Consider the following 72,089-nt stretch of genomic DNA (forward strand, 5'->3'; position numbering starts at 1 on the left):
ATCATTTGTCATCAGATAAAAAAATTATTACTAAAAAAAAGAAAAAAGAAAGAGAATACAAAAATACGGGGACTAGACCAAAACTCATATGTTAACAAAAACGATGCATAGGTAGACTATACTTATTCATAAAGAATTCTAAGAACAAACAAGATGTAAGCCTATTATACCAATGAAAAGATTCTCTGTGAATAAATCCTAAATTAGCCAACTTATCAGCACACGCATTCCCTTCACGAAAAATATGAGTAACTCTAAACCTAATTTTCTCACAGTAATTAAGACAAGTATTTAATCGATTACGAAACATCCAAGGAACATTTGTCCTAGCAGTAAACGCAACACAAACTAAAGCAGAATCGCATTTTAGTCAGACATTAGTAAGCCCCATCTTTTGAGTTTCCTTCATAGCATGTATAACCCCATAAAACTCAACAACCAGAGCAGGTTGAACTTCAAGAAATGCAGAAAAAGCTCCAATAAATTTCCCCATACTTCCACGAAAAATACCTCTACAAGTAGCAAGACAGAATATCCCCTAGTAGCCCCATCAATGTTAATTTTATTACAGCCTGGTGAAGGAAAGTCTCACCTACCAGAAATAATTCAAACAAAAAAACCATAATAAATCATAAAGTCATATAGCATCTATTATCTCATTGTAAACTCCTATATGATTAGAAAATACCTTTTAATCTTTTTTAAGACTGACTAATATTTTTAATTTATCAAGAAACCTATAACTAATAAAAAAATAATTCATTTATAACTTATAATTAATAGACAATTTTATTCCATGGTCTCTAGTATGTGTTAAGAGTTAAATTCAGTGCTAATTTATATAAATGTCTTTAATAATAAAATAAATATAATTTATTCTAAATTTTAAAATGAATAATACTTCAAATATTATTATGAATGACTCTAATTGTAATCTTACACTAAAATATTTATTCTGAAATGCATTTTAATAAAAGTTGAAAAAAAAAGAAAATTTGTAATATCTCTACTTTTATACATATTTAATAAAATTTAATAAAATATTATGCATGTAATATCTAGTTAATATATAAACTTATATAAACATATCATATTGTATCTCAAAAATATATTTTTTTTATAGAAATTATATATATATATATATATATATTAAAAAAAATAAAACATTCGTATCCTCTAATTGTTTATTGATGAAGCTCTATCACCTGCAATCTCGTATAATTTCGTGTAATTAACATGATTATCACATATTAAAGAAAACAAATACAAAACAAAGCACATGGTAAGCTAACTATTTTTATTCTTTGGATTCTAATATAAATTTAATTCTTCAAATTCTCATAATTTGCACAAAATCATCATGTGTCTATCACAATCATCAACCACATTACTCCTATCAGATTTCCACTGACTCACGTACTCAAACACTTGACACTACTTTCGAAAGACTCATGTATTGAAATTAACATCCATATACATGCACATATCATACTACTCATTGTGAATCCATAATCAGTCAAATGATCTCATATGATAGGGTAAATTCATATGATTTGCTTTGATCAATTCTTTCAAACCTCAAAATCAGTCAAATGAACCTCATTCAACTCTCACCAACTGAATAACTTCATCTATATGATTCTATTATATCAGTAGAGTCAGGATCATTTCATTAGCAAGATACTCACAAATTAATATACCCTAATAACAATCTCAACACGGTATTTTCTTTCCTGAAAATACTATGTCTTTATCACACTTTCATCCTATTGCATACTTCATTAAACACATCAATACACCATTCAATCACATTATATTTTAAACTTTCTATACAATCCAAATATGTCTCAAAATTCACTTAAACACATAACTAAGTTCTTTCAATCATATTTTTAAATAAAATTTTGAATTTTCACTTAAAAACAACAGGCAATAATAAACTAGTCTTCCAAAAGAAAAAATAAAAATTTTAAGTTTTTTTTACTAACTTGAGCGAAAATTTGCTCGCTTGGGCGAGAATGGATCTCGCTCAAGCAAAAATCATCTTGCTTGAGCGAGAGTAAACTCGATAGCATAGCACCCCTAAAATTTTCCCCATTTTCGACTGAGCGAGATTCTTTCTCGCTTGGGAGAAAATGGACCGAAGAGTACTCCATCTTTTCATTCTATTATTGCTTGAGCGAGAATTATCTCGCCTGAGTGAGAATTATCTCGCCTAAGCGAGATATGCAGAAAAAATCTGCAAAATTCTGCTTAAATTCATCATTCATAGTCAAACAAAAACAAGAGTAACTTACACTGTATCAACTAAACAAATCAACAAAATTTTTAGATCCAAACAAAAACATCTACCATAAATCATTCGTATCAAAATCAACCTATTCACATTTTATTTCAAATAATACTATGCATTACTCATAAACAATGCAAACAAAATTTGGAATTGGTGACCATGTCACCCCCACATCTAGATCTTCTAACATTGGGTTCTATTAGAAATTAAAACTAGTTTCTCTTATCTTAACTTGAGCAAATGTTCACTAAGAACTATAAATCCTAAAATTGTTCTAAGGGTAGCTTAACCCTCATAACAAAATCCTTATAAAAAATCTAACTAAACATAGACAAACCTAACAAGTTCAAAATTTGACTCAAAGAGAATAGCAAAAATGAACTTATTTATCAAAAATATTGATCGGACAGTCTTGTAGTCTCTAATGTCAGGAGTTTAATGACGAACTTCGATCGTCAAACTGATGAGTGTGAAAGTCAAAATCTTATAAGAAAGGAAGAGAAAAGGAAAATAAAAGTTCAGAAAGATGATAGTTCTTTTAAAATGAAACCTAAATCACTGAAAATTCTATCTATAAATTTTTTTATTTTAATAATAAAATATTCAAATATTATTTAAAATATATTACTTTTACTCAAGTTTATTTTTTAAATCCTTACAAGGATATATAATATAAGACTTTTGTCATGATGTAATAATAAGTACGATCTAAAAGCATTTATTTATAAAATAAACAGGATTAACTTCAAAATAAAAATAACAAAATTAATTATCTATAACATATAAATGATTATTGTACACTTTTTAAAAATACATTTTTATACTTAAAATTTACTTCATCATTCAAATCAAACCAACTCTTCTAAGTTTGTTTTAAAATATCATTCTTGAATATAAATTAAAAATCCAACATCATTTTCAAAATCAATTCTACTAAAATATAAACACAAACATAACCTTGATAATTTGACGTAAGAAAAGTAATACATTTCAGTTGACATTTGAAGTTTTAAACCCACAATTTAGTTGTGAACAATATAAACTATTTAAAATGGTTTCAACTTAAAAATTACAAATTCCCATCACATTCAAAATTATATATACACTTTCTATAGCTCGTCTTAACTATGTTTGCTCTTGCACTTGGAAATTTCAAAGCTTTACCAATATTATTACACTCTTAGTAGGTAACAATTTTTTCACGATATTACCATATATATGTCGTTCAGGATAATATACTTTATATTATTAAATATATAATAACCATGCGAAAAAATATATATGTATGTATGGTCAAATATTTCGCTGAGCTAGTAATGTAAAAATTAAATAATAATTATTGTACTATATATATTTATTGTGAAGAAGAAAAGACTTAAATATATTTTTAGTTTTTCAAATTTATATATTTTTAATTTTATCATTTTAAACTTAAAGTTAATAAAAAAATGTTTTAATCTCTATCTTCAAATATCATTAAAAACATTTGAAAAAAGAAATTACATATCTAATATATTGTTTGATAATAAGAATATAAACTTAAAATAAATTATTAAATAAACAGTTCATAGTTTATTTACAATGTAAACTAAGTTCCGTATTACAAAATCTAGTTATGGGAGACTTTGGAAAGGTAAGACCAGCGGATAACATAACTCTTGATGTTACGGGTATGGGTGACATAGTGTCAGAGGTACTAATGGTACTGGGAGCACGGCTCATGCTTCAGCCGAGGTTCCTATACGACATTGGATTTGGAGAACCAGTATTCTAGTTGTTGAAACATTTCCAAAAAATTTCTTGTTGAGTATGGAGTATGTTTGTTCTTAGGCTATTCTAGAATTCGACAGTTTGTGTAAGTGGGAGCCGGTAGGAACAAAGGACGGGTCAGTGACAGTTTCACTCATGACGAACGTGTTGAAACTCAGGGGAGTTTCAACGAAATTTTCAAGATGATTAAGAAGGTTGGTGACAATTAGTGGTGGAACATTGAGTTCCATTGACAGATTATAGAAGTACATGTACACAGTTGAAGCGTAGGTGAACATTGTTTCGTGGCTTCAGGTGGGAGATTGTTAAGTGTGAAGCCAGGACCAATTGGGTGGGCTGACTAGACACCATGTTTTAGTTAGTGGGCTTAATTATTGTGTCCCCTCTATAATCTCTATTTAAGAGATCTTTGTGCTTGTAATGAAATTGTAACAAACAAAATGAAAACCTAATTAGTTGCTCGTGGATGTAGGTTGCAGATTGGCGACTGAACCACGTTAAATCTTGTGTTATTTATTTTCTATAGTTGATTCGTGATTGTGTGTTGCTTCCGCGTGCGTTTTTTCCATCAAAGGGAAGCTAACTTTAATTTCTAGTAGTACCCTAGGATAGAAGATCTGGATGTGGAGCGGATGTGATCCCAATATTCAATTTATCTTGCAAGGATATTGTTTGTTTATATGTTGTTTAAATTTTTAAAAATATTACATTTTGATGGTTTAGTATTTAAGTGTTATTCTTTTATATGTTAAATAAGATTTTAAATATAGTGGATTGTGTTTTGAATGATATTGTATGGAATTGAATTTATACATTTGGAATAATGTATGGACAAATGTTTATTTGTGTATGAAGTATCGATGTCTATGTGGTAAGAGAGATATTTGAGCTTCACTAATGATCTAAGTCACATAAACTAAGAATCAGGTGGTGAGAAGCTTATGAGGGAGTTCATGCACACTGAGACATATGAGATGCATGGTTTGAGTTGTATTGAACTTACCCTGGTCCTTTTTGTTGGATTCGCTGATAATCTTTAGATCAAATGTTAGTCTTTGGTAGAATTTACTTAATACGGGTCTTCCGAAAAACGTCAGTTCTTATTCTGTTTGTTGAATATTTTGGATGTGTAGATCCATGTGATGTGATTTTTATGTTGGGATTTGAAGAAGATTGAATAATTGAGAAATTGATCAATGTAATTTAATTTTCTTTTTTTATTTAATTGTGTATATTATAAAATTTTATTTTTACTAGCTTACCCTTGCTTTTCTTATTATGTTTGAACTGTAATGACAATGACAATACTATGTACACGGGCAGATGATTATACAGGTACAAGAGAATTTGAAAGGCTTTAGAGTTTGTTTTGAACTATGAATAGTAAATATTTTTATTTCTATGAGTATTAATCATGGGTTAAGAATGTTTTGGAAAACTTTAAACTGATATAAAAATCAATAGAAATTGTATTATAATAGTTAGCGGTATTTTCGGGTGTTAATTCATTTTTTCGTTGAAACTTGTTCTCGTATATGATTACTATAATATAATTTAGTTTTTTATATAAATATTAAATTATATTTTTCAAACTCATATATTATTACTAGAATATAACTTGGTTTATCTATAATGATTAAATTATAATTTAATGATAATACACATGGACCACATTGTATTTTAATAATAATTAGTATAAATCTATCTGAAATATAAAGATAAAAAACATTTTCAAGTATTTTGTTGTTATGTATATAAATCAAGGTTAAGAAAGAATCCCATTAAAGAAAGTTAATCATATTCTTTAATAATCAAAGATACTTTTTACTGATAAAATATGTGAATAGTTCGTTAAGAACAAATAAAATAATATCATTCCCAAGTTTATGTCAGAAGAAAGACAATATTAATACACCAAAAATAAACTATTAAAGCTGAAGAAGTAAAATTGGAAGCAAAATTGAATACCCTCTCTACAGTTATAATAACATTGGAGACTACATTAAATAAAATAAAAAAATAATTATAGTAGTTCAAATGTTTTAAGTTAAATTTTCTTTATTACACAATGAAGAGAAAGATACGTTCAACTAAAGTAATTTTTTAATTTTTTTAAAATTTGAAAATCTGCATATGAATTAAAAAACACGTTTAAAATGAATTTAAATATTATTTTCGTTCATTATTTTTTAAAAAGAAAAAAAAAAGCTTGTATGCAAAGGAAGCAGTGATTTTGTTTTATCCCTGGCGGGTAGCAGAGCGAGTAGGGTGTAGACGCAATAAACGCGCGTGGAAAAATGAAAAAAAGTCCCAGAATCGTTTGTCACAGTCAGAAAGAAATACACGTTCTTCAACTGTTTTAATACATTTCCATTCCAAGATTATTAAATAAAATAATAATAAAAATAATATTTATTATCAATTTTGCATTTCCGTCTTCTATATATTGTCACTCGCTGAGTTGCGCTAAAATCACCACCACGAATTGGAGGATCGTTACGAAACAGCACAATGGCGCGAGTGGATCTAGACGGGAACCCCATCAAGCCTCTCACGATCTGCATGATCGGTGCCGGTGGGTTCATCGGCTCGCACCTCTGCGAGAAACTCATGTCCGAAACCCCTCACACGGTTTTCGCCTTGGACGTTTACAATGACAAGATTAAGCATCTTCTCGAACCAGATTCTCTACCTTGGGCTGGTCGCATCACCTTCCACCGCCTCAACATCAAACACGATTCTCGCCTCGAAGGACTCATCAAGATGGCAGATCTCGTAATTCCCCAACCACTTCTGTTTCGTTTCGTTTCTTCTTTTTCCATTTTTAATTTTGTTCAATTTCTTTATTCTTGGTTTCTGTTGCAGACCATTAATCTCGCTGCGATTTGCACCCCCGCGGATTACAACACGCGCCCGCTCGACACCATTTACAGCAATTTCATCGACGCGCTCCCCGTGGTATTCCTCCTCTTCTGGTTCTGTTTCAATTCGTAATGCGAATCTTTAAGATTTGGTTGGTTTCGATTCGACGTCGTTTCGTTCTTTGTAGGTGAAATACTGTTCCGAGAATAACAAGCGTCTTATCCATTTCTCCACTTGTGAAGTGTACGGGAAAACGATTGGAGCCTTTCTCCCCAAAGATAGTCCTCTTCGTAAGGTAATCTTTCATTAAGACCGTTCCAGATCTGTGCAATGTGAATTGTGCTTTTTTCCTTAATTTGGAATTTGTCGGTGGTTTGGATTTCGTGAGTGACGTGGCTAAGTTTTTTTTTACGTTATATTTAGGTTGTGATTAGTGACTGATGATTGTCTTTTATCATGTGATTTTGACTTTGTACTTTTTGATGCTGAGTAATGTGGATTTTCTTGATGGATTTGCCTTTGGATTTTGCATGTACGTTTTTAACATGCATTCCGGTTGTTAATTTAGATATAGGAGGCTGACTTATTGTGAATTTTTGATGAATAATCCTTGTGTTTTTTTATTCATTCTTTAGGATCGTATTAGTGTCGGTTTTTTTTTAGTTTTGCAAAATTTGTCGCTATCTGTTTTTCTGGTTTTCTATTGGTAGCAACATTTGGCATTATGTTGTTTCTTGTGATGAGATTAGATGATATGTGTTGTTTGTTTGCGTTGTGTTAGGATCCGGCTTACTATATTCTTAAAGAAGACGAGTCTCCTTGCATTTTTGGTTCTATTGAAAAGCAGAGGTGGTCTTATGCCTGTGCTAAACAGTTGATTGAGAGGCTGATCTATGGTGAGTTAGATTTTGTTTCGATGTAGTTTTTTTTTTAATAATCCGATGATGAATGTTGATTGTTCTCACTTGGGTGATTGTTGGCAGCTGAGGGTGCTGAAAATGGCTTGGAGTTCACAATTGTTAGGCCTTTTAATTGGATTGGACCAAGAATGGATTTCATTCCTGGCATCGATGGTCCAAGTGAGGGTGTTCCTCGGGTTCTTGCTTGCTTTAGCAATGTCAGTTACTTTTGCTATAGGTTTTGCTGAATTTTATCCTGAGTTTTCAAAAATTAGTTCAAAATTTCTCAAATTTTCTTTCACTGCAGAATCTTCTCAGAGGAGAGCCCCTCAAGCTTGTAGACGGTGGACAGTCTCAAAGAACCTTTGTTTACATTAAAGATGCGATTGAAGCTGTCTTGTTGATGATTGTAGGTTCTTAATTATTTTTTGGACTATTTGTTTTCAAGTACAGGCCATGTGATTTTTTTCATCTTGAATTATTGTTATTGTCGGCTGGTTCACCGAGTGTCATGTCTATTTAACAGGAAAATCCTGCCAGGGCTAATGGTCATATTTTTAATGTGGGTAACCCAAACAACGAGGTTACTGTTAGGCAGCTTGCTGAAATAATGATTCAGGTGAAGTAGTGATCTAGTTTTTAATTATTTGACCCACTGTTTGAATTTGGGCCTAATGTTTTTGAAATTCAATAATCAATTTTCTATTTCATTCTACAGGTTTACTCAAAGGTAAGTGGAGAAAAATCTCCTGAAACACCAACAATTGATGTGAGCTCAAAAGAATTTTATGGCGAGGGATATGATGACAGTGACAAGAGAATTCCTGACATGACCATAATAAACAGGCAGCTCGGTAAGTGTCCTCACTCTTTCACTCTATTTGACCTTTTAAGAATGTATCTTTACTCAACCTGTTAATCTTCCAGGTTGGAATCCTGAGACTTCACTTTGGGACCTGCTCGAATCCACTCTGACCTATCAGCACAGGACATATGCTGAAGCAATCAAGAAAGTAATTGCAAAACCCATTGCTAGTTAAGCTTTTACAGTGATGGTGATTTGCTTTCTTGGAGAAGGGTGTGCTTACCTAAGTTTTCTGCCATATTTCAGTGGTTGATTTTATATAAATGGTAAATTTTCTTCCTTTTGGTTTCGTTAGCCAGTAGGCAATAGCTCACACAAGTCATTGCCTTAATGTATGTTCTGGAGAAGTAGGAATTTATATGTAGGGCAATCTGTGCTGCTGCTATGTAATTTTAATGTAGACTTTGCGTTGCGTTACTAAACATGTTGAGGCATTTTATAATATTAGAGAAGATGTTTTTTTATGTGTTTTTAGGGATCTCTCCAACATTGTTTTGTTGTCTTTCCGGGTCAGCTGTAAGTTGTATCATTCTCTGTATTGACCCTCTTCAGAGCCATGTCTTAATATTAATTTATTTTTATGGTTATTTTATTTGTCACACTTTCTTTCTATTATCTATTATCAAATAAATATTTTGACTTCTGGATATCCTTAATAGCTTTTTAATGTTTTACTAATTATATTATAATTATTTAATAAATTATGGTTAACTCAATAACTTAGCAAAACTCAATAAGTTGTTCACCGAGGATTAGTGGGCCACAACAGTAAATTATCAGACTTGAAATGTCTAATATAGTAGCAACCAAAATGATGGTGTGCACATTGGACTTGCCACAAGTGTTGTTGTTTGAAAATTCATAATTGGGACCCACATTAAGTAGACTAGATATCTCCATGCACTCCTGTAACCGTCCCATGTGACATAATAGGCGAAACCACCTAGTGCCTGGGATGGCTGAGCGGGTGCGTTGAAAAATATTCAACCACAATTGTGTGGGTTTAACTAACGTCAACTTGGGTACACTTGGAATTTTTTTACTATTTTGGTGTAATTTCTAGATTATTAAAATTTACCAAGTTTTGTTTCAGGTTCATGATTTTATATTAAAGAAAACGTGTTTATTAAATACGATTTTAACTCAAATTTTTAAAATCATACATGACAAAAATGAATTTTTTTTTCTTACCCAAAAATCCTTAGAAACAACTTTAATTTGATCAATTTTCTTCTAATTTGTTAAGTTATGACACGAAGACAATTTCTTAATTTTTTTAATTGAAGTTGTGCACAACAATATAAATTTAGTTATTTGATTTTTTAAACTTTAGTAGTTTCTTTTTAAAATGAAACGTTTTCAATATGCAAGGCGAATAAAAAATAAACTAAAATAATCTTTGTCATGTATAATTATAGAGTACTATTGATTGAAAAAAGATTGGTGGATACACTTTATAGTTCACATACAAAGATAAAGGTAGGTGTTATATATGATGTGAAAAGAAAAGGGATAAAAAATAATAAATGTTTTTTCAAATGAAAATGATACAAATCATTATATAATATTAGTTGATGTTTTAATATTTTTTTCAAAATTAAAATTATTTAAAAATATGAATGATATTATAAGACAAGTTAAATACACGGTCATTTTATTTATTAAGAGTTTAATACTATAATCACTTAATTAATAAAATTTGATAAATTATTTTACAATTGGAAACCATTAACAAACTAATATAAAACTTGATAATTTTTATTACACTAAAGTTTCTTAAATTCTAAAATTTCTAGATAAGAAGGTGAGGATGACTAATCTATTTCTTGATAGATGTCCTCCAATATTTTTAATAAATATTGTAAATGGTATTATCAAGAATATATCACTATAAAAAATTATTATATAAAAATTAATTTTAAAGATAAAAAAAATTAATTATTATATTAAATAAATTAAATACTAAAAATATTAGTATTTAAAATAATTTTTATTATTAATAAAAAAATTAAATTAATTTATAATGTATCTAAATTAGTTATTAAAATTTTTAACTATCAATTAATTTAGATTATAAAGTTGATAGCTAAAATTTTGGTATTTAATTAGATAAATTAGTTTATAAATTTGTATTAATAGTATAAACAATTTTAGATACTAATAATTTTTTATTTATAAAATAGTATCTAATTGTAAATAATTTTTTATAATATATGTTATATATATATATATATATTTTGTAACAGCGTAACAAAAAAAAAGATAAAGAAGAAAAAGCCAAACCCCTGCCCCCACACACACGAAACCTCTTTCTCTTTCTCTCTCCATCTCTCCCTTCTACCTTCTCTCTAAATTTCTCACTCTATACCTCATCTATTTTAGAATCTAATCATACCACGCTGTAGCAGAGGAATTAAGGAACATTTCTACCCGATCAGATTTTCAAACAGAGCCCGTAAATCTTCAAGCTTATTCGAACGGTGGGGAATAAAATTCTAAAAGTTGTTTGGAAAGCAAGCAATTGAGGTAAGGGAAGCTAAATTTAATTTTTAATAGCACCCTATGATAGAAGATCTGAATGCGGAAGGGACGTGGTCCCAATATTCAATTTCTCTTGTAGGGATGTTGTTTGTTTATATATTATTTAAATTTGTAAAAATATTAGATTTTGATGGTTTAATATTTAAGGTGTTGTTTTCTTATGTTAATTACGCTTTTGAATGTTGTGGATCTTGTTTGGAATGATATTGTATGATGAATAATCTGGAATTGAATTCATACATTTTGGATAATGTATGGACTGATGTTAGCTGTGTATTAAGTATTGATGTTAGGATAATGTATGGACTGATGTTTGCTGTGTATTAAGTATTGATGCCTATGTGGTAACAGAGATCTCCGAGCTTCACTGATGATCTAAGTCACATAGACTAATATATCAGGTGGTGAGAAGCTGATGGGGGAGTTCATGCACACCGTGACATATGAGATGCACGGCTTGGGTTGTATTGAACTTACCCTGATCCTTTCTGTTGGATTCGCTGGTAATCTTTGGATCAGGTTAGTCTCTGGTAGGACTTACTTAATACGGGTCTTCCGGAAGACGTTGTTTGTTGAATATTCTGGATGTGTAGATCCATGTGAGATCTATGTGATTGTTTATTGTTGAGATTTGAAGAAAATTGAATAATTTGATAAATTGATCATGTAATTTGGTTATCTCTTTGGATTTAAGTGTGTATATTATAAAATTCTATTTTTAGTTGCTTACCCTTGCTTTTCTTGCTGTGTTTGAACTGTGATGACTGTACTATGTACACGAGCAGATGACCATACAGGTGCAGGAGAACCTTAGAGGTTACAGAGTTTTATTTTGAGCTGTGGATATGTAAATATTTGTATTTCTATAAATCCTAATCATGTATTAGGAATATTTTGAAAAACTGTAAGCTTGTATAGAATTATGTAGAACCGGTATTGTAATAGTTATATGTAAATTATGGGGTGTTATATATATATATATATATATATATATATATATTAAAAAACTAATATAAATATATAGGCATAAAAAGTGTTCAACTTTTTAAAAAATAGATATTTATATTATACTTACACATTATAACATAAATATTATTGGATAATCACTAGAAACTATCTATTATAATCATAGCTAAACGTCTCCCACATGTTTAATCATATGATGACAGTTATAATATGTTTATTCTACATTTTTCCTAAAATAAGCATAATTATATATGCTTTCGCCAACCATCCCATGTCCTAAACAGCTAGATTTTGCATTTTGTGTTTGTCGGGAATATTTAGTTGAGACTTAGCTCAATCATGCATGTTGCGCCATGCATGTGCCTTCTTATTTTCCCTATTCCAGGATTAAAATACTCCTTTCTAAGTTCAAGAATGTCTCACTTAACATTGATCAAAATTTAGGAAATATTTTGAACATTAAAAAATATAACAAAAGTAGGAATAACAATAAACAAAAGATTTATTACCTATCATTCTAAAGTCTTCAATAAACGATGCCGCTTTGGTCGAGTAGTTAAGCGGTTAAGGACATGGTGTTTCTCTGCGCAAATTTGGATATCTCAGGGTGGCATTTTCAAATAAAATCCAAATCTAAATATTTATTGAATTTCCAAATCCAAAATTATTTGGATTAGATTTTAAATTTAAAATCGTATTTTTTATAAAATCAATTTAAATTTTTATAAATCTAAATTTAATTCAAATAATTTTATAAAACGAATTAATTGGAATTTAAATATAAATTTATACTTTTTTAAGAAAAATAACATAATATTAATATAATAATATATAACAAAATGTTTAATATTATATAAATATCAAGAAAACATAATAAAATTATAATTTAATAATATAAAAAATTTAATAATATAAAAAATTATAACTATTATTTTTGAAAAGTTTGAAACTATTTAATTTTACTTAAATGCAGAAGTAACAGAATCATAGAATATAAAATGTTTAATTGGTAACATCATGAATTTAACTCTCCTTTGCATATAGAAAATGTAATATACTACTTATGGAATGATTTTTCTTTATTGTTAATATTTTTAAGACACATTTGATACTTTAATCGTTCTCGAAAATTTGTCTAAAATTTATTTTTTATTTGAAATCATTTTTAACACGTCTAAAATATTTTAAACTTTCCGTAGACAAAGACATTTTTCTGTGGATATTACAAGTATATATATATATATATATATATATAATTAAAAACATACATGAAAGAAAAGAGAAAAAGAAAGATAAAAAAAATATGAGAACAAATATTTTTCTATTTTTTTATTGAAATCAGAGTGGATGATCTATAAGTACACCTATTATAAGTTTAGCTAAAGAAAAAAATATAAAATAAAGAATCAATAAATACTAAAATTAGAAAAAATAAAACAAAAATAAAAATAAAATTATATTAAATTCTTTTAATAATATTTGTACCATATTTTTTTAATAATAAAAGTATCCATATTTTAATAAAATAAAAATACTTTTAATAATAAAAGTATCCATATTTTTTTGATAACTTTGCACAAAGTTTGTTAAAAATATAAAATTTCACAGTTGAGAAAAGTAACCTTCTACCATATTTTTTTAACTAACTAAATATATATTATTATTTATTATTATTTTTAATCAAGCAAAGAGGGTTTTAAAAAATTCAGAGAGTATGTGAACTAGCCTGCACACATGCTTCAAGAGCTACTCGATTAGCTACAGCACCTGGTGCATTTCCTCAAGGGTGTCCTAAAGTTCCTCCGCCAAATTGAAGTACGGAGTCATCTCCAAAGATTTCGGTCAGAGCAGGCATATGCCAAACGTGAATACCTCCCGAAGCAACCGGCAGAACACCTAGTAGAGAAACCCAATCCTGAGTGAAATAAATACCACGACTTCGATCTTTTTCAATAAAATCATCACGTAATAAGTCAACAAAACCTAAAGTGATTTCTCTTTCCCCTTCAAGTTTACCTACTACGGTACCGGAGTGAACATGATCTCCATCAGACAAACGTAATGCTTTAGCTAGGACACGAAAGTGTTTTTAGATGCAATTAAAATATGTTGAACCAATGGTATGAGTGTGAGATGTTAAGAAGTGAAACAAATTGAGTTGAAAATGGAAATGAAACATCAGAGAAAAAATGGGAAATGAAGCAGAAGGGTGGTAGAGAGAGAATAAAATTGGATTGAAAATTTGAATTTCTCAATTTTTTAAAATCTGGTTAAACTGGATATCTGATTTAAAAAATTGATAAAATATGGATTAAAATAAAAATTAAATTTAAATAAATGAATGTTTAATGAATTTATCAATAAAAAATTAAAACAGTTTGGAACAAATGAATTTTTTTGTCCACCCCTACTTACATTGATCACATCATCACATGTTAGTAGTTTTATACTCAATCGAATAAAGTGTAAAATAGTTGTAGTTTTGAATTTTATATGATAAAATTCAAAAATGTTACTCAGTATAGGAGAAAATGTAAAAAACAAAGTAAAAATGAAATGATAAACACATGGAATCAATTGCAACCAATAATGAGAAAATAGGAATTAACTAGTAATTACTTTTTGGAAATATTTTAGTAATAAAGGAAAAATTTTAACAATATTTTTTCAAAAGTTAAGAAAATTTATAATCTCTCTTGAGATATAAGAAGAGAACTATATATTCTCTTTTTATAATATAAGAATACAGTTTTACTTCTAACTGTTTGAGGAGGTGCAATTTTTTAATATATAGTAAATGACTAGGTATTTATAGGCTAAGTAAGTTGATAAATGAAGGGATACATTTTTCTACTTTTCAACCATCCATCTTTCTACTAGTTATCCTATATAAATAGAAAAAGTTTCAATCATCCATTTTTGGCCTTCTATTTTTTTTTTCTTTTCAAATTTGGATAATTATTATTGTTATTTTACAAGAGTTTCAACATAATAATTGTTGGGTTCAATAGTGTCAAAGTTCAAGAGGGGTGAATTGACCTTTTAAAAGTTTCGCGCTTTATCACAGTACACAAAATAAATCGATTTATGTTTGAAAACGTTTATATGAGCCAAGTTATTCTTGAGGTTATGCAAGCCACACACTAATATTAAAGAGAAAACAATGAACAGCTAAACCAGTGATCTTCAATTTTTATGCAAGTAATAAAGGTTCAATTATTAGTTTGTCAATTGGTAACCTATCACAATCAAACTGTTTCAGTTGTAATTACCAGTTCATATATCTTCTTAAGAGAACCAAACTGATTTTCCAGAAAATAAGAACAGTATGAACAAACCAGAAGAACATATTTATTTTTTATTGAACAAATTCAATTTTAGACCATTGACAGATAAGCAAGAATCCGATATGAACACACAACAGTTATACTGGTTCACTCAAATGAGCTACATCCAGTCTCACCTAATCCAAGGTGAAATCCACTAAACAAAACGTACTAAAGACACTTACACAACCACTGTTCTTGAACCTACAAGAAACTTGACACACTTGCTAAAAAATACTATTTCAGCACACACCCTCTTCAAGAAACCCTATCAAGAAGAGTTTACAATCACACTTTTACAAGAAATGAAATATGAAACGAATACACCTGATAGAGGATGCAGAAATCTGCTATAGACCAGTAGAACAGATTGCTCACACAACAGCAGCTCTAACCAAGCCTTAGAGTCCATCAAGGACAAACACACTTTTGATTTGTAAAATCTTTCAAGAACACATGCTAATTATCTGTAAATCCTTAATTTTGTGTTGTAAAACTTGTTTTCTCAATTGTATGAGTAGGAACAAAGTTCAGATTGAAAATAAAATGAACAAATTTATTTTTAAGAGTTAGAGAATCTGTTATGTGAAGGAGACTCAGTCAACCACTCTGGTGCAAGGACAAAACGAAAAAACCCTTTTAAGATAAACATGACACCAGACTAAAAAGAATCTATTCATTTACGGATGAACAAATTTATTTTTCAAAACGATAACAAAAAAGACTTAACTATTGAAACACAATCGTTTTGAAAGAGTGAAGACTTAGTCAAAATACTTATGCACAAAACCTGATTTTCGAAAGACTTAGTCAATGCATCAGTTTAAAAAAGAATCCATTCATTTAGAAAAGAACAGATTTATTTTTATGTAGGGTGTTTTTGCAAAAAATGTGAAAAACAGTTTCAGAAAATTTGTGCTTGCTCTTATCACATGGTCATGGGTTAAGAGGTGAGTTACCCAGCAAAAAGTCTACTCTAAACAACCTCTAAACTATACCTAAGACATTCTTAAAGCAAATGTAATACAAATGAAATTCACACAAATGGCTTCATCAAACACATGTCTTGAAGGGGCAACAACCATCTTCAACAATAATCATATATTAATAAAATATAAACTATTGATATAAATCTTTAAATTTAATTAAAAAATAACACAAGTTATATCTTATATTGGTTTTTATGGTGGTAGACTAGCAACAATATGATAGTATATTATTGATTTTGTTGATTATTGTCGTATTTTATTTATTTAAGCTATTTATTTGTGACAATATTTCTTTATATTTAATTTTGAGTATTGATATCACATCAAAAAAATCTTTGATCTTTTCCGAGTGAAGGGTTGATTGTAAAAGTAATATTTCAATATGTGTGATGATCTATTTTTTTTTTATGTTATGAATCATGAGAAATGGAAGGATGCTATCTACAATAAAATAAATTTAAGAAAAAGAATTAAACTTGGAAGCTCATAAATTTCTCAACTTAACAAAAATAATTAGAGTAAAATAATTCTTTTTAGGAATCAATTATTTTGAAAGTTTTCCATTTTTATAAAAATGAATAGAGACATTAACAAACAATAAAGATGATTGTGACACCTGCAACATTATGAAACATCTTTCACTTTGATATCAAATTTACATATTTTCATAGAGAATTAAGTGATTATTTGTATGTTGAACAACCCAAACCAAACGGGTATATTAGATTACAAGATATACAAACTATGTAAAAACTTTGTAGAGTCCAAAGTTAACACACAAAAATATGGTTCAATCATATACTACTTTAATTCATAAAGAATTTTTTAAAAATAATGTCTAAATGAACAAACCTTGTTTATAAAAAATAGATAAAAAGTGGAGAAAATTCTTCAAACAATCTTTATCTTGTGTATATTTAACATTGTTGGGATCTTGATTTTAAAATTTTTATTTTGGTTGTAACTCATATAATCATTATTGTAAAGTATGCTAACATGCTTAAAATTATTTGTAGAAATAGTTGAAAAAATTATATTTTCGTGTAAGATGTTTATTGTCATTAAGATTTGAATAAAATAATGTTATGTTTTTAGAAGATGAATTGTAGTAATTAGTGGTAATGATAAAGTTGGAAGTTCATTAAAATGCATAACAATACTAGGATTGTAAGTTGCATAATGAAAAAAAGGGTCCACTAATAATTTAAATTCTACTTTGTGAGTAGTTGGCACATAAGATCACATGCACATTTTTTTTTATAAAAAGTATTCAACTATTTATTTTATTAAATAAATAAATAATTTTATTTATTTATTAAAGTGCAAAATTGTTCCATTGAAAAATATAAAAAAATTTTATTCAACTATTTATTTTATAAAATTAATAAATAATTATTTTTATTTATTGAAAAGTAAAACTATTCAATTAAAAAGATGACAATGAAAGAAGTTACCAATATTCTCATATATAATATAATATAGAAATATGATATGAATAATTTAATTAAGATACGCTTTTATCCAATTTTTAATTCAAATATTTAAAGTTTTTAAATTATAATATTAATACAAAATTATTTAAAAAGAACAAGTAACACCATGTAGACTTATAACACACATAATTACACATAAATTATAACATAATGGGGAATTCCAACCTCCACATATTTTAAGTTTAATAGAAGGCAATAACTTCCCCTAACAGTGAAAGAAAGAGAGTATAAAATCATAAATTATAAGATAAACATAAATATAATGTAAAAAAATATAATAAAATCTCAACGCTGTTATTTAAATAACTTATAATAAACTAATATTTGATTACATTATTTTAAGTAGACAATTGAGTATTGGCAACAAAATTAAAAGCTTATTTGATACAGATCAAATAAGTCCAAAATTAAGAGAAAATAAAAAGATTTAACAAAAGAAAGATAAAAAAAATAGTAAGCAAGTTATTTTATTTTAAGTAATAATTAAAATTATTTCATTATGATTCGTATTGATTGAAAAAATAGTCCTCTATTTATGCACATCTAATATATTTCATATCCAATAATTATTGGAAATTATTTATATTCCTAAAAGAGATCTTACTCTTATCATTTTTTCTTCTATGCAATAGTTAGTGAATCAAACTCTAATAATAGAATTATAACAAATTAATGTGTTAGTTAGTATAATAATATGTTCTGTTATACTGAATTTCAACTTGAAATTCGAATAGATTTTGTAGTTTTTTTTTCTTAACTTTGATCCAGGCAAAATATTACTCTTAAAAAAGATCAAGATAATTAATCAGAAAAATAATCAATTATTAATTTGTATATTTGTTCTATTAATAATTTAAAAAAATCATAAAATCATTATTAGGTGAGGGAAAAATAACCATGATTAAGCAAAATTGCAGGTGCTACCATAATAGTAATAATCGTGTTCTTGCTCCTTCCATGCTCTCTCGTTTTCTTCTTTCTCTCTCATTCTCTCTAAGCATTTTCCTTTTCTATCGGAGCTTAATCAGAATCTAATAAAACTCAATTTGCATTGGCAGATCCAATAATGATCTCCGAGTTCGCAGGAGAAGAGGGAGGTGGCGGCGCTCCGCTCTATCGCGGTGGTGGATCTGAACGGAGACGGTGTTGTCTGGGACGAGAACGCTCTTCGTCTTCTTCAGAGAGATATGCAATTGCCAGAACAAGGAACGCCAGAGGCTCCACGTCGGCAGGGAGCTGGACAGAATCTTAATGCGCTTCTTAAACGAGTAGGTTAGGGTTTCTGTATCGCATTTTCGACTTCACGAAATCGTGCGTTTATTTATTTTTACGTGGAGGAGTTGGAACTTGATTTTTCAAGATTGTGATGTCAATGTGTGTCGTGGTGGTGCGGGGAATTGTTGTTAAAGTTTGATTTGCAATGTTGGAAAGCATTTATGCATGAATTGAATAGTAAATTATCATTGTTTAGTATAACGGGTGTATTTGGTACTGGTGTGTATTGTGGAGTAAGTAGGCAGATCAACAATTTCTCTCATCCTTCCAGGTGTTAAATTGACTGTATTGTTTGATCCGTGTGATTGTGATCGGTTGAATATCTTCTTATAGTGTTCCTTTGGCTGCTTAATTCATCTTTATATATTGATTACTTATTATGATGATTTGTGATTGGGTGTTGGGGTCCCTTTGAAATAGTATATTTAATGCTTAGTTGGATTTATCTTATGACATTTTGCACTGATGCAAGTTTATAAAAATAGTTTATATTGATATGTCCTTAAACAAGTTTTATCCTTTTTCAAAATAAGCTCTTATGAAAATGGCTTACAGCTCATATGAAGACAATTTATTCAATAAATTCTTGAGAAAGTCGTTCCAAATGAAATCTTGGTGTAGTTGACATTGACTGCTGGAATTGTTTGGTGAGTCTGTAGTTAGTTCCTAAAACTCTGAACAATTAGGTTGCATTTGCCTGCCGTTGCACTGCACTTGTTTTCGGTTAGTAGTAGAGGGTCAATGATTTTAGTTTCATCAGATTTTATTAAATGCTTTTCAATTAATAACAGTTATTTTGTGGGGCTACCTTCAAGTAACTATACTGACTGCTTAAGGTTTCATAAACTTTACTTTCTTTTACATGTTTTGGGGCTTTTATCACATGGTGGGTGGGGACTGTGAATTTCATATGGGAAACTATTGGGCATTACTGACAACTTTAGGCATTTTAACATTTCACGTAAAATTGCTTCTTTTTTTAAAATAAAAAATCTTATATATTACCTGTCATTGGTTTCTACAATCAAAACAACTTGACTCTTAGTAATGCATGTGTATTAATTTTCTACTTTTCTTTACATATATATGTTTGGCTATGGTGTGGATTTTGTCACATGGAAGAAGTTTCTCTAATATCTACTACTAAGTATCCAGAAAAGCTGGTAAATTTTTATCTTTTCATGAGACCTTTCTATAATTTTTATCTTTTCAATAGCTGGCTGCAAGTTGGGTACATCGTAACATCACCTTTGATCAATGAAAATCATGACTTTGAGATAGCAATAAATATTCTCTGCAATGATATTATTAGTTGAAATGAAACGTTCCAGTGCCATAGCATTGACCATTGTATGATAATGGAAAAAATGTCAACCTTTTCTGAGAATTGGCCTTGTCGTCTTGTAATAGCATTTTATTATTTGTACAACTGTCCCTCGCATAGTATCTTAGTGAAGCCTTATTGAAAGGAGAACTTTTCCCTTTGTATATTGTCATTCTTTTGTTTTTGCATCTGAACTGAAACTTTTACATTGAAATATGGCCATGCAATATGATGATATTTGATGAAAAACTTGCAAATATTCACTCTGTAATTTTATTTTGGGTAAAAAGTCACTTTAGACCCTGAAAATATTAAAATTGAAAACAGGTATCTGAAAGTGTAGTTTTAGTCCTGTCCTGTCATTAAAAGCCCCCTACCTGATACACTTACAATCATTTTGATTGCTGAATTTTAGCATTTACTGTTATTTTAGTCTTTAAACTCTATCATTTATTGACATTCTTTCCTTGAACTCTGCCACCTATCATTTTATTCCTTAATTTTAACCACTTACTGTCATTTTAGTCTTTGAATTTAACCATTTATTGTCATTTTAGTCCCTAAATTTAACCATGTGCTGCCATTGTAAGACTATTTTGATATTTCAAAAGTTCTTTCATGAACTAAATGATAGTAACTGATTAAGTTGAAGTACTAAAATGGTTAAATCCAGAGACTAAAATGATAGATAGTAGGCGTATGTTCAGGGAACAAAATGCTCGGTAAGCGTATCAGGCAAGGCATCTAAGGGCGATACCGAAGTGATAGAGAATAAGAAATTAAACTTTCAGGGAACTAAGTAACATTGAATTACAGTTTTGGAATAAAATTCATAGTTTACCCTTTGATTTGTCATTATGGTCCAACATTACTTTAAGTTAGGCTCGAGGTTATTGTAGATATCTGATGTTCTTAGTGTTTTGTACATTTATGTATTGGCAACAGATTGGTGTTAAATCAGAGTGGAGGGCTCATTGCTACTCTAACTTTTGCTTTCTATTTTTGTTTAAATTTCTCCTCTTTTGGTTGCATGGGTGCAAAATCCGCTTGAAATCATTAATCTCCACCAAACAGGGTATAGCTGTTCTTGACTTCGCCATTTGAAACAATATGGTACATAAACGTAAAACTGTGTTTTATGTTCCTAACATGACAAATCATGGGATTCTTTCCCTGTAACCGAATTGATGCCCAATATATTTATCATGTAAAGCGCATATTATCTTGAGAGACATCTCTCGTGATGTCTGGCATGTAATCTGACTTTATCATATTGGTTTTTCTTGAAGGTCTTGTCGGTGATTTAGTGCAATTTTGGTTGATAGAAAGCTGTTCTTTTATGTTAAACTGATCTTTGTTGTTGAGGAAATTGAAATATCACAAATATTGTAATATAAGATTTTAAATTTCTATTTTCCATGCTACAATAATGAACCCCTTGGTTCAAAATGTTACTTCATTCTCACCTATCTCCTTTTGTAGGACAAAAAACCTCGCTTTCCATGCAACAATAATGAAACCCATGGGTTAAAAATGTTACTTCATTCTCACCTGTCTCCTTTTGTAGGTCAAAAAACCTCGTCTTCCATCTGTACCAAGTAATTCTTCAGTCTATACTTATATCTTGTGAAATGTTTTTCCCTGATGGAGATCACTTTCTGGACCATCTTTTAAAGCTTCAAGAAGCGGTAAGTCTCTGCTATATGTTTGTATGCTGCCAGTTCAGTTATACTAATTTTGAGTGAGTTAATTAAATGTTGCTTATTTTGTTGATTGACTGTCTTGTTTATGATCAATGAATTCATTTTGTTGATTTTTCTGTTTAGAGGAGTTACACCCCTTCCACTGCTCTAACAGGCGAAAATATTCAATGGCTACTACCATTTAACTTAAAGCACATACTTATCTATTTCCATTTTTTTCCTGCTATCTATCTGCACAGTAGTTTTTTGTAAGCATGCAGACAGGGATGTGAGGTACGAGATAGTTTTCCTTTGAGCAGAAGCAGTTTTTGCTAATTGATTGTCATCGTACTAAGATGAACATCCAATGGCTCAACAAGCCAGCACTGCATTGACAGATCCTGGAGCAATGCGGGCTACACCACATGTATGTTAGTTACGATAACCACAGCCTAATTCAACAAGTACGGTCCTCAAGCCAGTGACTGTACAAAACCGTGAGCTATTTCTGTGGCTTGATCGGCATTTTTTAGATTCTTTCTGCTGAAAGTAGTGGCCATTTTCTTATATTGCTCTTTTACTGGATTATTTGCGGTTCACATAATAATACAGCTTGTAAAAATAGTGTCGTAGTACAACTTGTAAAGTAGTCTCGTCATTCTCTAAAAAATAGTTTCATTAATAGGATAGGGAGTGTACAATACATGCTTTTATGCTTTCAAATGCTTCAAGTCATCGGTTTATAACAGAAACAAAAACATTGTATGCGCAGTGATATAAAAAAACACAACTATCCCAAGTCTGACGCAATGCAAGTTCTCTATTACAGGTCTCTTCCGGATGTGAACACCCAAAAGCATTTCATAATGCCGACAAGCGCACTCCATTTACATGACAAATTATGGAATACCTGTTAAATGGCCATCCCAAGCATTTCACGGAGTGTATATGAACGCATTATAAAAGCTTCCCTTTAAATTGGGTATAACTTCTTAACTTGTCCGAAAAAAAATGAGAATTTTAATTTTTAATCTATACAAATAATGCATCAGAGAAGCATTGTGAAAAAATATTGCTTATCTCTGAGTTCAGAGCAATTTCCTGTGGACTGAAATGGGAAGGACAATATCCCACTAACTAGGGAACAAAATCCGCCGAAATGCCATGATTCCAGATCAACAACGAAAACCATCAACTCCTCTCGTCATGTGCCCCCTAGATTGCAGAGCTAAGCATTCTACCAGCTTTACATGATTGTTATAATATCACAAAATTACTTCTCTATTACTCGGCGCCACCCGCACCAAGCGAACTATCAAAAATCAACATATCAGTTATTACCATATTCCCGGCAATGGCCACACCTCCAACTTCCAATCGATGGTAATTCAACCCAAGGCGAACATTGGCTGTGAATCAAAATCCCACAAATCTCACAACGGAGATCAGGGGCTGGTTCCATCTGCGAACATTGCATACAACTATAGCCGGTGTAAGTTGTAGGTTCTGATTTATCTGCCGCCATATATCCTGACAAGTCCCCAGACATATCAACTCCCTCAAACTGACCACCATCATCTGACTGTAGCAGTTCTGTTACAGAGAAGTAGGTATGGGGTTCAAAATCCATGTAATCATCGTAATTTACATTTTGAGAGTCATTGGGCAGATGGTTGTCTATGTCAACACCAGAGGCATATTCTAAAGATGTAGATTCCTCTGCAGGATTGGACAGATTACCTGCCTCTCCACCGTAGGTAGAGAATTCAGCATCCAAAGGTACACCTCCAAAAGAATCATCATCACCCTCATTCTTAACATTCCTTCTCACTGCCAGTTTCTGAAGCCCTGGCCCAGAGACATTGACACTGTTCCACTCAATATCCTCATCAATCTTAGGTTCTGTTATCAGTTCAACACTTGAGAGAGAGAAAAGAAGAGGATCATCCTCATCAGGAAAGACAGAACTAGGATCCTCCACAGAAAAGGCGGAAGTATCATCATATACAGGAAAGACGGGAGTAGCAGCTTCACACTCTCTCATATCAGAGATTGCTCCAGAATCAGTATCTGCTCCAGAATGTTCTTTCTTTGCTTTTGTGCGTGACTTTTTGCCTTTGCCCTCTGGTCTCTCAGGCTTCACATCAGAGTAAGGACAAACAGGTGATTTTATCCTTCGACACTTGCAACATTTGAAGCCCAACACACTAGAAAGTTTGGATTCTTCAAGTTCAACAGCTTCAGCATGATACCAATCTGTGAAAAGCAAACATATCAGATAAACAATTATAATCACCATTAACATTTCAAAAACTATTTACTACAGAAAATCTTACTTTGGCATGTCTCACAGCAAATATACATCAGATCAGACATATATGGCTTTCGACACAAGTGACAAACAGGTTTTACTTCTGGTATGTTTGAGCTCCCTTTCAAAAGTATGTTCCTGAGCTTGAAATCATTGCTATCTTCATTATTTTTCTTTTTCCATATAATACCCCAAGAACAGTTTTTGCGATGACGCTTTCCAGCTGAAGTGGCCACAGAAGCGACTTGTTGCTTGTCAAGATGATTATCATTTATCCTAGTAGTTGGTTCTTGTTCAGAACATTTAGCCTTTGTCTTGGAAGATTTCTGTACTTGATCAAGAGTTTTAGGCCTTGATCTCTTCAAAGCTGTCCCAGAGTTATTTTCTCGTCCTCGTAGGAGTAATGGACTGGTAGGAGATTCATTACTATTCTCTTTCTGAGCAAGTAATCTGGCATGGTAACATTGCTTACACGTTCTCAAGTACTCAACTTCATTTGCAGAGACTATTGGATTTGTGGAACAACCCTCGTGACAATAACCTAGCACCCCCATAAGGAACAAGATACATTTATGAACATGAATAATACAAATGCTTGGATTTTAAATATCAAACATTAATAAAAAGTTTCGTTTATGTCTAACTGTTAGGTACCAGACATAATCTTTAACTAAAACAAGAGATGGGAAATAATACAAGAAATTATCACGTCTCTCTCTCTACGTGTTCAAGGATAAAACAATACACTCACTATCTTCTAAGAAAACATTAAAAGTGACTTTTTTCTCTCCTAATTTCTAAAGCATTTTAAAAAAGAGTGGTGGAAGAGATTTGGGATGATCGAGAGCCCTTATATAGCAATTGGTAGAAAGTCTATTAACTGAACCCACCCACGAGGTACTTTCGCTTAACAATTATCCCGCTTGAAGATTTTGATTGAGTTAATTGAATCTTTATGCTAACTTTATTATAGGTCATGGTAGGATCAACGACATACACACTTTGTCAATGCAAACCAATTTTGTCATAATATTTACTGGATTTTCTTTGGTATAAATCTTTTGTATGTTCACACTTTGTTCATCTACTACCTTTTGAACAAAGTGATGCCTATATACTTAAGCGTTTTGTCCTAGAATGAAAAACCTTTTTTTTGCAATTACAAGACACTCTAACTATCACAAAACATAGTAATCTTCTACTCCTTGTGCTCAAGTTCCTCCATTAACCATTGAGAATCCAGATAACTTCCTTGCATGTTTTAGTAACTACCATGTACTTAGTTTTTGAAGTGAACAAAACCACAACATCTTGTAACTTGGAAAATCAACTTAGCACCCTTATTGTAAGTATAAAGACGTAGGGTGTGTTTGGATTTCTGTCAAAATACCTAAACCAACTTTCCGTTTCTACTAAACACTACCAATGTATTTGACACTTCTTTCATATTCACTTAGAAGCAAAATTTACCTCAAACTCTAGTTGATTTAAAAGCAACAATAAGTTGTTTTTTTCAACTTTAGTTGAATTCAACTCAACTTAATTTTCTAACTAAAATCTAAAATCCAAACATATAACCAGAAGTATAAAGGTATCACTTTGTTGTTTATAATTGTTTAATATCACTTTGTATCATATAACAAACACACTTAATTGTTTATGTCCAGAAAGATTTGGCCACTCCTATTGTTTTCAACATAACTTATTCTGACTAGTAGAGTTCTATTTATCCAATACTATGTGATCAAATAAAGTATTTAGATTGTTGATATGATTCATTACTATATTCATTTGAAGTGTATAAAGTTTTTTCTCTAAAGTAATTATTGCGTGAAGTGGTTTATCATGATACAATTTGACGAGGGTATCCCAAGTCTCCTTCAAGCTTCTTTTTCACAAGATGGGATAAAACTGAATATGCCATTGTTACCAATCTCATCTATAATATTCAAAGGTCTACTTTCAATAGCACCTACACAATTATCTTTTCTCAATATATCCCTTGTCTTAAATTTTCAGAAGGATAAATTACTCTCCTTCAACTTTACTATATATCATATTTTGTTATCATTATGTCATACCAAATTTTTCAACAAAATCAGTTTATGCAATTTCCACTATGAATTGTATGGTCTATTTGAACAATGGTGATAGACCATGAACTAATACACTAGATGAGTTCCTAGGAAAGATATATAGATTACTAATGGACACACTTAAATACAAGTTTTTTCTTGTCCTAACAATCCTAGCATGCACTTTCACACTATCACACTTTATATTCAATAGTAACCAAAAAACATATCACTAGTGGACACACTTAGATACAAAATTCACTTTGCCTTAACTTTTCTAGGCATGCCACTTCCACATGACCGCCCTTCATATGTGAAAGATTATACTAACTACTATTGAAACAACTGATAAACCATGAACTAATGAACTAATCCACCAGGTCAGGTGAGTTCCAAAAAAGATAGGTCAACATACTTAAATACCAATTTTTTCCTTGTGACACCAAAAAGAAGAAAGACAAGTCACTAACGGACATACTTAAATACCAACCAATTTTTCCTTGTGACACCAAAAAGAAGAAAGATAAGTCACTAACGGAAATACTTAAATGCCAACCAAATTTTTCCTTGTGACACCAAAAAGAAGAAAGATAAGTCACTAATAGACATACTTAAATACCAAGAGTTAGATATTATTAGATATTTCTTTTTCTGTAATGGGTTTAGTCCATATTTTTTTGTATGTTAGGTATCTATCTTATTTTTCCTTTATTTTAATATGGTATGTAGAGTATAAGGTTAGAGTTCAACTTTTTCTAATGAACCCACTCTTCCTTGCTGCTTGAGCCGTTGTTGTTGTCACCAATAGGTCGGTGATTGGATTTGCCCTTGTCATCTATGACTTCTACTGCTACCACTATGTCGGATTTGTCTATTTATACTATGTCAATGTTCTTCACTCCATTGATAATTAATTATGACACTTGGATCTTAAATTATGACTTAAGAATAAAGTTATCTTCATCATCTTACCCATCCAAATGTTGTTGAAAATTAGGTTTTACATTGGTTGAAAATTGATGCTCAATTATGCATTATTATCAAATATACTATTCACTCATCTTTAAAACAATTTTTTCGTACTCATGAGGGACGTGTTCAAAAGTTTGGGTGTGTCCAAATCTCCTCACTATTGTTGCTCCCAAATGTCTTGATGGTACAATGGTTGAATATTTGGGTAAACTTCATGCTCTTCATGATTTGATTAAGTCATTGCCTCCTACCTCCACTCCTTAAGAAGGAGAGCAAAAATCCAAGTCCGTCATGTTATTAGGCTTACTTGGTCTTTCTGATGATTATTCTTGTGTTCATTATCAAATTTTTGGGATCTCTTGTTGTACCCAATTTTACTTCCACTTATTCTATTCTTCTGTGTGTCAGGTAAACACACCACTTATATACTACCACTTATATACTTCCTCCTGTTGATGACTCTTCTGCTTTAGTTTCTAAATGTAATAATCACACTCGCACTCGCCCTCACAAATCGAGTAAAGGGCGTCACAAGTGTGACCATTGTGGCAAACTTAGCCACAAAATTGATAGGTGTTATGTCTTGCTTGGTTGTTCTCATAGATCTGTTGTGGTTGCCCAAACCAATATTCCACTATGGATCCTACTTCATCTAATACCCAAGGCTAGCATGTTATTTTCAATGAATTTCTTAAATGATAGGAAGATATCACAATATTATCAATAATCAGTTATGGCATCGCCATAGCAGAAAGTGGTGGTAGATTTTCTGGTCACTGCCACAACATGGCAGTGGCGATGCGGTTTTTTCATGGCAGTCTATGGTGGCCACTTTTTGCATCACTAGATGCTAACGATGAACAAATATAGCAAAAAAGACATAAAGAATGAGGCTTGCTGCGGCGACGCAAGGTCCGATGAGAGTGGATAGCAAAGCGCGCAGTTACTATGACGGTGTGTGCAGCGACGACAATGATGTTGTGTGAGTGAGGAACCCTAACAATAACATAGCTGACCTAAGATGAATTGTGTCACATAATACCCAGACCAATTAAAATATGAACAATAATCCATATAGCTGGCAGCATGACTTATGGTTTGCTAAAAAACAAAAACTGCAACAAAAATCTAAGAAGAATTGGGCCATATCATACCCGGTCCAAATAAAATGCTATAATGCTAATCTAATAATAACAACCAATTGTTGTGATTGAACCTAATAACTGCAGAAAACCCTAAATTAAATTAGGTCATGTCATACCCGACCAATTAAAATGTTATAAGTTAACCTAATAATATTCTATATTCTATACACAACACATGAACCTAATAATTGCAGAAAATCCTAAATTAAATTGGGTCATGTCATACCCGGTCCAATTAAAATATTATAAGTTAACCTAGTAATATTCTATACATAACACAGTAACTTACTAATAATCTAAACATAATATTATTATTAGTTATGGTTACGCAATGCTCATGCCATAATCCGTTATGAATTCTGTTATAACTTTATAAAAGTGTTTTAGGGTCTCCGATATTTTCGGTTATTCGATATTGATAACATTGGGATATCATCATAACTCTAGTTCCACTATTTTCGTTGCACATTCAGGTACATCTTTTGTTGGTTTCACTAATTCTATTGGTCTTTGGATTCTCGACTCAAGTGTCACAAATCACATTACTAGTAATAAATCTTTTTTTCTCCACTTTGTCTACCTCTGGTTATTTAAATAGCTCTAACATCTCATCCCATAGTGTTGGTATTGTTCATCTCCTTCTTTCTTTATCTATTGATAATGTTCTTTATGTTCCTAAGTCTATTTATCATATAAGTCCTCAGTTAGGAAAACACATTCATAGTTCTTTTCCTAGTAGTGTCTCACAACGCCCCATTTATCTTAATTTACTCTAACATTTGAGGACCAAGTCATAATAAGTCTAATTTAGGAGTTCATTATTTTGTCACTTTTATTGATGAATATTCAAGATGTACTTGGTGATTTTATGAAAAATCGTTATGAATTGTTTTATATATTTCAAATCTTTTACGACGAAATTAGAAATCAATTTGGAATTTCTATTCGAATTTTACGTAGTGATAATAGGTGTGGGTATCTTTCTCATTCTTTTAAAAATTTTGTGGCTTCTCATGGTATTTTTCATTAAACTTCATGTGCTTACCTAAACAAAATAGGGTAGGTGAGTGCAACAATAAACATCTTGTACTATTTTAATCAATGGTGATGTTCCTCAGTGTTTTTAGGATGATGTTGTTCTTAGATGTTATCTTTAGTTTTAGATGATAAAATTCCTCATTCTATTTTATTTTCTCATGACCCTCTCCACCCCTTACCTCCTAAAAGTTTTTGGGTCCACATGGTTTGTTCATAATTTTAGTCATGGTCTTTGATAAATTATCACCTAAGTCCCACAAATGTGTTGTTTTAGGGTTCACTTGATCACAAAAATGATATAAATGTTTCTCACCTCTCAACCGCCATTTTATTTCAGCAGATGTCACATTCAGTACATGTTCCCTTTACTTTAAGTATTCTCCTTCTCTTATGCCTGTATCTAATCAAGTTAATATTCATGTTGTTTGTGATCCTCTTGTTGTGCCTAGTAAACCTAAAGAGTCAGCACCTCCACCAACTCTTCGAGTGTAGAGTCGTTGTTAGACTTCCCAAAATCCATCAGGTGACTCTCTTCTAGAGCCAACACCTCCACTCCTCCCGACTCTGACAGTTGAACATGATCTTTCCATTGCCATCCATAAAGGTGTACATTCTACACGTAATCCCTCTCCACATTATACTTCTTTGAGTTACCATAGACTATCTTAACATTTTTATACATGCCTTTCATCCTCTTTTGTATTCCATTCCAAAATCTATCAATGATGGTTTAGCTCACCCAGGTTGGCATCATGTCATGCTTGATGAAATGAATGCGCTTTAAAATAATGGAACTTGGGAATTTGTTCCTGTACCTTCTAGGAAATCTATGGTTGGTTGAAGGTGGATTTTTGTTATTGTTATCAAAGTTGGTCCTGATGGTACTATTGATCATCTCAAAGCTTGTCTTGTGGCTAAGGGTTATACCCAATTTTTTTGTTTAAACTATGGTGATAAGATGACTTTTGTTTGCTTATTCATAATCATGGTTGCTCTTCAACGATGACCTCTTTATCAACTGAGTTTCAAAAATATCTTTCTTGATGGAGATTTGCAGGAAGAAATTTATATGGAGCAACCTTCCGACATTGTTGGTCAGGGGGAGTCTTCTGGATTGATATGTCGTCTCCGCAAATCCTTATATGGCTTCAGGTCGTCTCTTAGGGCTTGGTTTGGAAAATTTAACAATGTTGTTCAACAATTTGGTATGACTCTCAGTGCCAAAATTTAACAATGTTGTTCAACACCCATGGATCCCAATGCCAAAATTCTACCCAATCAGGGGAGCCTCTCTCAGATCCTGAGAAGTACAAAAGATTAATTGGAAAATTGAATTATCTTAATGTTACTCGTCTTGATATTTTCTTGAAAATTGAATTATCTTAATGTTACTCGTCTTGATATTTTCTTTGCAGTCAGTGAGGTGAGTAAATTTCTTAATTTCTCATGTGAAGACCATTGTAATACAGTCATTTGTATACTGAAGTACTTTAATGGCTCTCCAAGAAAATGTTTGTTATATGGTCACAATAACTATGTTAAAGTTGTATGTTATCCATCTAATACAATATTAACTTTTAGATATTGTGTCTCTATTGGTGATAACTTGATCTCTTGGAAGAGCAAGAAACAAAATGTTGTGACGAGATCTGGTGCAAAAATAGAATATAAAGTTCCCTCTAAAAAAGTTTTGTCAAAAGACATAGACCGTGGCGTGGCATTAGTTCTAGCTCTCATTTCTTGCTTTTTATAGCTAACTGCCCAGACAAAGAAGGTCAGAGAAGGCTCAGGTATGATTAAGTCTCAATCGATTCTCACTACCGAATCGATTTCTCCCAAGGCTAAAGAAAGCACTGAGCCTGCTCCGAAAATGCTGTGAGAAAGAGGAGGGGGCTGGCTTCCATGACGGTGCCGTATATTGAGTTCTACGCCCCTCCAAGAATATTTTAAATAGATATCCACCCCTTCTTTCTCAAATGCAATCCTTTCCAGTTCTTTTCGATCTTTACGATGCATATACAACGCTAGAAAGATATATAGTAGGAATAGCCCCTGGATACACAGGAAAAGCCAATAAAAGAGAATGTCTCCTTTGGTTAGGAATTATACGAAGTTGAATTCCGACATAATATGAACTCAAAAAAGTGAGAACAAACGTCAGCGGCAGAGACATCGTAAATTGGTCTGCGGGCATCGCGATAAGTCCTCTGTCCTACTACAGGTGCCGCGACAACCTTTACCAAGTCCGAACGATTGTTGACCACCAGATCCGCTGGTCTGCAATATTCACCCTAGCCCACAAGCACAAATCCTCAGTGCGGAATAACCATTCCGCTCGAAAACCAGCCTTCAAAGTCAAAGACTGGCGGACCGCATACGCGCTTACTTTTTGTTTGATAGGCTGAAACGGATATGCTTCTATCACACTCTTCTTTCGAGAGAATAGCCCCAATTACGATGAATTAGGGTTGTAGAGCGGGTCAATCCTTGGAGCGAGTTTATTTGGCTTAAATCATTATTTAAAGAATTGTAATTTGGAGAGGTCACTCAAATGACACTTGTATGTGACTGACCGTTCTTCATATTCGTTTAAATCCAATTTTTCATGAAAAGACCAAACATATTAAGATTGATTGTCAGTTCTTCATATTCGTTTAAATCCAATTTTTCATGAAAAGACCAAACATATTAAGATTGATTGTCATTTTATTTGAGAAAATATTGTATTGATGATTGATTATATTTGTAACAAATACGATTTAGATATTTCTATCGATTTAGATATTAAATTTTATTAGATATGGTTAGATATTTCTATCTATATAATGGGCCATGTTTTTTATTTATATTTTTTCTCTATATAAACTTAACCATATATGTTTAGTTTAATATAGGAAAAGAATTTATCCTAACTCGAAAGGGAGTGTTAAATATTAAATTTTATTAGATATGGTTAGATATTTCTATCTATATAATGGGCCATGTTTTTTTTTATATTTTTTCTCTATATAAATTTAACCATGTATGTTTAATATAGGCAAAGGATTTATCCTATTTTTCTAATAGAGTGACACTACTTCTTAAAGTATAACAAAACTCACTTTCCTCAAAAATGAAATTCCACTAAATGGAAAAAACTAGAACACCTCTATAAATTCCAACTCATGACTAGAGAGATTAGAAAGAATAACAAAACTCACTATACTCAAAAATTGAAATTCCACTAAATGGAAAAAACTAGAACACCTCTTTAAATCAAGGGGAGAGCAATACCACACACTCTTAAATTAAATAAATTAAAAATAGAATCTCTTAAATTAAAAATATAATACTGTTACTAATAGAATATTAAATCTCTCTTAATTTTTCTCAAAAACATTCAAAAGGAGAGGAAGAGATTTAAGATGATTGAAAAGGGGAGACAAACTCCCTTATATAGGATTGGTAGAAGGCTACCAATTGATCCCACCGATGTGGGACTTTTATTTAACAGTAACTATTATGTTAATAGTATAAATATGGATGTATATTTATATTTATATAGAAGTTAATAAATACGATGTATATGTATATAGAAGTAATAAATAAAAATTTAACAAGAATAACATCAAGATTATCTTGGAAATTTAGCACAGCAAAATAGAGTAAGGATGGATCATTTACGTACCTTGGCATGCATTACACTTGGTAGCATCCCTGAATCAAAGTAGATAGATAGGAATTACGATCTTTAGAGAAAACAGGTTTAAAGAGCAAAAGAAGGGGAAAAAAGATATGAATGAAGAGGATCATTACCTAATTAAAACACCCATCTGACATACAGAACATGACACCACATCCAAGTTATCTCTCTTGCATGTAAGGTAAAAAAATATGTCCTTGCAGATAGCTTTCAACCGCTTTTTATGCAACCCAGATGCAGTATTCAAGTGCTGCTCTTCATTATATGGCATGTTTCCCTTACCTTCTTCATACTCTTTTACCAAATATAGAGGAATTCGTGCTTCAGAAAACCAATACTTCTCCTTTCCTTCAGGATCTTGCTCTATTTCAATAACACTTTTCATCACCCGAGAAGGAAGATGTTTTTGACTCCCAAAAGCTATCCCATAACGATTTTTCCCCTCTACCAGTTTAGTGTCGCAAACATTTGCATTTCTGAAAGCAGAAGCTTCAGTCTCTTGACCTTTTCCATCCTGGATATTCTGCTCAGGACGAATCAGATCACTCCATCTGAGATAAAAATCCAGATATCTGACCTGATGCAAATAATCAAATATTCACCAGGTCAACAAGCTTGCAAGATCCAATATACTACTTACAGCCAAACAAAGTTATAGCCAATGCTTGACATATAACTCAATGAAAATAAGGAAACCTGAAGTGCGAGCTGGGATGCATTCCTACTCATTTCTACAGCAGCTCTCCAAACAAGTTGTCTACTTCTTTTAGGGATATCAATGCCATCAGCATAAGAAATGGCAGAAATTTTTCTTGAACCACCTGTCCCCGTAATAAAGAAAACATTTTATTCACTAATAATTAAAAAGAAAAAGAAAAGAATTCACAAATACGAATCCAGGAAAGCAGAGGAGATAACCAAATTGTCAAATCCAACAGGCTTTGTAGGCTCGACCTATAAATTTGATTTGAATCTTGACTATATAAGGTGAGCTGAGTCCATTGTATGTTTAACACTCAGATATCTTGAACACCCAACAATATTCAGCTTGAAAGCTAACTAGTTATCTCAACTAACATATACAGGTAATGTGATATTTTAATTAATATACATATATGTTAAAATATAATTTATAGTTAATTAGTTCATAACAATAAATTAAAAAGTCAGGCCAAGCTGATCTTTTAGCTTGGTTCTACAGCCTTAAAAATTTGACCTCAATACAGCTCATTCTTAGACCTAACCCAACCCCAAAAATTGAATTTGGAAAAAGGATGTTAGAAGGAAGAATTAGGAAGATGATCACTTGTGCCCATTGCCAAACCCAGTTCTGATGCTTAACGAACAAGTTGATCAATTAGTTGAGAATCTATCAATTTTAAGAGTTTATGTTAAATTGTTCATGGAACAAGGGATTGGCTGGTATTAAAGGGAATAGAGGGCAAGGTGTAAGGGTATTGTGTGCACTCGAGAAGTAAGGGGGAGAGTCAGGACTCACAAAATTCCAGGGCAAAGAGACATATTCTATACTTTCAGCTTCAGTCCCAAACTCTTGCTAATTCTAGTTAGAATGGAGGACCTAATTATTTTATTCAATAGAAGTTCCATCTCTACTTCATTGCCATTTTATATTTCCTATTTCCTGGTATATTGTGGTTAAAAATAAAATACCTTGCCGTGCTGCTTTTCTGACCATGGATTTTGGCAAGATCGCTTTCTGGAATATAAATTTGGTGAATTTGCCACCACGCCACCACACAAAGCTTTCAGGGCAACCATCAGTTGGAGCTTCATCAATAGCTGACCGCTTCTTGTAACGCCTCCCACTTGGTGCACGCTTCTGTGCTGTTCCAAGAGAAGATGTGGCACTTTGTACCATGGAAAACTCAACCAACCAGTCATCCATCAGCTTAACCCAGTCCCCACAGAAAGAAATTGTCCTAATGTTCTCCTCAAGCTGAAAATGAAGTATTAACAGAATTGCTCAGATGGCACAAGCAAGAAATGTCACGATGAGATATTCCTAATATAGGCATGATAGTACACCATTCTGGAAAAGGATCACATAGACAGGCAGCAACATCAGCATCTAAACTATTTAAAGCAACCAAGTTGACAGGACAACCCAAAAGTATACAAATTGATGTAAAACTACATTGTATCAACTCATCAACACAACCACCCTAATATGTAAGCCCACATTTTTTAGTTGAATAAAGCCACAAACACTCCATACAAAATCTACTTGAGTACATAAAGTTCCTTAAAGCAGCAAGGCAATCAAAGGAAAAAGGCATCCTTAAATAACTACTTCACAAGAATTTAGTTCCTGGTGCCCGTGCTGAATTTCATAACAAAAGAGATAGTGAGCTGTATAAAGCCCTAAATTCATAAAAAAAAGTAAAAGTCACAGAGTAATCTAATTTAGTTATGTGAGTGACATCATTCAGCATCTTTTGGCCCATTTGAATCATCATCAAGTGTTGCAGGAAGTATAATTTATATGGGAAACTAGATAGGGCTAAATGCCAACGTGTGACTTCAGCAATGAATGACTATTAGCAAAAGCCAAAATATAAAATTAAAACAAATTAAATTTTTAATAAGCACTTACTTCAAGTAAAAGTGGTTTGATAGCACTAAATGTTGTGGCCTGTTCCACACGCTTACGCCATTGCCTCCTGTAGATTGAACTTAGGAAGGGCCCAACTACTAAACCACGTAAACATTCCTCCATGTATATAATGTAGGTTGCGATACTAGGGAGTACTCCCTCCACACTTCTTATAGGAGAAAAACCAGCAAGCACTTTTATAGCACTCTTTGTGGCACTTAGAGCAGCATGATTTAACATGCATCCTCTCTTGCTTGAAGCAGGCGCTTTGCAAGAAATGCACCAGCCACACCTTTCTCTTGGAACCTCCACAGGCTTCTTCTCAGAACTTGGCCAAAAGAAACGAGAAGCAGATAATGAGAATGCTTTTGCTTGCAAGTAAGTGTTTCCAGATGCCAATTTCCTCTGATTGTCTGACACATGGCCCTCTGACCTAGATTCCTCTGACGAAAGAAGGGCAAATTTAGCAGCAGCTGATGCAGCAAATTCACCATGTATATAGTAATTCATGTACGACAAAGGCTTATAGGAGAAACCCATGTAGGCAAAACCATTGGTTACATTGCGTTCACACTTTTCAAAAGTGGCTGGAGTGCTTTCTTTGGTTTGGAATGAAATATTTATAGGACACCCTGTATCATTTGCATGGCCATAATAACTAAATTGACTATTTACCAAAGAGCACTTGCCAGGATCTACCACTGTTGGCCTATCATCAAAATTTCCATGGTTCATATTGGAATGGCAACTAACAGAAACAGAAGCAGAATCAGCTGAGAGGATGGATTCCATCCTACTGTCCTCAGGAAGCTTTGTAGTCACAACAAGGCACTCAATACTGCTACCATTGCCATTACACTGAAGAGCAGAACTTTGGCTGGAAACTGATGAAGCATCTAGAGATGGCACCTTATTGTCACAGTAAGTCGTACTGACAGAGGTTAAAGGATACTCTTCCTTCATCAAATTGCCTTCACCCAAAGGAGGAAGTAAAAAAGAAGATGACTTTGTCTCTTCCTTTCTATTTGCTGAGTTCACATTTGCTCCACTTGAAACAGAATGAAACAACAAACTTTCTGGAACACTCCAATATTGTAGCACTGCCATGCAAATATCATGGTATATTGGTCTGTGCTGCATGGATGCATAAACCACTCGGAGAACTTTGGGAATGTCATTCTGATTGTAGTATCTAAGACAAGATTCGGCACTGCCAATATTCAGCCTGCAATAAGCCACGTTACAAGATCACAAGGATACGACATCAGAATTGAAGTGCATAAAAAAGATTAAGCAAAATTAACCGAACTTCAAATTTCATTATCCAGCATAACAAAACAAAAGAACTTAAGCACAAAGATGTTGAGCATACACAAGTAGATGTTCACAAGTTCCCATGAAGAGTTGCCCATACAAATCCTTTCCAAATATTTCAGCTCCTCGAAGTGTTGTTCCCTTTGCAATGGTTGGCTCCGACATATTTATTTTGCACTCTGGACAATACCATGGCCCTTCTGGTATATGATTTTTCAACACACCAATACACCTTGAATGATAAGCAGAGGGACACCCATCACAACAAAGCAGGGTCCCATCCATGCCACAGAGGCGACATTCATCTCCATTTCTATCAACATCACCATCTTCAGTACTTTCTGTATGTCTGGAATATGAAATAAAGCTCCCAGGTTGGTTCACAGCATTTGAAGCTGAAACAAACTTTGTAGCTTCTTTATCCTCACACGCTGAAGTATAGGTGTATCTTGGCTCGACTCTTCTAACCCCAAATTCTGTAGGAAGGATATCTTCTCCATCATAATCCATCCCAACCTCAGATTCTCTCCGAGTGTTCATTTCATTTAAAATATCCTCAGATTCCAAAACATCATCACAGAGAATTTGCAATATCATCAGCTTCCTACTGACAGGAAGTACATAATATTCTACAGTGGACACCTCTTTGTAAAATGCTTCCCACTCATGAGAATTTGTGTGTCCACTGACTACCAAATATTGTAAAAGAAAGACTGGCCATGTCACTGGATCCAGCAAGCTCCATTCATTGCACCTGCAAAGACATCAAACAAAATATATTTTCAAATATAACGATTTTGCCAAATAAAATAGTCAATAACAGACTGTAGTGGTGCTATTGTAATGTAGCAGACAGTAACTTTAGACAGTTGTTATGGGATTCGATAGAAGAGTGGTATTCAATAGCAGTCATTGCAGCTGCAATAGTGGCTTATTGCGTGCTATAACAGCACTACCATGATATAGTCTAGCATAGACTCCGAAAACCCATTCGTACTCCAAAAACAATGTTGTTTTATTTATTTAGTTCATGTTATATTGCAGAAAATGGCAGAAAGCCAATAATGCACTATATCACTTATATATGACATATAATTGAAATATATGGTTTAGATATATGTAAATTTTAGGTTGTATGCAACTAAAACAAAAAAATAGATAAAAATTGGCATAATATCAATTCAAAACTTCAATTGGCCAGTGACTCGCCTAGCAGATTCAAAGAACTTCATAACGCAAAGGCACTATATCGGCTATTTAACAACTCTATTATCACTATCCTGCTAAAGTGATCGAGGAGTTGGCTACTTCACCCCCCCTTTCAAATCTAAAATTGATAACTCTGATAAAAGTGTAAGCAAGGTACTCATGCTAACAATCATACAGCAGTATACGAATAACTATAGTACCTTAGGCATCTTGAAGCCCGCTCTGAGCCCTCTGATGAGAGGAATTCAAGGTGCCGTCTCAAAACTCTCATCAGCGACAGATGAATTGCATCAAATAGTGAATTTGTGACCTGGTAATTCAGGGCACCGATGAATTCGTCCAGAGTAAACGGCTGTAGGAACAACCGTATACTAAAGGACCTCAGGAATCCATATACAGAGAATACCAGTGAGACACATTGTTCAGGAACCCCGACAGTACCTGATGACACCGGCAACTCGGGTGGTGGTGGCAGGGTCTCAGCCTCAGCACCAGAAGCCATTCCCAGGCCAGTGCCAGAATCACTCGAAGAATTGACATCCCCATCCTCCTCCTCCTCATCTTCTTCCTCATCTTTCTCAATCATCAATCCACCATCCTTCAATTCACACAATCCAGCCCTAGATTCCTCCTTAATGGATTCAATTGGTCTCTTCAGTGAACCATTTCCGATCTTTCCACTATTCTTTGACACCAATTCTTCTAACTTCTCCTTCCTCCGCGCTAAATCACCATCCATTCCACCCTCTTTTACCAGTATAGTCCGGACCTCACCACTGTCGAGGTCCTCGGAATCGCCATCCTCGTAACAAACTCTATATAGACCGCTCTCGTAGTACACTACTTTTCCTAGGAACACTCCGTTCCTGGGAAAATTTTTCAAAACGTACCTTCCGACTAAAGCCACAGGACGCGTCCCCGTGGACGCCTGCTTCTTTGCTTCGGTCTCATTCTCCTCATCATTTCTTCTCCTCTTCCTCGGGCGCCCCCTCGGTCTCGCTACGGGCGCCTCCATCCTAGGAAAATCAGAACCCTAAGATAGATTTTCCTTTGATTTAAGCTTTCTAACAAAAAATTGACTCAAAAGTTAGGGTTCAATCAGATCCTGCAGAGGCATCTGCAGCGAGCAACAGTTGAAGGTAAGTGAGAGCGGAGACGAAAATCGAGGTGCGGATTGGAGAGAAATTGGGGAAATGGATAAAGGAATTCTGAGATATTGAAAATGGAGAGGATGAGATAGACAGGGTTCAAAAATTGTGTGTAGAGTTGGAGATGAATGGTGGAGACTGTGGTTGTTGAAGGTATAAGGTGTGAGAGAAGTAGAAATGGAAGATAACCCTACCCTAGTGAAGAGAATGCACAGTGGGGAGAACAATGGATTTGATTTGGTTTGTTCTAGACTCAGTTGCTGAGTTGCGTTTTGGTTATTCTTTCTAGAACGAGTAGTGGGTGTGTTGACTCGTTGAGGCTGAGTTAAGCACCAACACGCATGAGTCACCACCTCCATTTCACTAGGTATCTGAATGAAATAGAAAAAAAAAATACTCATTTGACGCGTTATTTTGTTTTCATGCTGTTGCTGACTCAACTCACCAACATATCAAATGAAAATTTAATTTTAATGAAAAAATAAATTAAATAAAAACTGTAACCATTTTGCCGCGAAAACATTAGATTTAAAAGGTATTCCTTATAGTTTTTTTCTCCCCTCACTTGTCTACCATAGATAACTAAGGATGAAAATTACTAACAAGACCCATGCCAAGAGCACTTTTAATTTCTAAGTTTCATTGTTAATTTATTTGACACTTCTTATGAAGTTGTATTTTTGAAGTATGATATTTACATGTAATAATTGGCATTATAGAAACAATTGTTGTTTAGAATTAAAAAATCATTTAAAAGCTAATGTTTAATTGAACTAACCTTAGTACTAATAATGACAATGACACTTATTTTTAAAATAAAACAAACTAAATTTAATATTAGTTTGATTTGTTGAAAAAAAGTGTAAGTAATTTAAGTAGAATCAAGTGTACAATAATGAACAATAATGCACATCATAAACTATGATTCTCACAGTCAACTATGATATAGAGAATCACTTACTTTAATCAGAGTCCCTATGTGAGCAGTTTCTTTTTAACTCATTTTCTCAATCTATCTCTTACAATTTCTTTCTTTGTCACGTTCTTTCTTGATGGTTAATTGTGAACAACTTCCTTTGCAGAGACATAACCCGTTTCTATTCTTTCTCAATCTCCATTAGATTAACTTTTCATTAGTTATCATAATATATATATATATATATATATCTTAAAGGTTTAGGGTTATATAACACAAACACACGGGCACGAATATACGTATAATCTCTAAAATGTAGGACACGGGGACACAAATCTATATATTATATAATTATGAATTATATAAATTAATAATAAAGATTTATGTGTACAAATATGTTTCAGTTTTTTTTGGAGCAGAACTATGTTCTTCACGACTGGTTCAAAGGGATTTGTTCCTTATTTTTATAGTCATACTACAAATTTATACAATATAAGTTTGAGTTTTTAAAAAATTAATGTATTTCTCCTTTTTAAAACTATGTTAGAATCGTGCTATAATTGTCAAAAATTTAACAAATATTTTTTGAATTTGACACTTCACAAATATGTGTCCTATGAGTGTCATACAAGTATCGGTGTCGGATACATGTGTCCGACACGGACACGCCATTTAAGAGGAAGGTCCGAGCCTCATTGGTTTAGGATTTAGGGTTTGGGCCCAAAACCCAAAATCTATTTCATATGAGTCGCACTATAAAATTAATTTACAAAATTTTCTAACAATTTAGTCCTTAATTGAAGTTTGGTTTTATTTATTTATATGGTTCTAGATCTGCAGAATTTTGGTAGTCTCGAACTTTCTCTACCTAAACTTAGAGTGTAAGTTACTTTCAAGTAAAGGAAGTTATCTTTGATGAATTATTATTAGTAAGTTAGATTGAGTTGGGCTATGTAGTGTCTTGTGAATTCAATATAATTGGATATTAGGTTGAGTTTTGAGTAATTATTTGTGTTAAATGGATTAGAATATTGTATATGAGCCTTATATGGTGGTATTTGAGCATTTTGAACTTATAAAGGATGTGAAAACTATTATGATACAATTTCATAGGTTTTAGTAATATCTTGATTTGTTGCATGAAATTTTTGTTTCTACTAATTTTTGCTTTAGTGAGATATTTTCGTTCAAGTGAAAATGAGGCATAAATCTTAGTCTTTCCTTTGTAATTTTATTTATTAAGTGAGAGTGTTTTGGCTCAAGTTACATTGGTTTCACTTAAGCAAAAACCATATATAAAGCAATCACATATTTTCTGTTTAAATCTCGCTAAAGTGAGATTGTATCACTTGAGTGACATTTCAAGTGTTAATTTATTGTTCAACTCAATTATTCAAGAAATGAAGTGATATTATGGATTTTAATGATGTTAAATTAGTTTAATTGCTATTGGAAGGCTTATGAGTGATAACTATATGAGATGAAAACATTTTATGTTACAAACTTGGAATAATATGTGAACACTTGTACAAATGCACGTATTAAGTATATGAACCTATGTTAAGAGAGATATTCTAACCACATTGAGTGTTTGAATAAGTAAAATTCTTCCTGTAGTGAGAAGTTGAGAGAGAATTAATTGCACATATAGAATATGCAGAGGTTTGGATAGTGAATGCTTTAAACTATCCCTAACTTATCAAGATTAGGATGCAAACCTAAGAGGCTTCAAGTTGGTCAGGTGTTAATCTTTGATATGAAATACAATATAGGCCTTCTTGAAGGCATACATAGATATCTTTTGTAGGGTATCTAGTATATAAGTAAATTTATGTGTTGATCTAAGTTGATGAATGAATGAATTAAAGTTTGAATCAATATGTTGATTAATTGATTTATAAGCTAATGTTAAAAGATTATTATATAGATTGTTGATAGTTTACCCTTAATAAAACAAATATGTGTGTGCAGGTCTAAGATTTGAACTTGGAAGAAAGTAGTATAAAATCTAATCTAATTTATGTTGTATGTTTAGAGTGACACATAGACTACCTACCCTTCTTTCTACTTAACATGTATGCCTTATATTGTTAGGGTGATAGAAATCATAGCAACAACCCTACATCAATAGAGTGTCATTGTGACACAACAACATCAGACGATTTTATATTAGGCGGAGATTATCAAAATGGCAACAAAGGCATCTAAGACTCTTTCATCAACATCCTTGTATAAGTATGACATTAGGTGTAATTATATTATAATGGAAAGGTAAATCCAAACAAAGTTGATGTGTGGGTGAGCAACATTGAGAGAACCTTTAAAGCCACTTAAACATACAAGATGTCTAACATCTATTATCCATTTATACTCAATGATATATTATTCTAGTAATGAATCTAAGAAAAGTTGTTTCAAATAACTTAACCTTTTTGTTTTGATGTATCCATGTAATAAAAGAACAAGAATAAACAATTGAGATGTAGGATTAAATCATGTGCGAATCAAGATAGGTGTGGAGTTATTTTATATTGACCAAATGATCAAAATTTAAAGGAAAATAAAAAATATGTCTAACCTTAAATAAGGTATCATAAATCAAAATGAAACAATTAAATAAGAAAACACACACACATCTATAACATTTATTGTTTATATCAATTTGCATTCAATTATGTCTCACTTACTTGTAATTGAATAGAAGTCATTTCCAATAACTTGACCTTCTTTTGTTTTTCCTACAGGTAATAATTGAGAGGGAAAATGAGCAAGTTACAAAATTATACATTTGAATCGGTTGTGATTGTGACAGACATAAAATGATTTTATGTCAATCGTAATGAACAAAAAAAGAGAAAATCAATAAAAAAATATGTTTAAATTTATAGAAAAGAACAATTCAGAGTAAACCTAAACATGGATATACCTTAAAAACAAGAGATGTCCATTTTTATTCAATGATGTTCATGTTACTTTAGCGATCAATTAAATAGAAGTCATATATAACATTTTAACTTGAGTCATGCTCAAAGTAACTATTGAAAGTAAAAAAATGTATGTGATTGAATTAAGTTGGTCATGACAAACATAAGGTTATTACATGTTAATCACAATAAACAAAACCAAGAGAAAAATAATCATGAAATGTGTTTACCCTTCAAATAAAAACTCACAAATCAAAACAAAAGAAAACCTAAACACAATTAAACATAGGAAACATATACACATACAAGATATCCAACATCTGATATTTATTTTGTATTAATGATGCCCAACTTACTTGAGTAATCAATCAGAAAGAAATTATCTTCAGTATCATTATTTTTTGTTTTTCTTAGTCAAAGTAACAAATGAGATGATTAAATAGAAAGGTAAAAGATTGGATATTGAGTTGGTCATGAAAACATAGGGTTGTTCTTTATATAATTTAAAATAAACAAAGTAAGGAGAAAAAAAATATGTTTAACTTTAAATAAAAATTCCTAAATCAAAACAAAAACAAGCCTAAACATATTTAACCCAAACCACCATTTGATATCTATTTGTATTCAAATGTGTTTAAATTACCTAATTCATTGACCAAAGAGAATGAATCTATGACAACTTAACCTTTTTTTTTTGCCCGCTCCAAGTAACGAGATAAAAGATAGGGGTGGGTTAGAAGGTTGGATCCGGACTTGGTTCACAGGTGGAGTGAGGGATCTAAATGAAGCAATGAGATAAAAGGGGATCTGGGAATGAGATAACACATACATGACGAATCGACAAAGAGAAAGATAAAAGAAGATTTGGAAATGAGGTGTTGGGATAATGTAAACCTAATCGACCATGTTTATGAAGAGAACGAATAATAAATTGGGCTTTCTAATCACCATTTTTCTTTATAATTGGATCCTATCGATAAATATCAACTACGAAATCAGGCCCAAGATAAATAAAGAAAATTTATGTAGATAATGCTTAATCCTATCTTAAAAATAAAAGAAAATATAAGATAACAATGATAAAAAAGGAATGATAAGTAAAATTCAAGATTAAATTTTAATTCGAATATGATAATTAAACATTGAGATTTGATGCATAGATGTCATATTTGTAGTTGAAAATTTTAATTTAACATTATAGAATGAATTTAAATAATTTGTAAAATATATTGGTCTAGGTTGTAAAAAGTAAGACCTAAATTGAAATATGATAATTTTATTTTGATCTATTTAGCCTATTATCCAAATGGATTTAGGTCAATATGTAGAGTTTTGGGTTGACTAATTTTTGAAATAAAATAATAGTTTTATCAAAATATATACATGTATTGAAATTTATATATTTGATCACATTTAAAAATAATTTTTATTTTTATTTTTGTAAGTTAAATTTAAAAAATACATAATTCATTTTAGTTTTTCCATTTTTAAATTTCAAATATTTTTTAATTTAACCCAAAATACTTATTAATTTGATATATGCTTGAATTAGTATAATGCTTTAAACTCTTTACTTGATGTATGATTGAATTAGTATAATGCTTCAAACTCTTGACTTGATGTATGATTGAATTAGTTAATTCCTTAAATTTTTTGACTCAAATGTCTATTTATCCACACTACTAATAGGTGAAAAAAAAAATTAACATCATGAGAGGGTATTTCTTAAATAGTCCTAAAACTAATGCATAAATTAAAAATGAGTTGAAAAAAATATTTAGATAATATTTTGAACATCATAATATATTGATGGATAAATACAAATATCACGTGACAATTAATAGCCATAAATATGCCATATAAATAATTTAATGTTATTAACTTTTAAATTTTAATTATCACAGCAAAAATTAAATTTCATGATACATTTTTTTAAATAAAAACTTTCATGGTATCACTATGCCACTTAAAATCTCAGCTAAGAAATTTCATGATACATTTGCTAACGGTACTTATTTAATTTTGATATGAATGCTTAAATTAAACGTTTATTATTAAGTTAATATATATATATATATATATATATAAATAAGTCAAAACGTAATTTTTTATTATTTAATAAATAATAAAAATATTTTAAATATTATAATTTTTTTAGTTTGAAAACTAATATCTAATTGGTTGTTAAAATATTGGTAGTTAATTAGATATTCATTTAGAAACTATTCTAGATATTAATAAATTTTGTAGTCTCTATAATAGTATCTCTTCTTATCAATATAGCAACTATTTTTTTTTGTCTTTAAATTTTATTTATATTTAATGATATTCTTGATGTAACGTGTATAAACAATTAATTTTAATCATAAATGATAATTTATTATTAAATATCACAGCTATAAATTAAATTTCATAAAAATAAAAAAATATGATCTATTTACTTATTTTAAAAATACAAAACATATTTGAATTTGATTAAAATAAAATTATTCTCTTTCACAATTTCACCAATTGTTTTAGACCACAAGTTTATTGGATAATAGAACTTCAATAAGTATGAAAAGAAGTATGTAAAATTCAATAAAAATGTTTATTTTCACTAAGATTGGCAATGACGTAAAACCTATTTTTAAATTTAAATTTCACTCAAAAGAAAGATATAACTAGTGATTAAAGATTATAATAATGGAAGAATTGTTGTGAAATAATGGAGAGGAAGGATGATCTAAAGGTATAATAGGTAATTAGATAAAATAAGTAAAAGAAGTGGAAGGATTAAAGTTGAAACTTATAAAAAACAAAAATAAGAGCGTAATAAAGAAGTTTCTTCTATTTATTAAAAATGATTTTTAATATCTGTTTTTCAAAATAGTATATGTTATCTATTTTTGAAAAAAAGTAGATGATTTGTTAAAAAAAATAAGAATTTTTATATTTATATTAATTATCTTATTATTTTTATTGGAATCTCAATAATATATAACACTACAGGAACATAATTAAATAAAAAATCAATTTTGAAACACAAAATAATTAGTCACTATATCGATAAAATTAAATACTATTTTAAAAATTAAATAAATTATTGGTATTTAAATTAATTTTTATTATTAATAAATAATTTTTAAATTTGTATTTAATTAATTATCAAAGTTTTAACTATTAATTATTTATATTCTAAAGTTGGTAGCTAAAATATTAATAGTTGATTAAATACTAATTTAAATACTAGTTTATAAATAAAAAATGCTAAATATTAATAATCTTTTAGTATTTAATTTACTGAATATAATAATTAATTATTTTTTAGTTTTAAAATTAATTTGATTTAATAATTTTTTTTGTGTAATTAACATTAAAAAATTATATAAAAGGGATCTAAATCAAGAGTAGTAGGGACATACATGAACTATCCAATAAAAGAGTTAGTATATAAAATTATTTAGTGGAAACATATTAGAAGTGGTTAGTTAGGTGATACTATCTACAAAACAATAACATGATTGTTTTAAAAAAATATAAATATTATAAGAAATACTTTTTATGGGTGTGATGAGAAGATATTTTCTTTGCCTTATCATTGATTTGATAATTAATAATATTATTACTTTTATTGCGATTTATATTTTAAATATACTAGTATGATCTTTTATATGAATAGAGGGTAATATATATTTTTCTTGATAAAATATGGGATTTCCTATCAATAGATTTAATTGTTGTGTGTATAATTTATACTATATAGGCCATTTACGAAGTATTGATGTATTTATTAAATTTAAAAATATAATATCTATTTATTAAGTATATTACTTTTGAATCAATGGTTATTAAAATATATTATGAAAATTATTTATTATTACAAAGTTAAGTACAAAACAAATTATATATATATACACTTAATTTATCCTAAATTATCGTTAATACTTTTAAATTTGATTATATATTAAAAATTCTTATTGAATATTTTCTTACATAACAAAATATTTAACATAATCAGATGCAAATGATAAAATAAACTTCAACGAAAAAGAATTCAATATAGTATTAATGTTTTAAATATAATAATTTATAGATATATTTATAAATTTAGCAAAAATAATAGGTGTCAATAGTATTAATATAGTATCAATTAAAAAAGTTATCTCTAAATTGTTAACTTGAATTTTTTTTTAAGATTAGATATCTTAAAAGATATTTAAAGTATAGTTTTATAATATAATTTAACTTAAAGTTAAGGAAATGTTAGTGACTTTGTAAATTTATGGATATAAGTTTAATTTCAAAATAATACTTTAATTTAAAACAAGTAAAATTTAATGAATGTTTATAAACTCAATATCTTAATTTGTTGTAGATTGAATATAATTATATATGATCGTTGAAAGTATGAGATTATTATAAGAAGAAATGGTTGTTTTGTAAATGTGTAATTCATATCTAATACAATTTGTTTTGAATTTTGTGTTTATGGGTTTATATAGTTTGATTGATGGATTATTGCTCAAGCGACGTCTAAGTAGTGGGTCATATTATGTGTACTATTCAATTGATAAAGTATAGAATTCAAAGGATGACTTGAAACTTAAGTGAGATAGATGTTAAGATCGTTTTCTCTCTTTTGGAGAAAGTAACCCTCATGAGACAGGAGCTTGAAAGATCTCTCGTCTCATGAGGATTGAGGTCTTTCAAGTGCTAAGGACTTTCAATGGTGCATGGGGGTTTAGGAGTTATGAAACCATATGCATGTCAATACTTAAGTGACAATGTGGTCATTCAAACATTGATAATGTGGTAAAAATGGTGATTATGGAACTTGTTGGGTGACACCATAAGTAGCATTGCTTCAAGTGGTGAATATGTATGTATTCAAAAAAAATAAAAATTCAAAGAAAAGTGATTAATCATTCACTATGCAAAATGATTTGGAGAACAAAGTTTATCTTTTTAAAATATGTTTTCTATACTTGAAATTTAATGTGTTCAATAGTGATTGTTTAAGACATATGTTTAGAAAAGGATAGTAAGTTCATCAATATCTTTATATCTTTTAATGTGTATTTGTATTGATTATTTTTTTCAAAGTGATGTGTTTTGGATGTAATAATTGCATAATTTAGTGTTGATATGTTGATTTAAGTGTTTATTCATATGTCGATTTTGATTTGGTGTTAAAAATATTTTATTGTTGTATGATATCATGTTTTTTATTTGATTTTTGTGAGTGTAATGCTTTAACTCTCTATTTTAATTCATTAAAGACATTTTCATTCATTAAATTAAATCTACTAAAAACAAAGTTTTTAGTGATTTTAATTAATTAAAAATAGATTTAATCAATTAAAATAAAATCTCTCTATATATATTATATTATGTTATATTGTAGAATGTTTATATGTCACACTAACATATGATTTATAGAAATTATCATTGAAAAAAATAACATCAGAATTGTATGTTAGAGTGATTACTTTTAAATGGTATAATTAAAATTGATATACAACCATTTTTCATCTTCTCATCACTTAATATCTTATTTATGTGATTAGACCATCATCACATGATATCTTGTCTATGTGATTAAATCTTCAATAAAGCTAAATTATATTTTTTTAATAATTTTTATGATTAATATTATACGATATAATTCTAAGCATCCTTATGAGAGGGAAAACAACCATTAAGGATTATGATATCTTATTAGGTATCTACATACAACAAACCTTGTTATGTATATTAATAAACCTCAAATCATAGTTGTCAATATTTTGTTCACAATTTCATATCTATATACAACACAAAAATACATCTTAAATACAATTCATATCACTTCTCATAATTATATAAACATGGATTCCCAATTTTTACACAACGTACATTGAGCGGAAATCACCACCATTTAAGCAACAATATTCAAAATTATGTAGTAAAACGTAATTTGTCTCACTCAGATTTTTGATTGAGTAACAAATGTTGTTCCACAAATATTATGCAAAAATGAAAGTCTTGTCTCACTTACATTTTAGCTTCAACGAGAATTTCTCACTAAAGCAAAAATGTTAGAAAATTTAGGTCAAACTAAACTATTCGTAACAATTTGAATATAGGTCAAATACTAACATAAAATCGTTTTACATATCTTATCATTTATAAAATGTTTCTAACTTATATTGAATAGTCAAAAGTCAAGTTACACAAGACCAATATTTCAATTTCCTACAAAACCTACCATTTTTTAACTCTATAAATATCTATTTGATCGTTACTTTTTCTTTACAACAATTTTATTTCATATCGTAACACCCAAAATATTTATTATTAATTAACTATTATATTATGTTTGTCGTAGAACGTATAAAGTAATTCAAAATATTAATGTACATTAGCGGTTATGACAATTCACAAAACAAATAAGACATATAATGATATGCTAATAAAATAAATTTCCATCATAGAAAAAATATTTTTTTTTCAATCAATAAATCACAACCATTCAATCTTTTTAAAATACCAACCAATACAAAATATATTTTCTATATGGAATCAAACTCCCTTGAGTACACAAAAACCTTTAACCACAACATTAAAAAAAATTTCTAATCACATTTTGATTATTCTCATTCTTATTATGATTATTAATATTATTAATTAATACTAATAATCATGTTAATAATAATATCAATAATGTTAATAATAATAATAATACTAATAATCATGTTAATAATAATATCAATAATGTTAATAATAATAATATTACTAATATTAATATTAATAATAATAATATTAATAATATTTATGCCTATATATAAAGGGGATTCCCTATTATAACCGGTTTTTGGTGTACATAATTTTTTACTGATTCTACCCTTATTTAATATATCTCATTTTATTAATACAATGAAGTATTTTATCATTTCATATGAATTACTTAAAAAAAATATTTTTTAATTTTTTAAATTAGTATTAATGTACAGTTTTTTTATGACTCATCATTCTTCCCTTAGTTCCTTAGTTTAAGGCAACAAATAAAACATACTTTCACACATTTTCACATCAAATCTCACATATAAAATGAAATAACCTCCACTTTTAATCACTTTTTGCACTCCATTTTTTGCTTTTCAATTTTGACTCATCTAAAATGATTTATGTATGTATGTTACATTTCTATCATCATAAAAATTAAGTAAAAGAAAAAAATGTGGATACACAAGCGCATGTGTTTCCACTAGTTTGTAATAGTAAAAATATTATTATTATCATTATTGATATTAATAATAATAATAATAAAAATAATAAATTTATTATTATTAATTAATAATATTAATGATAATATTAATATTAATATTAATAATAACAATAGTAATAATATTAATAACATTAATAAGATTAACATTATTATTATAAATAATAATATTAATAACAGTAAAAATAATATTAATATTAATATTATTAATAAAAATATTAATAACATTAATAATATTAGTAATCATAATAATATTAATAATATTAATAATATTAGTAACCATAATAATATTAATAATAATATTATTGTTAATAATAATATAAATATTATTATTGTTATTAATACTATTAATTATTATTAATGTTATTTATATTATTAATATGGTTGAAATTATTAATATTGTTAATATTATTAATAAGTCATTAATATTATTAATTATTATTAATATTATTAGCATTTTTATTATGGTTAATTATTATTATATTTATTATTTTTAATAATATGAATATTATTAAATTTTATTTTTATTATTATTAATATTAATATTATCATTGTGACCTACAAATAATATATTTTAAAAAAACATTGGTCCTAATGCATTAAATTATTGTTGCCATACTACTTCACTATTACGTACAACAAATTCTATAAATAACTAGATTTTACTCACAAATAATAATTTATACGTAAAATCCGGATGAAAGTACTAAATAAATTATGAATCCAAATCCATAGATAATTTATCAGTAGATAATAGTAAACTTTCTTGTACTATTAAAAAAATTCATACAATATTAATAATAAAAATTGCACAAATAAACTAAATAAACTAAATATGCAAATTAGTATTTCATGTTATGTAACATCACAACTATTGTTTTCTATTACATTACGGATATTACAAAGTCATTTTCAAAGTCTAAAGTTTTTCAAAATATTTCTAATATATTATTAATACATAACAATTCAACTACTATTGTCTATTGCATTACAAATATTACAAAGTCATATATAAATGTTGGAGTTTTTTAAAATATTTCTAATACATTATTAAAAACTTATATAATACAAATATTGTACATAAGGATGACAATGCGGGGCGGACCATGCAGGCATGGCCGACTCGCAGTCCGCTACTAAAATGCACAGGACGGGTCCACTAATCTAGTATGCTTACCCACTTAGGTTCGTCCCGCATAACTCGCAACCAGCACGGGCCAACAACGAGGTGAGTTGACCCACTGACCCGCATAAATAAAAAAATAATTATTTTATTTTTTCTGCAAAAAAAAATCATACCCATTCATCCATTATTGTAGTGTGACATTTATTTTATTTTATTTTAAAAAAATTGAATGTAATGTACTAAAAAAAGAAAAAAAGAAATGTTTTATTGTAATCATCTAAAGGAGTTAATATTAAGAGTGACAATGAATTTAATTTTAAGTAAAGTCTTATATTTAAAATTTGTTAATAAAAAATAATATAAAGAAGAGATTTCAATAAGATACTCGTTAAAAAATTAGTCATCTTCATTAAAATATTTTGTATAAGATACTCTAATACATTTACATATAGGGAAAATAAATGCAAAATAAAATTTTAATTATTTTTAATCAAATCTTCTAACAACCCTCATACTTGAATTCATATTTTTATCTTAATTGAATAAATTGAAATAGAGATAAAATTTTAATTTTTCAGCAGCAAAAATATGTTATTTTATAATTAATAAAATTTTATTTAAAAAAAAGAATTATTTTCCTTATGCGGGCTGGTCTGCAAGCCTGCGGGCTACCTCTTATGCGAGGCAGGTCAGTGAAATGAACCCGCACTCCTTGCGTGGGGCGGACCAACCGACCCACATTTTGCGGGCCAAATGTCGGACGGGATAACCCGCATTGCCACCCCTAATTGTATAGAACTAGAGTCCTAAAATAAAATCCTCTAAGGCCTTTCGAATGCTCCTACACTTGTACCAATATCTAGTCGTGTACGTAGTACAATCATCACAATTTGCAATACAAGAAGAAAAACAAGAGTAAGCTTGTGAAAAAAAAATTATAATATACTCAATACATACAAAAAAAAATTCATATTAATCACTCATAAGAATTCCTTTAATCATATATACCAATCTATCGTACTTTGATTTCATTTCAATCATATTAACTACACATGAATCCATTTGCAATCCTAGTATCTTGATTTTCTTTTAATCCCCGATACTTTGATTTTATTTTAATCATATGAACTGCATATGGATATATCGTCTTCAAAAGACTCATTAAGTATTCCCCTACCAAAGATTAACATCTAATCCACACCTTTGAGATCAGAGTAACTCTAAACATCCAATACTATGTGTTTACAGCGGATCAAAGTGTGTATGAACTCCCTTTTCACCTTCTCACCACCTAAATACCTAACTTAGATCACCAGTGAAGTTAGAGGGTCTTTGTTAAAACATAGGTTTTTCATACTTAATGTACTATCAAACAATATCTCAAATTTCATACAAGTTTCATCATACAATATCATTCAATCACATAATATTCAAGAACTTTGTCAACATCCAAAAACAACACTTACAATTTAAAAATGATAAAATTTCAAAAGATTTAAATTCAGTTTCATGACTTATAGAAAAGAAACAAAAAGGTAGCTAAGCAAAAAAGACAAATGTTTTCAAAATGACTTGAGCCCTTGGAGTTGGAGCTTAAGTCTAGGAAAAATTAGCTTAGCACAAGAATTTTTCGTTAGATTTAAGGCAGATGACACCCCAAAAACTGTATGTAAATCCACTTAAACACAAATGAAAAACGCTGAGGGAATTTGAGGTCGAGAGCACCCTAAAATAAAAAAAAAAAATTTCTACTTGGGTGCATGGAAAATATGTTGAGCAGATTTGAGATATGTTGAACAAATTAGGCATTCAGTCAAGCTCAAAGGTCATGTGTTGTTTGAATTTGGGGGCATAGAATACTAAAAAAATCTCCACATCAATTCGCTTAAGCTTGCGCTAAGCAAATGTAACAGAATTTGCAGACTAAATCCCTAACTTATGCTAGAAATCTAATCTTTTCAACAACTCAAATATATTTTTAAAGTTGTATTTAAGACCAATTCAATCAATATAAGCATCAAATGCAACAATCCAACACTAACATGATATTTTTTAGTCCAAACTCATTCACCCATCCAACCAAAATCTAAAAATTAGTTTAACCAACTTTACATTCTAACATGCATAATTTAGTTTATACATTTACTTCTGAATCAAAATATTTTATCTTAAGGTTTTTATAAAAAATACAAGTAGTTTCCCTTACCATAATTGCTTGTCTTCAAAGTAATTTCCAAAACCACACAATAAGGTTACTCCAAAATTTAGTGACCTAGAGCAAGTTATCAAACATAATCAAACTTTGATATATGATAAAATAAGTTGAGATGATCACTTTTCTTAATTGACCCCACTAAGATTGATGACCAAAACATATAAAAAAGAAGGAAACAATAAATATTTACAATAACTATTAACTTACTTTATTTGAAACTTTGATAAGGTATAAATGATCATTGGCTCCTCACATACTGCAAGGTGTGATCAGATTTTGAAATAGATGATAAATGAAGAGAGAAAATTAGAGAGAAGGAATATATATGTATAAAGAGAAGATAAACATTGGTGTTTCCATTTTTTCTTACGAGTCAGAGGGTACACTTTACATTTTGATAAGTATCATACTTACTTGTTTTAAACACATAAGTTGCATGATTTAAATCAAATATTAGCCCTAAAAAGTTGTAATCACTTACAATTTACAAAATGATATATTTTAAGAAGATTTGATTAAATTTCATGGCCTATAAAAAGTAAACATGAGACAATTGAACGAAAATGACCAATGTTGGAAAATAGTTTAAGCTTAGGGAGTTGGAACTTGAGCGTAGGGAGCTTGAGCTTAGGGAGATGCGCTCAAACACAAGGTGTTGGCGCTTTAGCGCAAAAATCAAGTGTTGAGTGGATTTTGAGACAGAGAGCACCAAAAAACTATAGCTCATTTCGCTAGGCACAGGGACTGGCGAATAAAATACTCAAAAAGTGAAAGTTAGCCTAAATCTATCATATCTTGATTTATACACACACATATACAATTATATCTCATTTAAATCACAATTTACAAATAAAACGAAGACTTAAACTAAAAAATATTCATCACAATCAATCTAAACAATAAAAAAATTTCAAATTGTTTAAACTTCAAACAATTTTCATAAAATAACATCTATTTTGCTTAACAAAACAAACCTAGCAAGAAAAAAATGAAACTTATGACCATGTCACCTTCACATCAAGATGCTCTAGTCTAGGATACTATTAAAAAGTTAAAACTAATTTCTTTTACATGAAATGCTTAAATTCAAAGTAATCTTTGAAAAATCAATCATTAATGCTACACAAAACTTAAGGACTTATACAAAGTATCTAAATATTACCAAATTTTAGTATAAGTTTAACCAAGTTGAGATAAATATTTTTCTTAACTCACTCTACCAAGATTTATGACAAAATCATAATAAAAATAATAAATATTTAAAATAAACAAAAATTTACTCTATTTTAAAAATTTGATCAGATATGATTGATTCCTTATTCCTAAACTATTCTTGATGTGTGATTAAATTTTAAAATATATGAAATTTGGAGGAAGAAAAATTAAAGAGAAAAAAAAGAGAATATGAGAAAGAGAGAGAGGAGATTACACATATGCATGTCAACATATCATCTTACAAAAAATTTTATAAGTCATGGATCAAATTGGTAACAAATTTCCAAACCTTTTCAAAACTACCACATAAACCGAGTCCAAAGGTTGCATTTTTTCTATATACTAATCCTACTCCAAAAATCTAGAATCTAACAAGTTTTGTGGTTTCATAACCAATAGTAAAACTTTTACTTTTACTTTAATACAATAACTAATATATCTTCAAGTTCTAAAGGTAACCACATCTTATACCAATATAACCCATTCATCTGAATACTAATTTTAAATCCAAAATAAGTAAAGCATATTTTCTTCCTAATCAAACCCCACTATCCACAAGATTCTCATATTTTCAATTTACATCACAATCCAAAGCATCTTAATTGGATTAAATATATTACTTCTTATCTCACATTCAAAACTTTTTTTTTAATTTGTTATAATTCATTATATGTGATGTCTATCATGACTTTTATATATGAATAAAAAAGTTACAAAATTTATATCTTGCTCTACGATAACTCTAAGATAAAATCTGATTGGTTTAGATCGTCTAAAACTCTACCATCTTCTCCAAGACAACTTTTGATTGGAGAAAAGATGAAAAACAATTTTAAAATTTAGAAATAATAGAGAGAGAAAACAATATTAAGAAATAGTGAAGTTTATAAAATTAATACTAAATATTGAAATTCTAATTTATATATTAAACATAACTTAAAATTTTAATCTTTGTTATTTTAAAATCGTTCCTATTATATATAAATATTGGTTTTTAAAATTCTTCTTCATTCAAATACATTTGTGTACTAATAAGTTGTTGTATTAAGTAATATTATTTTTTATTTCTTTAAATAAGATTTTGAGTTTAAGTTTTTATGGAAAAAATATTTCAATAAGAGATTCTCATTTACTAATTTATCATTAAATTTTCCAGAGTTCGGACTTATAGTTTTGACTCTGCATCTTAATAGTTTGTTTTTATGGTCATTATTTCTCTGAATATCTAGAATATATTTTGTTTGAAAAGGTTATTCCTCTAAACATGTTGAACTAGCATTTAATCATTTTGAAAAAAACATAATAAAATTATTTAATAAATTTTATAAATAAAAACACAAAACAAAAATAGAAACATGTAGTGAGAATTTTCTTTTCTAAAATATAAAATAGTCATATTGTAAGGACTGAGAAAAATAGTCTTAGAGTAGAAATAATACAATTAAAATGACACCAGAATATTTTATTATTAAAATAAAAAAGATATATAAATAGAAAATTAGTTATTCATGTTTCATTTCAAAAGAACTACCATCTCTCTAGAAGTTTCATTTTCCTTTCCTCTCCCTTCTCTCTAAGATTCTGATATCCTCGCTCATTTTTTTGACTATCAGAGTCCACCATTAGACTCCTGACAGCGACATCTACAAGACTGCCCGATCAGAATGTAAGTTCATTTTTGTTCCATTTTTCCTTTCCTCTCCCTTCTCTCTAAGATTCTGACCTCCTCGCTCATCAGTTTGATGACCAGAGTCTGCCATTGGACTCCTGGCAGTGAACTCTACGAGATTGCCCGATCAGAATCTTAGATAAGTTCATGGCTCATTTTCCTTTGAGTTAGTTTTGATTTGGTTAGGGTTGTCTTTTAGTTAAGTTTGCATGTGAGGTTTTTATCTTCAAAATTAGTCTCTGTTATATCAGGATCATAGTGATATAGTTAGATTTGTGATCAGGACTTTGTGGTGCAGATTAGACTATCCTTAAGCTTTTGGTGGGTTTGGAGCTTTTAGTGAGCATATGCTCAAGTCCAGGTAAGGGAAGCTAGTTTTATTTATTTTTTAAAATAGAACCCTAGGTTAGAAGAATCTGGATGTGGGGTGACGTGGTCACCAATTTCAATTGTTTTTGCTTGCATGATTGTCTCTTTTGAAAAGTAAAATAATATATTGACTGAAATGGTTGATTTTGAATCTTTTATATTGATTTAAGGTGAATAATTTGTTGAAAGTGTTTGTGATTGAGAATTGAAAGTGTTTGAATGATAATATATATGAGTTGAATTTTTTTGAATATTTTGTTGAATTACTTAAATGAGATGTTTGATGAGAAGTGGTTGTTTGATTTTAGATGATGATTAATTTAAAAAACATATATTTGGAACTTAGTTATGTGTTTAAGTGAATTTTTAGATATAATTGAATTGTGTAGAAAAGTTTAAAATATTTATATGATTAGTGAATGAATGGTTGTGTGATTTGGAAATTCTAAACTTTGGTATGATTTGATTGTGTGATTTGGATATATATTGTGAGAGTCAGAATATGAATTTTAATCAAGACATAGTATTTTCAGGAAAGAAAATACCATGTTAAGATTGTTTAGGATGTGCATTGACTAGGGATTCGTCTAGAAGGAGATATCCTGACTATCATGAGATAATGAAATCATATAGATGAAGTTATTCAGGTGGTGAGAGTCGAAGGAGGTTTATATGAATGGGTAAGTTGTTTGAAAGATAACTAACTTGACCTGTTATATGAATTAACCCTGTCATACTAGGAGAAAGATGATATTGAGATTATTTATGCGCATAACTGTGTGGATTTCACAGTGAGATAGTATGACAGGTGCAGATCTCTAAGTCTAAGTCAACGCACGAGTCTTCCGAAAGTAGAGTCAAGTGTCTATGAGTTGTGAATCAGTAAAAGGCTGACATGATGAATATTGAAATTGTTGATAGACACTTGATGGTTATTTGAAATGCATGAGAAATGATGGATTTATGTGGATGTTTAAAGATATATTTATGTTATAAGTTTTAAAAATACCTAGCTTACCCTTTGTTTTGTTTTGTGGTTGTTTTTCTTTGATCTGTGATGATCATGTATTTTACACGGGAGCAGATGATGTTACAGGTGATAGAGCTCCTAAATGAGAAGTTGGATGATGAAAATATTTTATTTTCTTTTGAGCATTTTTTTTAATTCTATGTAAATATTTCAAATCTTATGAAGAGAGAAATATTTTGAAACAGTATATGAAAGAATTGTAGATATATTTGTATTATGGTTATATATTTATTTTAATATTTCATACAAGATTATGGTTATTAGATATGGAAAATATAGGGATGTTACATTTGGTATCATATCAATTCATTCTTAGGATGACCTGAGGGTAGTGGGTTCATTGTGTTTCTTCTGCTTATAAATAATTGTTGGATTAATTAGAGATATAATGAAAGATTTTCAATTTTTTTTTATTTCTGAAAACTTGTTTGTGCTCTAGTAAATGTATGTTCTAAATGAAAATTTTAGTATTAAGAATGAAAATATTTTTTTAACCTACTATATATTTTTATTAGAGATAATTTTATTGAAATCGAATAAAATTTTTTTTATAAGAAAATATTAGTTTATCCCAGAAAAAAAAAGTATGAATAAATCTACATGACACTTGGTCTAATAGTCAATTATTTATCTAGAACCTTCTACAACTAATTACATTTTATAATAAGTTCATGCCAATGTAGTTTTTTCATTTCTTTTTATATCTAACAACTCTTAATTAGTCTTGTTCATTACTTTTTTTTATTCTTATGCACATAATTTTAATGTTGATTTTAGTTTATATTATGTAACACATCAAAGTTAAAACCTATTAAAAATAATATGTATAAAAATAAAATAAAATGATAAATTTTAACTAGAAAGGCTTAAAAGTAAAATTATGTAGTTATAAAGATAAAAAAAAGTAATTGTTATTATTTTACTTAAGACTTTCACATCTAACTTTATGTCCATATCTAATTTTTTTTTTAAAAATCTATTAAAATATTTTACACAATTATTTATCAATAGACTTTTTTAATGGTGAGTATTTAAAATTTATCCCCAAATTTTAAACAACATAATACCAAATAATTTACCAATAATAATAAAAATTACAAGGATAACATATTATTATTTGTTATAAATAAATAGTATTTTTTTACTCTTGTAATGAAATTCAGTTCAACACACTAAGAATACCGTTACAGCCTAGTAGTTAGTATACTTAATTTTTTTTGCTTGCGCGCTAAAATTTTAGTTTCTTCTTCTATAACCATTTTTTTAATCATTTCTAAAAACGATAAAATGAGTTAACTCGGAATGAAAGATGAGTCAACTCAGATAGTAATGATTCTGCATGTTGTACTATAGAACCTTGTATCGCTCTCTTTTTGGCTCAGAAAAAAGTTAATAATTATAGAAAATTATTGGCGGGAACAAATTCTCCCGCTTAATTAGTTTTGCCCACTATTTCTTCAAATAAATGGTTTCATTTCATATACAATATACAGTAACCTTCATCCAACTTTTTATTTATTTATTTATTATTTGCTTATATATATATATTCATACTAGATTTTAAAAAAAGTAAATGTTAATATTACAGAATATGAGTAGAGAAGTTGAAATTACTACATGTAAACATTTACTTTTATTATAGTTTACTATTCGTATTTTTTAATTTTATTATAAATATATGTATCCATATTTTTTAAATATTATTATAAATTTATACTGTAATATTCTAACATATTATAATATATGTACAGAAACATAATTTATGTAAATAAGATGAAAAAGTTGGAATAAAATCAGATAAAAAAATTGAATTTAGATTTATTTTAGGAATTATTTTTATATCACTAGTATAAATAACACATATTACACCGGTTCTATGAAACATATTACACCGGTTCTACTATTGATGTAGATCTCATCGATATAAAATGTCAATCACATATTACATCAATTGTGAAAATCGATATAAAGTATCAACATTTGATTAAAATAATTTAAAAATATAACACTTTGAAGAGACATATTACACCGGTTGTAAGTCCCAATCAATGTAATATGTTACATTTCACATAAGTTATTGACATAGTCGATGTAATATGTGACATATTTTTATAAAATTATTAAAATGTGATTTTTCCCAACCTGTAACATTTAAATACTAATCATATCAATTTCTATATTTAGAAATATACAAACATGCAATTGAAACTAATCAATATAGTATAATTAAATCCAACGGAAGTGTACATATATGCATAAAATTGCAAATCATGACATGTTTTGACTCCTAATTTGTAGAAAATATTTGGACCATTCTTGATGGATTTGTTCAAGAGTTTGTGTGCTTAGTGACTCGGTTTCTGCAGACGTAATAATGTATTAGTGTTCATAATAAAAAATATGAATTTATAATGAGAAGTTAAAGTATTTAAAATCTTATAATACCTACATCCAATGCATTACATAATAATCACATTCAAAGTTTCCTTGTTGCTTATTGCACTATTATGAAATATAAGTAACAATTAATTTAATTGAACAACTAAATAAAGTAAAACTTAATAGTTTCAGTGAAGAGGTAAATATATACTCTAGGATAAATCCTACACATAATATGTGATAATGAAGTAGTTCTATCGCCTAAGACACTACATACATTAATTGCATTAAAAAGAAAAAAATCATTAATAATTGATAATAAACTATATAATTTACATTCCCATCCCTTTTTACTAAGGTATATGTGGACTTGGTTTCATATGAAGTGAACAAAACCGCGTAACAATATGTATATGTGGTAAATAAATGAGACCTAATATCAAAAATTTCATTAACCATTTTTATAATTATCTAAACTAAAGGTAACAATTATAAAAAAAAATCATGGTTATATATTGATATAGATATATCTACAGTAAATACACAAAATTTATACATAAATAATCTACTAGATTATTAAGTAGACATAACCTAATAATAAAAAGATTAAATATCTATTTAGTTTATCCCTGATGTTAAATGCACATTAAAAATATTTAAATCACATTCAAACTACTCAAACTCCAGTATTTGTCTTATTAACATCTTTATAAATTATAATAATAAACAATTTCATTATTTGTATTTGTTTTTGTAGATATATAGATAATTTAAGATTTATACATGAATTTTATGCACGGATTATTATCCATAAGTAAAATCAACTTCCTTACATATTCTTTGTAATGTAACAATGAAATAGTTTAATGACAAGAATATGTGGTCATGTATTAGATGGTCATGCAAGTAAAATTCTTTTAAAGAATATTTATTTGTAGGTAACGATTATTAAATCGATATTGATAAATAAAGTCACGTGTGACCAACTAATTTTACATACAAATAATATTAATAATTGTTAGAATATATGGCTTTAAACGAGAGGGGATGAATTGTTTAAAGAAGATTTTCGTAAACTTTTAAGCTTAGAATAAAAAATACTTCACAAATACCTTGATTAAGAATTCAGTTTTTCAAAACATAAAGCAAAAACACAATACTGGAAAAACAATCGGTTGTTTTACCGAAAAAATCGGTTGTTTATACTAGATATTAACTGACAAAACTGAATTTAAAGAGATAGGGATAGAGAAATTGTACACAGTTGTTTATACTGGTTCACTCCAAACCAGAGCTACATCCAGTCTTCTCAGAAACCCTGAGGAAATCCACTAAGCAATCACACCTTGATCACTTACACAACAACCAAGAGAATGACCTTGAACACCTCAAGAAACACACTCTCTTTGGTCAAAACACCAACACTAAGATTGCTGATCTTGATCCCCTCAAGAACACACAACCAATCTCAGCAAACACAGAAACAAATACTTGTTCAACAGAGTACAAGGATTACACTTGTTACAAAAGATAATCTGAAATCAATACAAGCATAATCCTATTCCATACACTTTGATCAATCACAAACTCTTAGCAATCTCAGCTCTTTGAAAAACTCAAAAACAAAACTCTTAGGAAAAACTTTTTCAAAGATTCTTAAATCTCAAATCTGTTTTTCTAAATATATTCAAAGATGTAGTTTGTTATCAAATCTTAACAAACTCTTAAATTGCATTAAAAGATTGGTCAAAGCATTTAATGACTGGAGCGTAAGCAGTTAAATCATTTAAAGCTCAGTCAAACAGAAAACAATTTTTCTGTTATGGTTCCAAAACAAACAATCGGTTGTTTCTTCGAATCAATCGGTTGTTTTGGTACTTTAACAGTTCAACCATTTAAAAATAGTTTTCAATCTTTTCCTCAAAACACATAAGTACAAACAATCGGTTGTTTCGATAAAACAATCGGTTGTTTTAACTTAGTTTGAAAACATTTTACTTTCACAAAGATTGAGAATGCTAATACTTTAGATTTAATCAAAGGGTGGATTACAGCATATAAACTACCCCAGAACTAAGCTAAACCAGCACAGCAACATCAAGCACAGCCAAGGCTTCAACATCCTTCAAAGGATTTGGATTCTTCAAAACTAGAACACCACTTGGTTCAACAATCTCCCACTATTTGATGAAGACAAATCCCTGGTGCTTGTGTTTGATCTGATTAAATCTGAAGCAGTTCCTGCAAAAATAGCATTTATACTGTCCACAGCTTCTTACAGCAGCAAGTTAGTTTATTACTCATTCAAAACATAAAACATGATAAACAATCAGTTGTTTACACGAAAAATCGGTTGTTTCTATCAGCAGCAGCAGAAAACACTTTCATATAAGAGATTTTAATATTTTATACAGTATCAGACAAAGATATACAAGAACCAATTAATTCTCCCCCTATTTGTCTTCACAAATAGACTTTAGCATGTACCAAAAACAGATTTAGGAGAGATTATTAAGATCAAGGATACCTAACTCATTTCTTAAGAAGAAAAACATCTCTTTTGGTAAAGGTTTTGTGAATATGTCAGCTAACTGCAATTTGGTCTCCACAAACTTCACTTCACAATTCCCATTTTGTACATGATCCCTGATGAAATGATGCCTTATCTTAATATGTTTGGTCCTTGAGTGCTGAATCTGATTTTTGGTGAGATTGATGGCACTTGTGTTATCACACATTAAAGGAACCTTGCTGATTTGTAAACCAAAATCTGCTAGTTGTTGTTTGAGCCATAGAATCTGTGCACAGCAGCTACCAACAGCTATATATTCAGCCTCAGCAATAGAGAGAGCAACACATGCTTGCTTCTTGCTATGCCATGAGATTAGGCTTGAGCCAAGAAGGTGGCAAGTGCCACTTGTGCTCTTTCTATCTAGCTTTCAACCTGCAAAGTCAGAATATGAATAACCAATTAAATGTATTGGAGAGTGAGAAGGATACCATAATCCTACAAATGATGTTCCTTTGAGATATTTCAGAATTCTTTTTGCAGCTTTGAAGTGTGACTCTTTAGGATTTGCTTGATATCTTGCACATAAGCACACCGCAAACATGATGTCCGGCCTACTAGCTGTTAGATAAAGCAAAGATCCAATCAAACCTCTGTATTTTGTTTCATCTACACTCTTCCCAGCAGCATCAACATCCATGTAGCAGCTTGATGGCATTGGAGTGCTTGCTTCTTTGCAACTCTCCATTTCAAATTTCTTGAGAATCTCCTTGCAATACTTTGATCGACTTAAGAAGATCCCATCCTTTGTTTGCTTAACCTGCAATCCAAGAAAGAAAGATAGTTCTCCCATCATAGACATTTCAAACTCACCTTTCATTGCAGCCACAAATTCTTCACACAATCTATCTTGTGTAGCACCAAAGGTGATATCATCAACATAGATTTACACAAGAATTATTTCTGCATTTGACTTCTTGATGAAGAGAGTCTTGTCTACCATTCCTCTTTCATATCCATGAGATAGCAGAAAGTTGCTAAGCCTCTCATACCACTGCCTTGGAGCTTGTTTCAGTCCATACAAAGCTTTCTTCAACTTGAAGACATGGTTGGGATACTTGTGATCTTCAAATCCCGGTGGTTGATCTACATAGACTTCCTCATTGATGTAGCCATTCAAGAAGGCACTCTTGACATCCATTTGGAAGAGTTTAAAACCACTCATACATGCAAAAGCCAGCAGCAGCCTCACAGCCTCCAATCTAGCAACTGGAGCAAAGGTTTCACCATAGTCTATGCCCTCTTCTTGATTGTAGCCTTTTGCAACTAGCCTTGCCTTGTTCCTCGTGATCACACCATCCTCATCTAGCTTGTTTCTGAAAACCCATTTCGAACCAATAATATTCATTTCATTAGTTTTAGGGACAAGAAACCATACCTCATTCCTTTCAAACTGATTTAGCTCTTCATGCATAGCTTCAACCCACTTCTCATCCTTGAGAGCTTCCTCAATTGACTTTGGTTCAATTTGAGAGACAAAAGCTGTGTGCCTGCGGAAGTTTGAGATGGAGCTACGTGTGGAGATATCTTTCTTTATCTGCCCTATGATGTTATCCACTGACAGATCTCTAGGAATCCTCCACTCCTTGGGCAGCTCACTCTGTTGCAGAATTTCAATCGGTTGTTTATGCGAATCAACCGGTTGTTTTTCTGCACAGATTTCCAGCTTCTCCAAACTAATGCTCTGTTCATCTTCTTCAGCACTGGTCTTTGGGATTTGATTGATTATGCGATCTACCTCATCAAAGACAACGTGAGCTGATTCTTCTACAGTCATCAACCTCTTGTTGTAGACTTTATATGCATGACTTGTGAGTGAATAACCAATGAAGATACCAAAGTCCGCTTTCTCATCAAACTTTCCCAAGCTTTCCTTTCCATTGTTGAGAACGAAACAGCTGCAGCCAAAGACTTTGAGGTGACTGATGTTGGGCTTCCTTCCATTGAAAAGTTCATATGGAGTTTTCTTCAAAATGGGCCTTATAAGCACCCTATTCATCACATAACAAGAGGTGCTCACTGCATCTGCCCATAAATACTTAGGAAGTGCTGATTCACTAAGCATTGTCCTTGCAAGCTCTTTAAGAGACATGTTCTTCCTCTCTACAACTCCATTTTGTTGTGGTGTTCTTGGAGCAGAGAAATTGTGCAGAATTCCCAACTTCTCACAGAATTTGCCAAACTTCTCATTCTGAAATTCTCCTCCATGATCACTCCTTATAAAACCTATGTTGCTGCTCTTTGTGTTTTGTAGTCTGCTTGCTAGCTTTTTGAATGCAGCAAAGGCATCACTCTTTGATTCCAAGAAAAGAGTCCAAGTGTACCTAAAGAAATCATCAACAATAACAAGAGCATACTAATTTCCACCAAGACTCATAGTTCTTGAGGGTCCAAAGAGATCCATGTGAAGAAGTTCAAGAGGTCTCAAAGAAGAAACAACATTTTTAATTTTGAAAGAACTTTTCACTTGTTTCCCTTTTTGGCATGCTTCACAAATGTGATCCCTCTCAAACTTGAGTTTTGGCAGCCCAATCACAAGATCCTTTGAGATTAGCTTGTTCAAATGATTCATGTGAATATGAGCAATTCTTCTATGCCAAAGTCAAGATTCATCTTGCTTGGATAGAAGACATCCAATTGAACATGGTGAAGAGATATCTAGAAGATACACATTATTAACTCTCTTACCTACCAACATTACCTCTTTGGTGTTGGGTAGACAGATTTCACATGTGTTTGACTTGAACATCACTTGATATCCCTTGTCACAAAGTTGGCTAATGCTCAACAGATTATGCTTTAGGCCTTCAACAAAGAGCACATCATGTATTACCAAGATGTTTTCATCTCCTATGGATCCTCTCCCAAGGATTCTTCCTTTGTTGTTGTCTCCATAGGTGACATGACCCTCTTGCTTAAAGGAGATACTCAGGAACTTTGATTTGTCCCCTGTCATATGCTTGGAGCATCCACTATCTAAGTACCATAATTGCTTGCTCTCCTCCAAGATTTCCTACAAAAGAGATTTTCAAGTACAAAGATTTGGTCCCCTTATGAATGTGGGTCCATCTGGTTTATACTTACCAATTAAAGCTTTATTTCCCTTAAGAATCCACTTCATAAGCCCTTTAGGAACTGCATGTTTTCTGATTTTACAGAACCTCACAGAATGGCCTCTTTTCAGGCAATAGAAGCATGTAACAATCGGTTGTTTTGATGGTCCAATCGATTGTTTTTCTGGCATTTTCGAAAATGATTTTGAAAATCTATCTTGTTTGTTTTGTGGATTAAAACCTAATCCAGATTTTCCAAAAACACAGTTTTGAGATGCTAGAACACTCTCAAAATTGGATTGGCCTTTAGAAAGTGATGAGCATATATTTATTCACACTCACTAGCCTTATTCATAGATTATTGGACTATAATAATAAATAAATCCATTGTTTTAATTTATATTCTTATAATTGGGTTTATTTGGGCCTTAACTATTATTATTGTTAATTTTGTGTTTTTAGAGTAAATTATCCAGAGGAAGCATCTACCTTTGTGAATGGGCCAAATATGTAAAAGTCCAAGTTGCTTCTTGAACCAAAACAGAAAAAATATTCTGAGGAGAAGAAAGAGAAAATAAAAGCTACAAGATTCCAGAAACAGAATTGGAAGCAAATCTTCTGCAAAATACAAGAATTCTGGAAAGATAGAAACTTGGAAATGGTTAACAAAATATAAACCTCACAGAATGGCCTCTTTTCAGGCAATAGAAGCATGTAACAATCGGTTGTTTCGATGGTCCAATCGATTGTTTTTCTGGCATTTTCGAAAATGATTTTGAAAATCTATCTTGTTTGTTTTGTGGATTAAAACCTAATCCAGATTTTCCAAAAACACAATTTTTAGATGCTAGAACACTCTCAAAATTGGATTGGCTTTAGAAAGCTTATCCACTGTTTTAACAAGATAGTGGACCTTCTTTTCAAGATTTTCGCAATTTTCACAAATTAGAGTATCACACTTGCAAGAGGAGTTTTTGTAAATGATTTCCAGATTCTCAAAATCTGTTTTTGAATGTTCTAAATCCTCTTCCAGTGTTTTTACTCTGTTTTCAAGCCAGCTGTTCTTTTTCTTTTAACCGATTGTTCAAGAGAGCCAATCGGTTGGCTTCTTCATGCGTTTCTTGAAAGGCTTGAAGCAATTGACCATAATTTTCAGAGTTTGAAGAGTTTGATGAACTTACACTACTTGAGTCATCCTCCTTTCTGGCCATGAAGCAAAGATTGAGGCTTTTCTTATTTTGCCTTCTTTTCCTTCTTGCTTGACTCTTTGTCATTGCTTCCTTTGGTTCATGAGCAGCCTTGAGTGTCTCCCACATTTCCTTAGCATTTTTGCACTTTGATATCTTGAAAAATTCATTAGTATCTAGTGCAAAAGCTATAATGTTTTGAGCAGATCGATCAAGCTGGGCCATCTTACATTCATCATTTGTCCATTTGGACAAAGGTTTTGCAATGAGAGAGTTATCCTTTTTGAACTTTGGAATGTAAGGACCATTCTCAATTGAATCCCAAATTCTTTGATCAGTAGATTCAATAAAGATTTTCATTCTTGCTTCCGAAAACTTATAATTCAATCCACAAAATAAAGGTGGTTTGTAGATTGAAGCACCTTCCTCAAAAGATAGTTTTCCAGTCATAGAATTTTTTTTTTTGATCAACTTGAATAACTTTCAAGAACAAAGCTCCTGATGCCAATTGTTAGAATATATGGCTTTAAACGAGAGGGGGGGTGAATTGTTTAAAGAAGATTTTCGTAAAATTTTAAGCTTAGAATGAAAAATACTTCACAAATACCTTGATTAAGAATTCAGTTTTTCAAAACATAAAGCAAAAGCACAATACTGGAAAAACAATCGGTTGTTTTACCGAAACAATCGGTTGTTTATACCAGTTATTAACTGACAAAACTGAATTTAAAGAGATAGGGATAGAGAAATTATACACAGTTGTTTATACTGGTTCACTCCAAACCAGAGCTACATCCAGTCTTCTCAGAAACCCTGAGGAAATCCACTAAGCAATCACACCTTGATCACTTACACAACAACCAAGAGAATGACCTTGAACACCTCAAGAAACACACTCTCCTTGGTCAAAACACCAACACTAAGATTGCTGATCTTGATCCCCTCAAAAACACACAACCAATCTCAGCAAACACAGAAACAAATACTTGTTCAACAGAGTACAAGGATTACACTTGTTACAAAAGATAATCTGAAATCAATACAAGCATAATCCTATTCCATACACTTTGATCAATCACAAACTCTTAGCAATCTCAGCTCTTTGAAAAACTCAAAAACAAAACTCTTAGGAAAAACTTTTTCAAAGATTCTTAAATCTCAAATCTGTTTTTCTAAATATATTCAAAGATGTAGTTTGTTATCAAATCTTAACAAACTCTTAAATTGCATTAAAAGATTGGTCAAAGCATTTAATGACTGGAGCATAAGCAGTTAAATCATTTAAAGCTCAGTCAAACAGAAAACAATTTTTCTGTTATGGTTCCAAAACAAACAATCGGTTGTTTCTTCGAATCAATCGGTTGTTTTGGTACTTTAACAGTTCAACCATTTAAAAACAGTTTTCAATCTTTTCCTCAAAACACATAAGTACAAACAATCGGTTGTTTCGATAAAACAATCGGTTGTTTTAACTTAGTTTGAAAACATTTTACTTTCACAAAGATTGAGAATGCTAATACTTTAGATTTAATCTAAGGGTGGATTACAGCATATAAACTACCCCAGAACTAAGCTAAACCAGCACAGCAACATCAAGCACAACCAAGGCTTCAACATCCTTCAAAGGATTTGGATTCTTCAAAACTTGAACACCACTTGGTTCAACAACAATAATAATTAATAATAATAATAATTGTAACACCCATAATTTACATATAACTATTACAATAAAAGTTCTACCAGTTTCTGTACAAACTTGGAGTTTTTCAAAAACATTCATAATACATGATTAGGATTTATAGAAATACAAATATTTACATATCCACAACTCAAAATAAGACTCTGAAACCTCTAAGGCTCTCCTGCACCTGTATGGTCATTTGCTCGTGTACATAGTACAATCATCACAATTCAAACACAACAAGAAAAGCAAGGGTAAGATAGTGAAAATAGAATTCTATAATATACACAATTAAATCAAAAGAGAAAACCAAATTACATGATCAATTTCTCAAATTATTCAAATTTCTTCAAATCTCAACGATAAACAATCACATAGATCTCACATGGATCTACACATCCAGAATATTCAAAAAACAACGTCTTCCGGAAGACCCGTATTAAGTAAGTCCTACCAAAGGCTAACACCTGATCCAAAGATTACCAGCGAATCGAACAGAAAGGATCAGGGTAAGTTCAATACAACCCAAGCCGTGCATCTCATATGTCACGGTGTGCATGAACTCCCCCATCAGCTCCTCACCACCTGATATCTTAGTCTATGTGACTTAGATCATCAGTGAAGCTCGGAGATCTCTGTTACCACATAGGCATCAATACTTAATACACAACAAACATCAGTCCATACATTATCCCAAATGTATGAATTCAATTCCATACCATTCCGTCATACAATATCATTCAAAAAGTGATCCACAATATTCAAAAGCGTAATTAACATAAAAAACAACACTTAAATATTAAACCATCAAAATATAATATTTTTACAAATTTAAATAATATATAAACAAACAACCCAATATATAAACACACAACATCCCTGCAAGAAAAATTAAATATTGGGACCACGTCCCTTCCGCATTCAGATTTTCTATCATAGGGTGCTATTAAAAATTAAATTTAGCTTCCCTTACCTCAATTGCTTGCTTTCCGAGCAACTTTTAGAATTTTATTCCCCACCGTTTGGATAAGCTTCAAGATTTACGGGCCTAATGCAAATTATCCAAACAGAACAAAAATTCAGTATATAATAGAATAAGTTGAGAGGATTAAACTTCTCAACTGACCCCACCAATATTGATGATTAAATCCTATGGAAAAATAGACAACAAAGGATATTTAGAGTAAAAATGAACTTACTCTATTTGAAAATCTGATCGGGTAGAAATGTTCCTTAACTCCTCTGTTACAGCGTGATATGATCAGATTTTAAAATAGATGAAGATTGGGAGAGAAATTAAGAGAGAGGGAGAGAAGAGACTATGGAGAGAGAAAGAGAAAAAGAAGAAAAAAACCGTGGTGGGGGAAGAAGGGGCTTATCTGCACCTTTATTTATTTATTTATTTTTTAACGTTCTTACAATAATTAATAATATTAATATTAATATTATTAAAAGCTATATTAATAATAATAATTTTATTAATAATAATATTAATATATTAAAAAAAATTAAAAATAGTAATATTAATAATGTGAACAACATTAATAATATTTAATAATGTTAATAATATTAATAATGTTTATACCATTATAGAAGGATAATATATCATTTGGTAACTTTATTTATGTTGTGTTTGTTTTCAGGTATGAGGAGGGAGGATGTGCTTATTGTGTGTGTTTTAGTAGTTTTGATTGTGAGGGAGTACTTGAGGGAGAAGGTGTATGTATTTTTCCAATCTTTACGTTCCAAATAGAATTATTGCATTTTACTCAAATACCCCTGTGCATGCATTTTATTATAATATACAATATACAAAATTAAATATTACATAAATTTATTTTAAAATTTTAAAATATTTAATTATACTATTAATAACAACATATAATTATAAATAATGAAAATAATAAAATAAAATTATAATATCAACAACATATATATATTTATATAAAATAACAAATATATATAATAATAAATATTTTTTTATAATTTTTAATATATTTATTTCAATTTAACATAAAATTATTTTATATAAAAATATAAGCAATTATGGATATTATATATTAGAAAAAATTAATTAATTCAAACCTAAAAAAAAATATAATAATTCATTATTCAAATATTTTTTAAAAACAAGGATAAATTTGTAAACTTATATTTTACATCTTTAAAATAATTTCTAAATTCCCTCTGAACTATCACATTATTTACAAATTTCAATAAACCATCTTCACAAATCCACCGTATCATCTCTCAGTCCAAACAATCTCATATATATATATATCCCCATACATCCCATTTCAATAAACCATCTTTACAAATCCATCATATCATTCCTCAATCCAAACAATTTCATATATCCTCATACATCCTATCCTCACTAATTCACTATCTTCTCTCCCCACAAATCTTCTCCTCAATTCAAACACAACATTAATGTTAAATTTAATGGTACAATTTTACTTTAATAAAAAAAATAATATTTAATAAAATAACTAATTAAATATTTTTATTTCAAAATAACTAAATAATTTCTCCTTTTCAAATTATATAAATATAATTTTATCATTATTTTTACAAAAATTATATATATATACACTTTCAAAGTGTATTACTTTTTTAATTATATTTTCATAAAATAATAAAACTATTAAAATTATAAAAACTATTTTTTAATCTGATAAAATATGTGCATGGTTTCGCTAGCTAATCAAAATAAT

The 72,089-nt window shown here is 30.2% G+C and overlaps 2 protein-coding genes and 1 long non-coding RNA gene across 9 annotated transcripts; 2 read left to right on the forward strand and 1 right to left on the reverse strand.

Moving 5' to 3' along the window:
• Positions 1-6,483: 6,483 nt before the first annotated feature.
• Positions 6,484-9,276, forward strand: LOC137818896 (UDP-D-apiose/UDP-D-xylose synthase 2). The gene is made up of 9 exons (XM_068622580.1): positions 6,484-6,838; positions 6,929-7,021; positions 7,113-7,220; positions 7,707-7,821; positions 7,909-8,042; positions 8,132-8,233; positions 8,351-8,443; positions 8,543-8,678; positions 8,752-9,276. The coding sequence occupies exons 1-9, from the start codon at positions 6,575-6,577 to the stop codon at positions 8,862-8,864; spliced, it is 1,158 nt and encodes a 385-aa protein (XP_068478681.1). The 5' UTR covers positions 6,484-6,574; the 3' UTR covers positions 8,865-9,276.
• A 9,647-nt stretch (positions 9,277-18,923) lies between these two features.
• Positions 18,924-29,336, forward strand: LOC137831435 (uncharacterized). 7 transcript variants are annotated; one of them, XR_016517245.1, is made up of 10 exons: positions 18,924-19,272; positions 22,171-22,291; positions 22,546-22,749; positions 23,115-23,267; positions 23,378-23,895; positions 24,011-24,064; positions 24,185-24,448; positions 24,612-24,702; positions 24,798-25,007; positions 25,099-25,239. It is a non-coding gene; the product is annotated as an uncharacterized LOC137831435 (long non-coding RNA). The 7 variants fall into 7 exon arrangements; XR_016517248.1 differs by lacking the exons at positions 24,798-25,007; positions 25,099-25,239 and adding an exon at positions 29,262-29,336 and having other exon boundaries at positions 18,962-19,276; positions 22,546-22,712; XR_016517247.1 differs by lacking the exons at positions 24,612-24,702; positions 24,798-25,007; positions 25,099-25,239 and having other exon boundaries at positions 22,546-22,712; positions 24,011-24,205.
• On the reverse strand, positions 22,980-40,200 carry LOC137831432 (DDT domain-containing protein PTM). The gene is made up of 9 exons (XM_068639103.2): positions 38,846-40,200; positions 37,495-38,190; positions 36,123-37,347; positions 35,180-35,465; positions 34,205-34,329; positions 33,622-34,085; positions 33,494-33,522; positions 24,622-25,137; positions 22,980-24,541 (listed from the first exon to the last, which is right to left on the reverse strand). The coding sequence occupies exons 1-9, from the start codon at positions 39,658-39,660 to the stop codon at positions 23,616-23,618; spliced, it is 5,082 nt and encodes a 1,693-aa protein (XP_068495204.2). The 5' UTR covers positions 39,661-40,200; the 3' UTR covers positions 22,980-23,615.
• Positions 40,201-72,089: the final 31,889 nt, after the last annotated feature.

This window comes from Phaseolus vulgaris, chromosome 11 (assembly GCF_051622355.1).
Source record: "Phaseolus vulgaris cultivar YP4 chromosome 11, ASM5162235v1, whole genome shotgun sequence".
NCBI classification, from domain to species: Eukaryota; Viridiplantae; Streptophyta; class Magnoliopsida; order Fabales; family Fabaceae; genus Phaseolus; species Phaseolus vulgaris.

What these genes read in the sequence shown, in the direction of transcription:
- LOC137818896 (XM_068622580.1), top strand. Translation starts at nt 6,575, where the DNA reads ATGGCGCGAGTGGATCTAGACGGGAACCCCATCAAGCCTCTCACGATC. An exon ending in TCATCGACGCGCTCCCCGTG is followed by an intron (nt 7,022 to 7,112) that starts GTATTCCTCCTC and finishes CGTTCTTTGTAG; the next exon opens with GTGAAATACTGTTCCGAGAA. An exon ending in TTCTTGCTTGCTTTAGCAAT is followed by an intron (nt 8,043 to 8,131) that starts GTCAGTTACTTT and finishes CTTTCACTGCAG; the next exon opens with AATCTTCTCAGAGGAGAGCC.
- LOC137831432 (XM_068639103.2), bottom strand. Translation starts at nt 39,660, where the DNA reads ATGGAGGCGCCCGTAGCGAGACCGAGGGGGCGCCCGAGGAAGAGGAGA. An exon ending in CAGAAAAGCAGCACGGCAAG is followed by an intron (nt 34,330 to 35,179) that starts GTATTTTATTTT and finishes TTACGGGGACAG; the next exon opens with GTGGTTCAAGAAAAATTTCT. An exon ending in TTGCTGTGAGACATGCCAAA is followed by an intron (nt 24,542 to 24,621) that starts GTAAGATTTTCT and finishes TGCTTTTCACAG; the next exon opens with ATTGGTATCATGCTGAAGCT.